We start from the raw sequence: 67789 nt of genomic DNA, 5'->3' as shown, positions 1-67789 counted from the left end.
CCCCGCAGCCTCCCATAGATTTATTTCCAACGAGCAGCCCGGGGCGGTGCCACCGGCGTTACCATGACCCCATACATCACGCCTCGTGTGAGCACATATTAAGTGCTTTTCTCATCCCACCCGCCCATTAAAAGTAAATAATCCGCAGAGAATGAGGCATTTGTTACGGAGCCGTCCTATTCTTCACACGTGACAGGTATCTGTTTGCACAAAGCCGGGGAGGTGTGCGAGGAGGAAGAGGAGGCAGAGGAGGCAGGCTGGAATGATGATGTGAGAACCTCTCTGCCGCCGCCGCCGCCGCCACCGAGGGAACATTCACAGCCGAGCGCCGTTAAAACAAAGCTTCCATCGGGACAAACGAAAACGTTAACGCCGGGGCCCCCCCGCTCAGCCCATTTCCAAACCCTCCGAATTAAAAACAGGACAAAAAGGTAGACGCTCAGTTCATTAACGCAAACTCCTTAACGAGCGGCGAGCCGAGCGGGAAACGAGGAACCAATTAGTAATTAAGTCCCGCCGTCACACGAGAATCAATTAAAGCGATGCGGCTGTAACGCCTTCGTGTTTTTGCATATTTATGATGCTGAATTCGTTCCATACGCTTCGGATAAATCACGCAAATTTATGAAGTGAGCGTTTTGTTTTATCGCAGCGTATTATGTCATGTTCAATGTCTGAGGTGTCGCGGGAATGAGGTAAAGGCCGAGCGGATGGTGGTTAGTCTGATTATTTATAGCCACTTCCTGTCAGCCTATGCACAGCTGTGTGTGTGCGTGTGTGTGCGTGTGTGTGTGTGTGCGGCCTCTTTTAACTTCTCACTGTGCAGCTGAATCACTTTATGTATTTATAATGTATAAAATGTGTTTATGATGCAAACATCAATAACCCGCTGGTATGTGTGTGTGTGTGTGTGTGTGTGCGTGTGTGTGTGTGTATTTACATGCATGTGTGTATGTGTTTGGATTTATATTTCTGTGTATTTATCATCATTGTTTTACCTCTTTAATATTTTTCTCTTATTTTTGATAATTTTTTTTGCTTCATTTATTATTTTTATTATTTTATTTAATTGTGAACAACTTAGTAACATGTGTTTTTCTTTTAAATAAATAAATTATTATTTAAATTCTGTCATACAAGAATTAATATTTTTCCCCGTTGACACCCCCGGCAGCTTCACAGAGCAGAACTGAAGCTGTTTTAAGGTAAAATACTTACATATATATATATTTATATATAAGTATAATACATATTTAATAATAATAATATCTTTGTTAATTGTGAGCAAATATTTTATCTTTGTTTTGCAGGTAAAACAGACATGAAATAAAAACCTGACCGGTGGTTTGGTGAGGAAAAATTTTAATTTTAATTATTCTGTTTGATTCTTTACAGACATTAAAAATCTTTATTATCATTCGTTCGTTTTAGCTTCGTGTGATTAGCAGCTTCTACTCAACAGCTGATTCACTTATTTTTAACGAAAAAGAACAGTTAATAAAACCAAATAAAATGAATATTTTATTCATATTAAACAGTTGAAATGTTTCAAACTGATCGTGTTTAATTGATCTCATATTATCGATTAATTTGTCCGTAAAATATCTGAAAACAGTGAAAAATCTGAGTTTGTGACGTCGTCAGTGTTCTGAGATAAAACAAAGAAAAACTGAAGAATTATTAATTATTCGATTCAGATCCAAACATTTCCAGATCAAACCGGCTCCTCTGAACTGACCTCAGACCTGCGAGACCAGAGACCTGAACCAGGTTCGGGCTGAACTCGTTCAGGTGCTTCCAGCGAACACACGACGAGTTACAGGTGAAATGTTCGCTCGGTTTCTCGTTAAAACTTTTATCGAGGTGCTAAACATCCAGAATTAATGACAGCAGGGAGGCCACCCCCAGCGCCGACCTCCCCCCTGCCGCAGGCCCGAGGATGAAAACGAGCTGCCGACGCACCTGAGAGCCAGGTGAGCCTCGGCGAGCTGCTTCCTTCCACTTCCTGTTCAGCAGGATCAGCCTCACAAACAAACTCTCTGACGCAATAAGCTAACAGGCTACAAATGAACTACAGCGCCGTCACATGACCCCCCCCCCCCCCCCCCCCCCCCCCCCCCCCCCCCCCCCGCGCGACCCGATAACCTCGTTACTGTGCGCAGCAGAGAGGCCGGCGAGGCTGCAGACGATTCGGGGGATAAATAGTGGTTGCGGCGCCGTTAAATGATCCGAGCCGCCGTGAAAAGCACACGATGAGCGAGGGGGAGGCGCCGCCGGGCGTTCTCGTCCCCTCACGAGCTCACCTTGAACCGGAGGCCCGCCGAGCGCCGGCCCCCTGACCCACCGCCGCGCTCTCGACATGATTGCTTTTGTTCCGCGGAGAATATTCAAACGCGCCTTCATAAGAGCGTGGCGTGTGGGTCGCAACACGCCGATTCTTCCAAACTGGTACAGATGCTGCGTATCTGCGGGGGTCACAGCTCGCCGGTTAACAAAGCCCCCCGCGCGGGTACAATGATCCACGCCGCACACTCACCGCAATTTAGCTTGAGTAATAGACGGGGGTCACGCCGGGTCACTTTCAATTTCCACTCGCAGCCTGGAAAAATGAAAACAACTCATTTGCACAAATCTGAATAATTCAGTCACTCCGAAACAGAGAAATGAAAGCGCGGGCCTGCAGAGGGGATAAAGAACGAGCGGGGGGGACACTGTTGCATCGTGGGTGTTAATGACGGGCGGCCTCTCCGTCGTCTCGCATAAAGGCTAATGACGAATCTGACGGCAGATATGAATCCAGATGTGAGAATAAAGCGTCTCTTTCTCTCGGCGGCTTCGCTCGGGAGGCCGCGCCGCCTCCGGCGAGCTTTTAAACTTATCATAAATGTATTAAGATCGCAGCGGGCCATGAAACAGCTGTAGACAATTAATCTTCTGCAAATCTTATCCGAGGAATTGGTTTCTGCAAAGTAACATCTGCTGCGAGAGGCGATTATTCATGGGCGCCGCGCAGCCGCCGCGCTCTATGCACGGGGCGCAATCATTGCCAATGAAGTAAAAATTTATAGTTTTCCCTGTTCAGTAAAAATAACATTCAGCAGCATTAAAACATCATCCATCAACATTGTCCGGGGGCCCGGGGGCCATCCCAGCCTCAGAAATTAAAAAGTATTCATCCCGCCGCTCCGCTCAACTCGCGTTTCGCTTCTTTATTTATTTTCTGCCGCTCAGAATGAAATTGGAGACGCGGGCTTGCTTTTGCTCCGGTTGGCGGAAGAGGAGAGATGAACCTCGCCCCCCCCTCCCCCCGGGACGCTGATCAGGAAGTGGGGGCCATGATGGATGACGTTCGACATGGACTTGCCAAATATGAAGTTGAAATAAAATCAAAGCTGTGTGATTTTCTTTGAAAGTTGTTTCTGTGAGAAGATGTCACACAGTTTAGTGCAGAGGAGAGACGGACAGCGTGAGGTGCACCTGAACGCACCATGACCACATACTGCAGAGTTTAACGCCCAGAAGAACTGAAGCTTTGATTTCTGTTCACAAACAGAAATCTTATTTTTGTTCTTACCCTCTGTGTGGACGTCCTGTGTTCAGAAGCGAAGCCTGGTTAGCTTAGCATAAAGCTAAACCAACGTCCCTCCAGCAGCGAAGCGGAGCCGCGGGTGATTTCGGTGTAGTGGTCACACTCAGTATTGCAGCTTCCACTTTCATCATAAATGTGTCTGAGTGTAGCGTTCATCCGTGCAACAAGCTAACAGGAAGTCAGCGGCTCGGTCACAGGAAGTCTCTACTGAGCATGCTCTGTAGGCGTCTCATTCATGCGTCCATGGATGGTGACGTAGCTTCTGCCAGTTCATCAGAAAACTACACCACTGTGTTAGAACAACCAATCAGCAATCAGTATTAGTGTTAGCATTGTCAGTGTAAGCATGTTAGCATTGTCAGTGTGAGTATATTAGCATTGTCAGTGTGAGTATGTTAGCATTGTCAGTGTGAGCATGTTAGCATGTCAGTGTAAGCATGTTAGCATTGTCAGTGGAGTATGTTAGCATTGTCAGTGCAAGAATGTTAGCATTGTCAGTGTCACCACTGCAAGCATGTTAGCATTATCACTGTAGGTATGTTAGCATTGTCAGTGTGAGTATGTTAGCATTGTCAGTGTGAGCATGTTAGCATTGTCAGTGTAAGCATGTTAGCATTGTCAGTGTGAGTATATTAGCATTGTCAGTGTGAGTGTTAGCATTGTCAGTGTGAGCATGTTAGCATTGTCAGTGTGAGCATGTTAGCAGTTTCACTATAAGCATGTTAGCACTGTCACTGTGAGTATGTTAGCATTGTCAGTGTGAGTATGTTAGCATTGTCAGTGTGAGTATGTTAGCATTGTTAGTGTGAGCATGTTAGCATTGTCACCACAAGCAAGGTAGCAAAGTGAGTATGTTAGCATTGTCAGTGTGAGCATTTAGCATTGTCAGTGTGAGCATGCTAGCATTGTCAGTGCGAGTACGTTAGCATTGTCAGTGTGAGTATATTAGCATTATCAATGCAAGAATGTTAGCATTGTCAGTGTGAGCGTGTTAGTGTTATCACTGCAAGCATGTTAGCGTTATCACTGTAGGTATGTTAGCATTGTCAGTGTGAGCATGTTGGCACTGTCACTGTGAGTATGTTAGCATTGTCACTACAAGCAAGTTAGCACTGTGAGTATGTTAGCATTGTCAGTGTGAGCATGCTAGCACTGTCAGTGTGAGTATATTAGCATTATCAGTGCAAGAATGTTAGCATTGTCAGTGTGAGCGTGTTAGTGTCATCACTGCAAGCGTGTTAGCATTATCACTGTAGGTATGTTAGCATTGTCAGTGTGAGCATGTTGGCACTGTCACTGTGAGTATGTTAGCATTGTCACTACAAGCAAGTTAGCACTGTGTGTATGTTAGCATTGTCAGTGTGAGCATGTTAGCATTGTCAGTGTAAGCATGTTAGCATTGTCGCTGTATGTTAGCATTGTCACTACAAGCAAGTTAGCAATGTGAGTATGTTAGCTTTGTCAGTGTGAGCATGTTAGCACTGTCACTGTGAGTATGTTAGTGTTGTCGCTGTATGTTAGCTTGGTCAGTGCGAGTACGTTAGCATTGTCAGTGTGAGTATGTTAGTATTATCAGTGCAAGAATGTTAGCATTGTCAGTGTGAGCATGTTAGCATTGTCAGTGTGAGTATGTTAGCATTGTTAGTGTGAGCATGTTAGCATTGTCACCACAAGCAAGGTAGCAATATGAGTATGTACGCGCACTGACAATGCTAACATACTCACACTGACAATGCTAACATACTCACAGTGACAGTGCTAACATGCTTATAGTGACAATGCTAACATGCTCACACTGACAATGCTAACATGCTCACAATCACAATGAGCATGTTAGCATTATCACTGTAGGTAGCCATCGACGCGCTGATGGTGTTATTACATTACATTTAATCAACATTTACCTCAATGATATGTTTCAGCCACTTTAATTAGGCTCCATTAATTAATTCTAATGTTGATTCATTTAGTAGCTCGTCTTTCTGGCTGCTCGCCCAACAAGTGATCACAGATCTGAGCTGAATCGATTCAAATCTAGAATTCCTTCATATTCCAGAGAGTGAAACCTCATTTAATGCAGAATAATAATATAACACAGAAACGCTGCAGAAAATGTCAATATTGAACAATTAGAGAAGCGATGGTGGCGCTGCAGCGGTGACATCAGGAGTATTGTAATATGAATGGCCCGACTGGAGATTGATAGAGATCCTCTTCTTCATCCCCCAACTGTTGTAATCTCACAGATGGCGATATCATTTAGAACCGAGGCTGTCAGCTGGAGCCGGGCCAGGCGTTTTCTTTAATACGAGTTTGATCGTCTGGAACTTTGGCTGCCTGTCAGTTGTTTTGGTTTTTAAACAAAGTGAAAAATATTCCGGCAATCAATCCTCACGACTGTTTCCAGTAACAACTGAACGCATCTGTCGTCATGGAGACAATTCAGTCACGTTAAACGGAGAATCCCAGAAAGACGGAGAGGAAAAAAGGTGCAAAAGCATGCGGACACATCTGGAAGGTTTTTCTAGGGTAACAGTCGGGGCCGTCCACCCACTTTTATGTTCAGTTTCAATTTGGGCATCAAAGCATCAAAAATTAAACAATATCTTCACGTGCGATAAAAAGTTTTTGTGCTTGTTTGCGGTGGAACAGTTGATGAACTGATAAAAACAAGCTGCGATAAGGTTCGAAACAGACTTAGTGATTAAATCATGACTCAAACGTCCAGCTAACAGGCTAAACTGAGATGATGAGCATGCTAGCATTATACCTGCTAAACATCAGCAAGTTAGCGCTGTCAGCGTGAGCATGCTAGCATTGTTAGGGTGAGCATGTTAGCATTGTCACCACAAGCAAGGTAGCAATGTGAGTATGTTAGCATTGTCAGTGTGAGTATGTTAGCATTGTCACTACAAGCATGTTAGCACTGTCACTGTGAGTATGTTAGCATTGTCATGCTAATGTTGATGTTGTAGTATTTCTACACTGTGATATCAGTACTTTTAGACGCCGCTGTGTAGTTCGAGCTGATGATGAGTGATGGACGGCGAGCTGGTGGCGGCCGCTCCCGCGTCTTCCTGTGTTCGTGCAGGACTTCCTGTGGCGGCGGCTGTGCGGCGGCGGCGGCCACGTTCAAACCTCAGCATGTATTGTTCAACGTGACACGCTCAATTTATCATTAGTTCTGAGGGGAGAACGGATGAGTACACTTTCAATTTAGTTCCGCTGCTTTCTCCATTCATCACGCCCCCCCATCATCCATCACTTCCCGCTCAGACCCTCACACAAACACACGTTCATAAGTTTAATGCAATTAATCTTCATGCTAAGATAATTTCATATTAATGAACCACGACGTTTATTTGATTGTTCGTTTGATGAAGTTGCATCAGGGGGCGTTGACAGGATCCGTGGCGCCCAGCGAGCGTGAAAGCGAGAAGATTTCTCCGTGTTTCCTTTGTGGCGTCTCTCTTTATGTACATTTCCCAGAGAGCCGGGGACGGCGTCCGTCTTCATACGGCGAGCCCTGAGAAATTGGAAAAGTTGCAGTGATAGATAGGAGGTGACCTGGAAACAAAAGCAATCAAGGCTGGAGGAGGACGCGGCGGGCCGGCGGCCGCCATCGCACCGAAATTCAGCCGCTCTGTCAATAAAAGAAGAAATAGCGTCTGAGGCTCGGGGGCCGAGGGCAAAGAGGAGTCTGCAATTTCACACCTTCATGTACCTCGCCGGAGGACATTTCTCATGGAGGCGCACAACGAGGCGCCGGGACGGATCGGACACGAGTCCTCTCATAACAAACAGGAGGAGAGGAGGCGAGAGGGGATTGGACGAGGGGGTCGGCCGCTCTCTCCACGCGTCCAATCACTACATAATTATTGTCTAAACTAAATAAACTGGAATTCAACCGCAGATCAATCAGTTCTCCGCTTGAAGAACTTCAGACTCAATTGAAGCTCAATCAAAGCCGGAAAAAAATCAATGGCGACCAATCACAGCCGCTTTCATTAGTGTATGCAAATGAGGACACGAGATGTCCCGGTCTCACAGAGACGCAGTCGGGCCGGACGGGAGGACGGAAACTCATTTCCTTCCTCACGTCCTCGTCTTCTTCTCCGCGGTTCGGACAAAAAGCATCACGCGTGTTTGTCTGTGACACGTCTGTGCTCAGTGTCGCCGCGTCCTGATTGGACCGTGACCGTCCAGCAGCACGTAGGTACGAACAAGGTGTGACCACGGCATGTGAGTGAGGACAGACAGACAGACAGAGAGAGAGAGACACACAGACAGACGGACAGAGAGACAGACAGAGACAGACAGACAGAGAGAGAGACAGACGGACAGACAAACAGAGAGAGAGACACACACAGACAGACGGACAGAGAGACAGACAGACAGACGGACGGACAGACAGACAGAGACAGACAAACAGAGAGAGAGACAGACGGACAGACAAACAGAGAGAGAGAGACACACAGACAGACGGACAGAGAGACAGACAGACAGACGGACAGACAGACAGATGGACAGACAGACAGAGAGATGCTCTACTTCCACCTTCATGTCTCCTGCTGGAGCTGCTGCAGGTGGAGCGAGCTCCAACCAGGACTGCATACACTGTAGACCAGTGGGGTCCAACGCGGGGCTCGGGCCCCTCCAGAGGGTCGCCGGATCAATCTGAGGGGTCGTCATGTGATACGGTCAACATTAGCAAGTTAGCACTTGTGCTAATAAGTGATAATAATATCACACACACACACACACACTGACTTCCTGTCTCACACACAGTACCTGTGCTGCAGGCTGCAGCTCTGGAGGATGAAGGTCTGGATGTGGACGCTGTGGTTTCTCCTCCTCCTCCTCCTCTATTGATCCCTCTGAGCTCCTCATCATCACACAGATTCCAGCAGCAGCACAGAACAGACGGCAGAACAATGTCTTTAAAGGCATCACACTCTGACTGAAGGGGGGGTCTCACTCCGATCCCATCTGGAAATGTATTCATATTTACTGAGTGTACCTGCAGATCACCTGAGGGTAAAAGTAGAACTGAGCAAATTGAATGAACATATTGGGCCATACGGGTTGGGGGGGGGGGGGGGGGGGGGGGTCACTCTCCTGCCTTTTATGATGTCGCTCTGAAATCTATCTGAATCACATTAAATTGGATATAAAGATGTGCAGACACATACATCACAGTAAACGGTGTGGAGGGGCATCGCCCGCCAAGAATCCCACCCCAACAATCAGGTTACGGAATCGGCTTCAGATCCGATTAATAATTCACAATCTTGTTAGGGGGGAGGACAAACATTTCTGTTCAAGCAATTTGAGCCGCGGGATTGTTATCCGGGGCGGGCGCTGGCGAGATGTGAGCCCGGCTGCGGTGGAACGACGGCCCGGTGCTATTTCACACCGGCTGCTTTCTCTATTAAAGCGCCGTCACAGTAAACATGTCGCCCGGCGCCCCCCCCCGCTCCGTCATCCGCCGCCTCCATCACACCTGAGCGATCAGCTGATCGCTTCCTGAGAGGAGAGATCACAGATCCGCCCCGAGGCCGAGCCGCCGGCCGACGTCTTCAAAGGCCCGCAAAGGACGTTAAAGCACGAGGACGGTCCAGCGGGGGGGGGGGGGACAAATCTGTAAAACCAGATTAAAAAAAAGAGAAGACAACAATCAGTTTCTATCTGTTTCTACCTCTGAACAAATGAACGGAAGATGATGAAGAGGAAGATGATGAGAGACGTGCCAGAACATGCAGTATATTTACACATGATGAGTATTTGTACTGCGTCCGGTCCTGCAGTCTGTCCTCGTGTTGTTTCACTTTTTTTTTTTTTTTTTGGAGTTTGTTTGACTTTATTTTACGCGTTTTGTCTCATGTTGGACTGAATTTGCGTCTTTTATCTCGTTTTTCTTTATTTCGTGTGTTTCTGGATGTTTGTCTCGTGATGAAAACGTCACCTGACAAACGTGAAGGTGAAAAACAAAAAAAAACTTTGTCTCGTATTAATTCAATAAAAACCACAAACGTTTTAATAGTTATTTTTAATCGACAGCTGATTTTTTTTGTTGCTGTTTGTAAAATATTTGATCTTGTTTATAATAAGATCAAATAATAATTAATATTTATACTCATAATTATTAATAATTGTTGACAGAATTATTCGATAATGAACATTTTATTTTGAAGTGGTGCACAAACCATGAGGCCTTCTGCAGGAAGTGAAATGAACTCATGGTGGATATTTTATTTTAATATATATTTGTACATGATTGCAGTATTTTTGGATCCAGGCATGAAGAGAAACATGGTGCAGAAAAACAAACCGTCTCGCAGCTTTTTACTGAAGGACGCCACGTCGTCCTCAAACGTCGTTTACGATCAGTCACTCGTGTCCATTCGTCTTCTGTCGCTGCTTCATTGCGATCCACTGACCTCTCTGTTTTTAAATGCCTTTCCTTTAATTATCCGTCATGATTAAAGCAGCTCTCGTCGTTCAGTTCTTCTCACGTCTCCACGGAAACACGTTTATATATTTAAAACTTTATTTATCTGAACGTTATGTCTTTGTTTGGTCCTCCTGCTTCCTGTTTCTGACGGGATTCAGAGCTGAAAACAGAAAATGCAGAAAATAAAAGTAAATAATTTAGTTTCATTAGTGTTTGATGGCCTGAAAATAAAAATCGTTGTGTTTTGAGTGTTTCTGTGTCCTCTTCCTCCTCTTCACCACCGTGTTGCTACAGGAGCCCACAGAGGACAAACCAACTTCCAACTTCACCGCTAGGAGGCGCTAAATCCTCCACTGTCTGTTTAAAAACCAGCTGCAGCGTCCAATCAAAATGCTTCACATCGCCGGTCGCCAGCGGTAACTGACTCAATTAACTATAACCGCTCAATAATTCGCGAGAAAAAGGCCGAAGAATAAAACGTCATCATCATCATCATCAGTTCTGCTGTGACCCTCTGAGGGGTCCCGACCCGAAACATGACGAGGCCACATCTGGATTTTTTAAAATGTTTCTGGTTGATTTTTTTTATTGTTTTATTTTTTGATGTATTTTATATTTTGGGTTCTTGTTTCGTTCCTGATGTTTGGTCTGTTTGAACAGAACAAAGAAAATAAAAAGCAAAGAATAAAAATGGAAATAATGCAAATATCTGCTGTCACATTTGGTGGCTGATAGAATCACACATATAATTAATGATTGATTTAAAGCTGATCCACAGCTTCTCCTTCATTATCGTCACTTTTCTTCTTCTTCATGATTTCTTTTCAGAGCAGCAGGTTTAAAAATCAGAAACATTAAAACACACCGTCGGGTCGAATGATAAGAAGACACAATGTCCAGCCTGATAGCGGCTGGAGGAGGACGAGGAGAGGAGCAGCGGGTGGATGTGCAGGATTATTGTGTTGTCACACGCTGCCTCCTGCTGGTGGAAACGCTCTCCTGCACACACTCGTTTAAAAACCGGAAAATAAAACTTCAGAGTTAAAAATGTTCTCAGAGTTCAACCAGTTCACATGAGACTGCTAACGATGATCAGAGTCCAGATTCACCAGAGCCCCCAGTCTGACCAGAGCCCCCAGTCTGACCAGTGTCACTGCTCCTCTGTGGGTTTCGGGGAGCTGGCGGCGTTCTGTCCAGCGATGATGCTACTGTACATCTTCTGCTGCTCCTCCTTATATGAATCCTTCACTTTTTCTCTTTTCAGTCCTCCATCCCTGAAAGACACAAAGACTCTTCACGTCTCCAGACACCGAGGACGAGCCCCCCCCAACGAAACGTACTGCAAGTATGCAAAGTACTCATTATGAGTACAGTGTAATTCTAATGTTAATTCAATTCAGTCAATTATTTCCCTCTGAAATTTACAGTTAAATTACTTCAGCAACTGTATGTCAGTACAGTACTTGATTACTTTCCACCACTGATGATGAGTGAAGTGTTCTGAAGTAATCTGAGTATTTAGATGATCCTCACCAGGCCAGGTCCAGCAGTCCTCCCTGATGAGCGATGGCAGATTTCACTCTGTTGGCAAACTGAGCTGCATCTTCATCATCCTGCTCACAACACACACAGTACACACATGGTACACAAAGTACACAGAGTACACGTGCATATGCAGTAATACTCACATCAACACCATAACACAGAAAGTCTGACAGTATGATGCAGGTTTCAGTCCCTACATTACGTTGTTTAAAGAGGAAAAGCTGCCCTCTGCAGGCACGGAGCAGAAACTACAGACAAGGTGAGAAAACAGGATGAAAACACCTTTTCAGGTTGATTATTTCACCCTAAACACATCAGAGACCCCACGTGGTCATTAAAACCTGCAGATACTGCAGGCTGCTGTTGGCTGACTGCATGAATACACAGAGAAACTGCAGTATCAGTACCAGTGATGTGTTCCAGAGTGCAGTAATAAAACACAAGAGTGCTGTAATAAAACACCAGAGTGCAGTAATACACCACCTGTGTAGTACTACACAGCCACAGTGCAGTAATACACCACCAGAGTGCAGTAATAACACACCAGAGTGCAGTAATACAACACCAGAGTGCAGTAATACAACACCAGAGTGCAGTAATACACCACCAGAGTGCAGTAATACAACACCTGTGTAGTACTACACAGCCACAGTGCAGTAATACAACACCAGAGTGCAGTAATAACACACCAGAGTGCAGTAATACAACACCAGAGTGCAGTAATACAACACCAGAGTGCAGTAATACACCACCAGAGTGCAGTAATACAACACCTGGGTAGTACTACACAGCCACAGTGCAGTAATACACCACCACAGTGCAGTAATACAACACCTGGGTGCAGTACTACACAGCCACAGTGCAGCTGATCACATTGTGTCTGGTGCGGTTCCTCAGTTCAGCCACGTGGTTCCTGTCTGACAGAAGGGGGGGCGTTCCACACTCAGCTGTACCTGTATGGTCATGGGGGGCAGGTACCACACGTTGACCACGATGGCCCAGCTGGTCATCATGCGGAGCAGGTAGCTGACCATGTTGTGTTTAGCGCTGTTCCAGAAAGCGTCACCGAAGCGGGGGTCGTACTGAGGCACACAGCGAGAACTGAAGGTGAGATACCGAAACCTCGGAAGGAGGTCCACTGAACGGCGGCGAGCAGCACGACAACACAGGAAATACTGACACACTGCACCAGAGTCCATTCAAAAAAACCTAATTTTTCAGGTGCTTCATACCTTTATCGTAACCGGATAGATTGTCCCTCCAATTTCAAAGCTTCCCTTCTTAAACATCATGACTGAGGTGTTGTTGATGCAGGTTCCTGAAACGGAGACACGAGTTATCTGACCATGAAACCACCACCATCATCATCCTCGCACCACGAGCTACGGCCCGGCAGACTCTGACCTTCAGGAAAAATCAGGATGGGAAGTTTGGTCTTAGCTGCAACGTGAGCTCTCAGCCTGCAGACAGAGGAACAGACGCATTAGTCAGCTTCACGGATCAGGATCATCATCATCATCACGCTGCTGGCACGATGAAGAGGATGAAAACAGGCTCAGTGTCCTCTTTCACCATGATTTTCAGGCTGTTTGTTTCGGTTCAGATGACTTTAGGAGCAGCATCACTCTCAGCCTGCTGGACTGAAGTTAGCTTCAGTTAGCTTCTGCTAATGCTAGCTATTTAATGCTAACAGTGCACTTTCGTCGACTTCTTCTGTGCATCGTCGTCACATGACGCAGAATCACTTCCTGTTCTGACAGATGCTGATCGGCTCTGTCCATCTCACCTGCTCGTCACGGCGTGGCGGTCTTTCATCTCCGACCTCTCGAACCAAACGTGAGGACACGCCCTCACCATGGATCTCTGGATGACCCCCATCAGACCCCCGTGGACCTGACCCACCTGTGGACGACAGGGAGCCGAGCGGTGACATCGCTGCGTCGCACACCTGGGGCGAGAGATGCTGACCCACCTGCTGGTGACACTCACCATGGCGTAGCAGCCGTCATTGGCCAGAATCACCACGTCGATCGGCGTGGTGTGATTGGCGACGCAGATTCCTCCTTTCTGAGGTTTATTTTCTCTGCAGGAAACAGTAGAAGAAGAAGAAGGATGTTTGCTAGCAGCTGCTGCGTGGAACCTGCCGGTGGCGCTGAGCTGCGACTCACCTGTTGTGGTAGTGGACGGTGGCGGACAGACCTCTGGCACAGATCCTGTAGCAGGTCAGGTGGACCAGCTCGCTGAGCCAGCTCTTCACACTGATACAGTCACACACAAAAAAAACAAGGGCCCCGTTAGAGCCTCAGATTTGAACCACCTGATTGGAGGAGCTGCCGCGCGGGTGCGGCTCGCTGTCGTACCTGCTCTCAGGTAGAAATCCAACCAGAACCGTTCCGATGACGAGCCACGAGAGGCCGATGATGGCCAGCGTGATCCTGCAGGAACAGGAAGGAGGTGCTGAAAGTCTTTTCTGGGACTAATCTGGTTAATTGTGTGCTTGTAGCGATAATGATCAAACAGCAGGGGGCGACTCAGAGGTATAAGGCCGAGCCTAGAGACTGACGAGTCCTGCGCGCCTCCTTTAAAGGCCACATCGCCATCTCGTGAGGAGGCGCCTCAGACTGACCTGAGCGGGAACAGGACGCAGTAGCGGACGAAGACGCCGAGGCCCCAGATGATGGTGAGGCGGAGGCTGATGTAGCGGAAGTTGTGGTTGGTTCGGGTGAGGAGGTTCCAGGAGGCCAGCTCCTCGGAGGAGAAGCGCTGGGTCACCTGGTCGTCCACGATGCTTTCCAAACCCTTCTTGTAGAAGTAGAAGGCATCGCTCAGAGCGAACTTGCCCCCCGCCAGGGACTGAGAGCGCCGCAGCTGGCCCACCTCCTCCTCCATCGAGCCCCCGACTCGCTCGATGATTCCTGGGACGAAATCACACAACTGGGGGCTTCAGATACAGAATGTCAGCCCGTAGCAGCGTACCGCAGACATGTTCTGACATGTGATCCGCAGGAAGTGGCACCTTCCTGTGCTGAGTTCGTCACTTTTGTCGCTTCCTCCTGTTCACCTGGCCGCTGACCTCACCTGTGTGCTGTTATTGGCTGGAGGCTATATATATATATATATATATATATATATATATATATATATATATATATATATATATATATATATATATATATATATTTATTGACATAAACTGAGACTGACCAAGCAACAAATCTGCATCTGACATGAGGAGCCCACAGTGGACGACGTCTCCTCTACCTCTGACTGACTGAATGGACACCTGAGTGGACACACCTGTTTCACCTCACACCTGTGAGAGAGAGTGTGTGTGTGTGTGTGTGTGTGTGTGAGAGAGAGTGTGTGTGTGTCTGTGTGTCTCTGTGTGTGTGAGTGTGTAAGTGTGTGTGTGTGTGTTTCATTGTGTTGTGTAACATCAAACATGTGACTCATTAACTAACACAAACAGCCTCAGTTTGTTTTAAACAGAAGACGTGAAGAAGTTTGTCCTGTGATCTGATTCAGAATCAGTTTTCTGTCACTCAGCGGTTGGTTTTAGCGTCACATCAACAAGCAGCAGAAGAAAGGAGCTATCTCCTGGTTTCTCCTGGTTTCTCCTGCTGACTCGTGTTAATAACGAGCTGCTGACTCATGTTAACAACGAGCTGCTGGTCGTGTTAATGACGAGCTGCTGACTCACGTTAATAACAAGCTGCTGACTCATGTTAATAACAAGCTGCTGACTCGTGTTAATGACGAGCTGCTGACTCATGTTAATAACAAGCTGCTGACTCATGTTAATAACAAGCTGCTGACTCGTGTTAATGACGAGCTGCTGACTCATGTTAATAACAAGCTGCTGACTCGTGTTAATGACGAGCTGCTGACTCACGTTAATAACAAGCTGCTGACTCGTGTTAATGACGAGCTGCTGACTCATGTTAATAACAAGCTGCTGACTCGTGTTAATAACAAGCTGCTGACTCGTGTTAATGACGAGCTGCTGACTCATGTTAATAACAAGCTGCTGACTCGTGTTAATGACGAGCTGCTGACTCACGTTAATAACAAGCTGCTGACTCGTGTTAATGACGAGCTGCTGACTCACGTTAATAACAAGCTGCTGACTCGTGTTAATGACGAGCTGCTGACTCATGTTAATAACGAGCTGCTGGTCGTGTTAATGACGAGCTGCTGACTCGTGTTAATGACGAGCTGCTGGTCGTGTTAACAACGAGCTGCTGACTCATGTTAATTACGAGCTGCTGGTCGTGTTAACAACGAGCTGCTGACTCGTGTTAGCGACGAGCTGCTGGTCGTGTTAATGACGAGCTGCTGACTCGTGCTAATTACGAGCTGCTGGTCATGTTAATAACAAGCTGCTGACTCATGTTAATGACGAGCTGCTGACTCATGTTAACAACGAGCTGCTGACTCATGTTAATGACGAGCTGCTGACTCATGTTAACAACGAGCTGCTGGTCGTGTTAATGACGAGCTGCTGGTCGTGTTAATAACGAGCTGCTGACTCATGTTAATAACGAGCTGCTGACTCATGTTAATGACGAGCTGCTGACTCATGTTAATGACGAGCTGCTGACTCATGTTAATGACGAGCTGCTGACTCATGTTAATGACAAGCTGCTGACTCATGTTAACGACAAGCTGCTGACTCATGTTAATAACGAGCTGCTGACTCGTGTTAATAACAAGCTGCTGACTCGTGTTAATAACAAGCTGCTGACTCATGTTAATAACGAGCTGCTGACTCGTGTTAATGACTAGCTGCTGACTCGTGTTAATGACGAGCTGCTGACTCGTGTTAATGACTAGCTGCTGACTTGTGTTAATGATGAGCTGCTGACTCATGTTAATAACAAGCTGCTGACTCGTGTTAATGACGAGCTGCTGACTCGTGTTAATGACGAGCTGCTGACTCGTGTTATTAACAAGCTGCTGACTCATGTTAATGACGAGCTGCTGACTTGTGTTAATGACGAGCTGCTGACTCGTGTTAATAACAAGCTGCTGACTCATGTTAATGACGAGCTGCTGACTCGTGTTAATAACGAGCTGCTGACTCGTGTTAATAACGAGCTGCTGACTCATGTTAATGATGAGCTGCTGGTCGTGTTAAAGCTTCGGTTCTCCTGGAGACTAAAGCTTGAAATGAGATTAAATGAGGCTGCAGCAGAGGAACACTGAGCTTTATGTTCCAGTCGAGGATCACGAGTTCGCCGACCTCTCAGACGTGTTTAACCCTTCGAGTGCAGCTCAGTTTCCTCAAACATGACTGGACCGTCCAGAATGAGCGACGATCTTTAGCTCTGAAGGGGAGCATTTATGAGACGATGCTTTAACGATGCCAGCAGGTCTACGGTGTGGAGGTTTCTCATGTTCAGTGATACTCGTGTATTCTGCTGTGAGGCGGGGGGAGGACGGGGGGAGAACCAGCAGACGCTCACATGTGGTGGCTGTGACAGAGCTTCAGTGTTTCACAGTAAACCGCAGCAGTCGGCTGTTTGACTACAGTTGTGCAATCTGCTGTTGCATCATCATCCTGAGACGAACCATGTGTGTTCACACTGCAACCCACCACCAGACCGATGGAGAGACCCCCCCTCCACACACACACACACACACAGCGTCACATGGCCTCTCTTTGCAGCTGAAACAAACCCCTCATCCAGCAGGACACAATGTCCCGACAGCGCAAACCAGGAAGTGGAGCTGCTGACTGGCTGCTTCGTCATCAGCTGATCTGCTCTGGAGACAGTCCAGCGGTGGCAGATCATCGGCACTACGCCGCCAATTACTGACAAATCTGTCGATTATTTTCATGATTCATCAGGAAATAATTCAAGTCCACAACCTAAAGCCTCAAACCCTCACATGAATCACTTCGCCGTGTGCAGAGCAGTGCAGCAGCCAATCACGTTCCGCTCTTTTACTGACTCTGTGACTCAGCGTTTCAGGCGTTTCTCAGAGGGTGACCGCACCTGCAGGCTACATTAGCTGCTACTAGCTTAACACACCGCAGTCTACCACACAGCATCATCACCTGGTGCCACTACAACCACCTGAAGATCAACAACCAATCAGCTCGCGGCGATGCTTCAGATGTGGCTGCTGCTGCAGAGAAGCTGCAGACTGTGAAACAACCAGCTCAGGATGTGAGCAGGTGTGAAACGTGGTCTCAACCTGCCTTCTGCTGCTGAGTGATGGTCAGAAAAGTTTCTGCACAATGTGATGATGTCACAGTGAAGCTGACCTCTGACCTTTGGATAGAAAACCTCATCACTGCATCATCTCAGACATTTCAGTGAGATTTTGTCAGATTTAGTGAAAGAATTCCTGAATGAATGAACACCAACCTGAGAGAAAACACTAAATATGTGGAACAGGTATTTCTACATACGCAGTATTCCTTTTTAATACTCACCTGCATGTCATCAGTAAATCTTTTCACTCAAACCAGGTTCATTAATAGTTTCTTCACACACTGTGATGTCGATATTATTAAATCTATATTCGATTAGATAATAAAAGCAGGTCAAATCAAAGATGGCCGCCTCACAGCCCGTCTGTAGCGGCGTACCGTTGGGCAGAGGCACCGGCACGCTGGGCTGCTCCCGCCGTCCTCTCTGGATCCGTAACGTGGCCCACTGCAAAGACAGATACTTCAGACGACCTCTGACACGGCGCCTCCTGCTGCACGTTTCATCACCGAACAAACACATGAAGTAAACACTGACTGAACTCCGGCACACTGACAGCTGCTCCGTTACCTCCAGCACTCTGACGAGGACCTGGATGTAGACCCCGGTGACCCCCAGAGAGAGTCCGAACATGGCGGGCAGCATGATGAGAAACACCACCACGAACATCCAGACCTGGAAGAGCCCCAAGGCCAAACACCAGAGGTCCTCCGTCGCCGCCGCCGCCTGCAGCCGCGAGGCCACGCCCCCCTCTTCGTTCATCAGCGCCGCCATCAGGTCAGCATGTCACTGCGTCCAACACACAGCCGCGGGACCGAAGACACTCCGCCTCAGCTGGACTCGGTTTCACAGCTGAAAGGACGGACAGGAGAACACATCAGGACAGATGTGACTGGTCAGGGAGTTAATTAGCTCCTTCTGTTCAGCCTTTAATCACATTTCATTTCTAATATTTCTCTCTGAGGCGCCAACTGACGTTCAGAAAGAGGCCGGAAGATCGGATTGAACCTTTATTCAAAGGTTTATTTTGTGTCTCGATGAGAGAAGAAGCTGAAGAAGTTCATCCGGAACTCTTTTAATTAATTGATCACTCGTTACTCGTTAGGGCACGAATGATGTCAGAATGAGAGTCGATCAGCTGATTCACTCCGGCTGTCAATCATCACATTAATGCAACAATAATAATCACAATAATGCAACAATGTCAAATTATTTCATTTCATAGTTGGTACAATGACTACTGTTACTTCTGATACTTTAAGCACATTTTGCTGAGAATACTTGAGTACATTTACTTTGATTACGAATATATATATAAATAGGACTTTGGCTTGTGATGGAGTATCTGTACACAGTTGTATTTCTACTTTAACTTAAGTAAAAATAACTCTGAGATACAGTAAAAGTACTTTTACTACAGTAAAAGTACTAATACCAGCCAGTAAAAATACTCTAAGTCCTGTATTAAAACGTTACAACAGAAAAAGTATGTAAAAAGTAAAACTATTGATTCCTTTCTGCATGAATCTGCTCATTATTTTCTCCATTAATCGATTGATTGATTGAAAACATTCAGCAGAAAGAAAAGACTGGAGTAAAGTCAAAGTACCTCCACCGTGTACTTGAGTAAAATTACTCAGTTGTTGTTCCGTTAGTTCAGTATTCGTGTTTTTAAAGTCAGCTAAAGCTCAAACAGACAAACACACAGTTAGACGGAGTACCTGCCAGTCGACGAGGGTCCCGCAGTCTTAAACGTCCGGTCACAACAACCGAAGTTAACTTGTGTCCGAGCCTGAAGCCCCTCGGCCCCGCCCTCCCGGCGGGAAACACCCCCCTCGCGCGCTTCAAGATGGCGTCCCGCGCCAGAGGAAGAACCGCGTCCCGGTCGATCTGTGTGGAGAACGAGCAGCATGGCGGAGCCGTCCGTCCGGATCCCCGGGATCGTGTTAGCTTCTCTAATGTTCCAGCACGTGAACAGCGATTCAGACGTGGTGAGAGATACGTTCATGTGTTTTAAAGGGAGTCCGCCCGGCGGTTACGTTTCCGTTAGAGGAGCACAGCTAGCAAACACAACAGAACACATATGTCCCCACTATATTAACAAACTTTTCACGTGATTAGTTCTTGGTTAATGGTTTAATCGTCGAGGTTTCAGCCTGTGGTTTGTAGCAGTGAAGGAGTTTTTCTCGTTGAAGTGAAGCTAAAACTCCCAGAACGCCATTTCTCCAACTTTTCAAAACTAGCTAAGACCGAACCGTCCCAGAATACCAGACTCCGTTCAAAAAAGACCACATTTAAGAGACTCCGGTCCAGGACGCGTTTCTGTAGCCTGTGAAGTATGAGTCCATGCAAGTTAAATGACATGTGGAGCTGCTGGTGAGTTCGGCTGAAGTAAAAACTAACAATAGTCCAATTTTAACTAAAGTTACTGGCGCCCAGTTAGCGCCCCCTACTGGGTGCTGGGGGAACGACTGGTATCCAGTACATGTGTAACTATGTGTATCAGAGAGGTACAACTGAGTGTTAAAGGTAAAGATTTGAGAAATATTCAGTTTTAAATCACATCAAGCAGCAAGAAAAGTAAAAAAAAAAAAAAAAAGACTGAAACAATAAACAGTCCCTGTTCGCATACACACACACACACACACACACTCTCACTCTACACATATACACGCCACACATGCACTATAGACACTACACTACACACAGTGACTGAGAGTCATCTGCCAGGTGCCTCAGCCTGTGGTCCAGGTGCGGTCCAGGTGCGGTCCAGGTGTGGTCCAGTGTAAACTCAGATATCTGCTGCGCTGAATGAATCAGACCACAGATCAGATCAAACACACACTGTGAAGCATCTGATTTCTGTGTGTCGTCTCTCTGCAGGAAGGTTTCATCCTCGGAGAGAGTAAAGTTGAAGAGCAGATCACCATCAGCGACTCTCAGGCCGATCACATTCACATCGAGGAGGTGTACAGTGAGTGGATCGCTGGAACTGGATCACGTATGGCGTTACACATGCTAACCGCTAGTTCTGCTAACCTCTCTTCATTCTTCGACAGACATCCAGAAGCACGTCGCCTGCCACAAACTGAACGGGTGAGTACTGGATACTCTTTAATATCTGATCTCAAACCAGCCTTCTGTTCTTCACATGTTGCTGAACGAGCTCAGGCTAACAGGCTAACAGGCTAAAATAATCCTGTTATTCTCATCCAGCTAATTTAATCCTTTGAATTCAGTTATCTTTAACAAACACTGCGCTTTTATTTTGAAATCAAGGCAAAAGGAGTAGAGAGTTGAAACCACAATCAGCACTCATGTGATTGGCTGAGAGCTGATCATGTGATTGGAGGTACACGAGGCACAAGTCTGTCAGCAATCAAGACGTGTGTGTCCGTCTCATTGTGTCTGACAGTGACTTCCTGTTTGTGGCTCACTGTTAACATGTTTGTTTAGTCAGCTGGGCTGCTGGCCTTGTTGCTATGACAACAGCTCCAGATGAGTTTTTAAGCAGATTTGAGGTCCAGACTGCGGTTAGCTCGAGGACCCAGAACTGGACCCTGATCCAGTGTGACTGCAGATGGTCTTAATGTCTCGTCCTCGTCCCTGTTTGCAGCTTCTACGACAGCCTTGGAGACGTGGACGTGGACGCCGTCAGGAACATCCTGGCGGACAATAAGCAGGTAAAATCAGACAGATGAACGTCCGAAGCGTTGAAATGTTTGGTGCGCCCGCGCTGACGGAGCTGCTTTGTGTTTGAACGCCTGGAGGAGAACGTGATTGGCTGGTACCGGCAGCGCAGGAACACGGAGCAGCAGATGACGCTCAGGGAGAGGACGGTCCACGAGAAGCTGAAGAGCGCACTGTCCAACCCTCACGTGATCTTCGTACTGCTGACGTCCGGCCAGGGAACGGCTTCGGGGTCCACTCACAGGATGGAGTACGCCGCCTTCATCTCACGCAGCAGGCGAGTGATCGACTGTGGTATTACTTCGTGTACTGCAGTGGTGTGAGTTCTTCTTCGCGGCTGTTTGAACGTGAGTGTGCGTGTTTCCGGTTCTGTGCAGGCGGTTCATCAACGTTCCCGTGCTGGTCAACAACCTGGGTGTACTGGAACAGCTGGCGTACTGGAAGGTGTCGTCTGCGTGCTCCGCGGCGGGTTATAACCTCACCGTGAAGAAACACGGGTACGCCGCTGCACGCCGAGGTCGAGCTCCACGCCGCGCCTGCTCCTCTAACTTCCTGCTTCTCTCCTGTCGTTCCAGCTCCAAGTTCTTCTCCTCCAACGGGCTGCTGAGAGAAGTCAACGAGGTGAATAAGATGAACGATTGTCTGCAGACGGAGCTGCAGGTGAGCGGCGGCGGGACGCGTTCAGGTGTGTTTTAACTTCCCGCCGCCTCGCACGCTCATTCTTTGTGTTTGCTGCCGGACAGAAAGCCTGCGGGGAGGTGGAGGAGAGCGAACGTCTGGTGGAAACGCTGCAGGCGGAGGTTTCGGCTCTCAGGAGACGCCTGAGGGAGAGGAGGCGGAGCGGAGCGGGAAAAGGTTCGCAGTCGTTACTTTATCACATGATCAGAGTGATCTTCACTAGAACAGGAAGTCAGGATGTTTGTCTGAAGTCAGTGTTCTGTGTGTCGGCAGCCTCAGACGAGGATCCACCTGAGCAGAAGAACAACCTGCTGCTGCACGAGGCCGTCAGAGCTCTGTTCGCCTGTTCTCCTCTGTTCCACACGCAGACTTTAACCCTGGAGGGGTTTCCTGTTCGTGACGTCCGCTGCGGCGTGGAGCAGGACGGAGACGTGTCCGCTGCCGCCGCCGGGCTCGCACAGCGCCGGCGCTCAGGAACCGCTCGCCCTGCTGCGTCCCTGCAGGAGGAACTCTGGGAAACAGCAGCCAGAGAGGAGAAACGCAGGAAAACCAGCTCATGACGGGAAAACGAGTCGCTTTTCCATCACTTCCTGTTGTTCTTTACTGGTTAATATTAAACAGGCTTTAATGTCAGCGAACAGTTCTGTCACCAACGAGGGAACGTCAGGAAGATGTTTTTATATTTTGAGAACCGATTCATGATTTTATGTTGCAGTCTCTCAGTTCATCAACAGAAACGCTGCTTCATTCTGCAGCCGTGCTAGCAGCTCTGTGAGGCTGTCGGCTAAATGCTAACATGCTAATGTTTAGCGTGTTAGCATCGTCCAGCTGAGGCTGATGGGAACGTCTTCAGTTCTGCAGCAAAGTATTGAACACATTAACAAAATGATTGATTGAAAATATGATCAGCTTCATTCATTCACCTCCAGTGACATCAGACTGCATCCAAAACCCTCAGTTAAAGTATTACCAGCTAAAAGTACTTAAAGTAAAAGTGTTGATGCAGCAGTAAAACGTTCCTGTCAGTGTTTCTCATCATATCTGATGTTTGTGGATATAAATTCCTGCTGCATTAATGTGGATGCTGCATTTTTTAAACAGAACAACATCTGGAGGTACGAGCTTTTCACCGGACAGGAAGGAATCTGGAAAGTAACTGTAACTAAAGCTGTCAGACAAAAGTAGTGGATTACAAGTCTAAAGTTGCAGTATCTAAAATTTGTACTTCAGTAGTTGAGTAAATGTACTTAGTTACATTCCAGTGTTTCGTGCAGCTGTCAGCTGATCGGTCTGTGGACAAACGTCATGGAAACAGATGATGATGACTCAGCAGATTTCAGTCGCCTCAGAGGAACCAAAGACTCGTGACGCTGCTTTTAATCCACATCTGGTTTCAGCATCGTGAGAATAAAAGGCTGAAGATCCACCAGAGACTGAGCTCATCCTCTTTGTTTGGTTTCATTTTCAGAAATAAATAAAGTGAGAGCTGCTGCTGTGAGAACTGCTGTTTATTCCTCAATTCATTTCTCACATAAAGAAACTTCTTGTGTGACGCCGCCGGGCACTAATGCACGTGTTTGATCCCGCAGATGTTGGGGTCCCTGATGAACTCTGGATGTTTGTGTGTCACCGACATGAAGCCTGGACGGAGGAAGTGAAGCAGAGTCAGTTCAGTCGCTTTTAATTATTAATGTTCTCTGGTGTTTTATAGGCTGAAAGCTCTACGTGTCCTGTGGAGGAATAAAACTAAAGGTTGACGTGTAGAAAACTCACCCATCGACTGAGCTCTCTTTACAGCTTTGGAAACTTCCTTCTGTTTTCTTCCGCACAAACCTGCCAAATAAAAAAAAACATTACATGAATTCTTTTTACCCGCAAAATAAACTGCTGTCGATGCAAACAGGAAGCGACTCTGACGCGGCTTCCTGTTCGGCGGCTCACCTGTGATGTGTCGACCATAAATTCTGCCCGTGTGGGGTGAGATGAACTGCGAGAGCAGCTGTGAAGGAGACAGGTGTGAGTGGATCCAGTCAGTGATGTCAGGGGTTAAACAGCAGGTGAGCTCGTATCTCTTCACGCTTCAGCTTCGTGTCAGTGTCCAACATTGAAGAGCCCAAACACCCTCCAGGAGGTTCCACCTCACTTCATGAACGTTACTGTCGTCTAACCAGTGTCACAAGTTAATCAACCACTAAAAGGACTGGTGTGACTCTGGTGTTTAGCTCAGATGACAGTCAGACTTTTAGCTATTTGTGTTTTTATTTCTCTATTTTTCCAAACCACCTGCTACTCATCAGACAACGGTGACTGACCGACTCACCTGGCTTGTGGTGTGCATGGACACGTGCTGACTGACAAGGTGTGAACGACAGCGGTCTCTGTTTCCCGCTATGGGCTGACTGGTTACCTCTCACTGAATACACTCAGGCTTCTGATCCAGTAATGACAGCAGGTGTCTCACTCACCTGAATGTTTTTGAAGTCCACGGTGACGTTGCAGAGAATACATCCTTTCTGAGGCTCTTTGAACGGGTTTTCTGTCTTAACGAGCTTAAAGGGGAAGATAAAATAACGTTAACGTTACGTGATCTCAGTTAGACCTGTTTGTAATGAATCAGTACGTTTACCTACCATGCTGTCTTTATGTTGGACTACATCTGAAGCGGCCGTAAGACTTCTTACACCTGCACGAACAGACAACATTTTCATAACAGCTAATTTGCCCGCTGGCTAACGTTAGCATTAGCAACATTATGTAGCTTACCGGGTGACGCTGAATCAAACTAATATTTATACTTATATTTATCTTATAATATTTACACTTTATAAACTCTATAACACATCAAGACAGATGCTTACTTGTGTTTCCGTGTGGTGATAAAACAGGCTTTAGCCTCTGGAGCCCTCTCACAGCGAACATTTTGACCTGGCACAGGACAGGAAGTTGTCAACCAGAAACTCCGGCGCTTCCTTCGAGTGTCTGACTAATAGGTCCTACCACGTTCAAAGTTATTGTTCATTAACTAGAGCTAAATTACATGTGAAGGTAAACTTTATTTATGAATATCAAATAAATATACGGCGTGTGATTTTTTTTTTGTACTCGTAGATTTGAAGTTTCTGATGTGAACGTAGCTTAATGGTCCAGATCGAATGTTTTAGGGAAAAGATTAAAGGTTACCCTCTTCAAAGAGACACTAAGACAAGATAAATCACTCCGGAAAAGGAGACGGAGTTTGCATTAGCGCGTCTTGCTAGTTATACTAGCAAAGTGATGATACTGGTTATGTTTAAAACGTCACATTCGTGACATCGAGCAATGTATATGACTTTTTATTAGCGTTTCTGTTGGAATTCTCACCGCTTTTAATCCAAAGTAACACGATAAGCACTTTTATAACTCGGCGCAGGGAAGATTACCTAAAGATTTACACATAGTGGCGCCGATTAAGTAAAATAATACATCTGGCCTTTATTGGCTTTATTTTGTGTAACTTATGAGTTGCGTGCGGTAGCTAAACCCAAGGCTAAAGCACTCAAAGTCAAACGGTTTAGGCATTGATACGGTTAGCTCTGCTATCTAGTTAGCCAGGGGAGCGAAGACGGAAACGAGGTGGAGATTTCGCTCTTGCGGTGACGAACTCTTGACAAAATTTAAATCTGACGCTCGCTGAGCTGTTGTCGCCTCCTCACGAACTAAAGTGGCAAGTAAGAGAAACGTTTTTTTCTGAATTTATGTAGGCGACAGACTTTTAAACATTTTCACCGGCGTTTGTGATGAATTTGTAGTGTTTGTCGTGACTAATTAGCTCGCCGAGGGAACAAATTAAGGAGTCCAGCTACGCTAGCTAGCTAGGTTCAACAACGGTAAGGTTGCTTCACCAGCCAGGCTTTAACTTAACTTTAAAGATGCTGTTACCGTCGTGTAACCGCATGAGTGATGAAGTATAATGGAGTCTGTGTCAGCTCTCTGTTGTTCACTGGTTTTTGTGCTTTAGTTTCAGGATGATTGCTGGTTTTAACCATGTTTGACATGTAGCATCCGGCGGTTGGTGTGACAGCTGAACCCGGACAGGAATGAATTCTGGGAAACAAAAAATCAAAATACAGAGAGTTTCCTCGAGGAAGAGATCGAGAGACGTCCTGAAGAGTCAACTGACACCAGCGAAGAAGAGAGGAGGAGGAGGAGACACCTGTTTCCAGCAATGTCCCAAAACCTGGAGGCTGAGCAGCATCATGGCTGACACACAAGCTGCTGAGGTGTGTTTCTGTCCGAGCATCAATCACCTCACCGATTTTTATTTTTTTTCTTAAAAAATGACTCAAACAATGAATCGACTATCACAACATTTTGTTTTGTGTCCCACATCAGGAAATCCACTCGTGTTGCAGTTTGAAGCTTTCAGTTTTCTGCAGTTTGGTGTCAGGAAACGACAGCTGATCAATGCCTGTTCTGACAGCTGATTGGTCAGTTGCATCTGTTGGGCGGATGATGTCACTCTCACGTGTCGGCAGACGTGTAGACCGAAGTCAATATTGTCACATCCTTCCTCTTAAAGACGACCTTCCTCGTTGTGATGTGTTTATGAACAGTGTAGGTCTGTGATGTCATCGTCATGCCACTGACCAATCAGCTGTCACACCTGGTCTCTATCAGCTGTAGTTTCCTGACGTGTGACTGTACATTAACAGACTTGTGTTTGTTGTCAGTACTGCAGTGACGCTGAGGACTTATTTGGGGACTATGACAGTATCCTGGAGGACAGCTCTGTGCTGGCGAAGCTGGATGATGCAGAACAAAACGAAAGGCAGCGTGACGTCCGGCCTGCAGCTCACGCCAACGCTGCGGATCCGCCGGACTTCACGCCATTAAAAGACGGCGTCCGGAAACCGTCCGGTGAAGACGTTCTCACCGACTCCATCTTTGACGAACCCTTCGAGGACTTGCCGCCCAGCCAGCTTCAGTTTGAAGAGCAGGTTCGTGGAAATGCGAAGAGGAGCAGACTGCAGGCGGGAGAGAAAACCTCGACGCCTTCCAGGAAACCTGACGGGAGCGGCGAGGCCGGAGGAGAGAGAAACGCAGAGGATCAAACCAGGAGAGCGAGCAGGGCGAGGAGGAGCGTGACGGATCAGCTGAAGAGGACGATGGTCTGTAACGGAGCTGCTCCCTCCGCCGTCTCCCGGACCGCCGCGTTGAAAGAAGCTGTGGTTACCGAGGAGATCAGCGTCGCCATGCAGGCCATGGAAACCGTGTCTGCCGACACAACTGACCTCGGGCCTTTCTTTGGACTCCCCACCAAAGTGAAAGACCTGATGTACAAGCTGAGAGGAATCAAGACTCTATACGGTGAAACACAGTTTGTCATTCGTTTAGTCGTTAAGTCGTTAAGTCACTCTCACTCTTAATTTGAGGCTAAAGCCAGCAGCTGCTTAGCTTAGCTTATTTTACGTTAGCATAAAGACTGGAAACATGAAAGAACCGGACCTCATGTCATCATCACACGTTCTGTTGAGATGAAACAAACCAGATGCAACATGTGAATCAGCTTTAAGGTGCTGCTTTTGTTCTTTTGTTATGCTAAGCTAAGCTAAGCTAATCAGCCGCTGGCTGTAGCTTCATGTAACTCTCAGTGAGAATGTTGTTTGTCTTCGTCAGATTGGCAGGAGACGTGTCTGAACCTGGACTGCGTTCAGGGGAGGAAGAACCTGATCTACTCCCTCCCCACCAGCGGGGGAAAGACTCTGGTTGCAGAGATCCTCGTCCTCAGAGAGCTGCTGTGCAGGAAGAACGATTGTCTGTTCATCTTACCGTACATATCGCTGGTGCAGGAGAAGGTACCCCCCCCCCCCCCCTCCTCGCTGCCGATCAGATCTGTGAACCGTCTGTGATCGCACTGAAACTGAAAGTGCTGCCGCTCTCCTGCAGGTGCGGGGGTTAGCGAGCTTTGGCCTGGAGCTGGACTTCATGGTGGAGGAGTACGCTGGCAGCAAAGGCAAGTTTCCTCCCGTGAAGAGGAGGGGCCGGGCGTCGCTTTACATCGCCACCATAGAGAAAGCCCACAGCCTCGTCAACTCTCTGATAGAGACCGGCAGGATGGGTAAACTGGGGCTGGTGGTGGTGGACGAGGTACGAGCTCTCCTCGGTTGATTAAACGCTGTGTTAGATTTCATGGTTAACGTGTGTGTGTGTGTGTGTGTGTGTGTGTGTGTGTGTGTGTGTGTGTGTGTGCGTGTGTGCGTGCGTGCGTGCGTGCGTGCGTGCGTGCGTGCGTGCGTGCGTGCGTGCGTGCGTGCGTAACCACGTGTCTTGTGTGTGCAGCTTCACATGTTGGGTGACGGCAGCAGAGGAGCTCTGATAGAAATGACTCTGGCCAAAGTTCTCTACGTGAGCGGTAAGAGTCCTCGTTTCATGTCGTCCCTCTCACCGAACCCGGGAAAGCTCTGAATGAACGGTCCCGCCTCCTCGCGTCTTTTCCAGAAACCACTCAGATCATTGGAATGAGCGCCACCCTGGGAAACATCAGCGACCTGCAGACGTTTCTGAGGGCTGAAAATTACACAAACGACTTCAGGCCTGTGAGTAACTGTGTGTGTGTGTGTGTGTGTGTGTGTGTGTGTGTGTGTGTGTGTGTGTGTGTGTGTGTGTGTGTGTGTGTGTGTCTCTCTCTCTCTCTCTCTCTCTCTGTGTGTGCGCGTGTCTGTGTGTGTCTGTGTGTGTGTGTGTCTCTGACCTGTAGTCTACCTGTTGTTGTGTTCAGGTGCAGCTGAAGGAGTACGTCAAACTGAAGGACAGCATCTATGAAGTGAAGCCAAAGGAACAGGAATGTTTCAGATTCTCGCGACTTCTCAACTTCAAAGTAAGAACGACCTTCACACCTGGAGTCTGTCTGTCAGGCAGTAAGTACTGAGAACAAACACACCTGAAGTCAAGCATCAGAGTGAAACCGAACTGCTCTGACAGGAAGTGCTTTGTGGGACACATCTGACTGACCTACATCGCACCAGGTGACCGGCCAGGTGTGTCCCTTCACCTGGGACTTCATCGAGCGGTACAGAGAGAGTGAAGAGGTCACATTGACAGTACTGTGAGCAGGAGACTCACAGGTGTGTTAGTTTACTGAGTGATGGTTGTGTGACAGGTGAAGGTGAAAGAACCTGAGTGCCGCAGAGCGACACTAACGTCGGCGTCTGCTCTTTGTCTCCTCAGTACTCGAGTGCGATGCAGAAGGTGGACCCGGATCACATCATCGCTCTGGTGACTGAGGTCATTCCGACACATTCGTGTTTGGTCTTCTGTCCCACCAAGAAGAACTGTGAGAACGTCGCAGCCATGATCTGCAAATACCTGAAGGAGTAGGTGAAGCCGCCGGCGGACGTCCTCTACCCCGCCTCCCGCGGCTCCGACTCATTCAGTGCTGTCCGCTCGGCTCTTACAGGGAGTTCCTCCAGCAGAGGGCGGCGGAGAAGGCCGTCCTCCTCGGAGAGCTGAGGGACGCCGGCAACGGCGCGGTGTGTCCGGTGCTCCGGAGGACGGTGCCTTACGGTCTGGCCTATCACCACAGCGGACTGACCTCCGAGGAGAGGAAGTTGGTGGAGGAGGCCTACTCCAACGGAGTCCTCTGCCTCCTCACCTGCACCTCCACCCTGGCCGCAGGCATCAACCTACCTGCCCGCAGGTAGGCCCACATCAAGTTCACAGAGTTTAGCTTTTAGAACAAGTGTTCCTCGTCAGGGATGCTTTGATCGCGGTATACGGTACTTTGTGACCACAGTACTATGATAGGGTAGTACTACAGTACCCTAACTGTTTCTAACGGTTCTTTAATCTGTCGATTGACACTAATGACAGAATAATGATGGAAAACCAGTTGTGAGGGTTTTTGGACTCGTCTCGTGCTCTCATGTCCTTGAATCAGGGTGATTCTGCGCTCACCCTACGTGGCCTCGGACTTCCTGAAGAGGAGCCAGTACAAGCAGATGGTGGGACGGGCCGGGCGAGCGGGGATGGACACCGTGGGAGAGAGCGTCCTCATCCTCCAGGACAAGGAGAGACACATGGTGAGCGACTCTCAGCTGGTCAGGGAAGGCAGGCAGGACCGTAGGAGACCCTCAGGGACCTCTGAAGTCTGGTTCTTGTTCTGTAAAGAAACCATCGCTCAGCACGACTGCTGAGCCCACCATCAGTATGATGGGACCACGCTGGACAGGGTCTGTTCCAGTGTGGGTCAGCTGGACCGGGTCTATAGAAGTCTGGGTCAGCTGGAACAGGTCTGTTTCAGTCTGGATCACCTGGACCGGGTCTATAGAAGTCTGGGTCAGCTAGACCAGGTCTGTTTCAGTCTGGGTCAGCTGGACCAGGTCTATAGAAGTCTGGGTCAGCTGGACCAGGTCTGTTCCAGTCCTGGTCAGCTGGACCGGGTCTATAGAAGTCTGGGTCAGCTGGACCGGGTCTGTTCCAGTGTGGGTCAGCTGGACCAGGTCTGTTTCAGTGTGGTTCAGCTGGACCGGGTCTATAGAAGTCTGGGTCAGCTGGACAGGGTCTGTTCCAGTCTGGGTCAGCTGGACTAAGTCTATAGAAGTCTGTGTCAGCTGGACCAGGTCTGTTCCAGTCCTGGTCAGCTGGACCGGTTCTTTCTTGCTGTAGAAATGTGAATCAGTTGATCAGCTGTAGTTGAAATCTTGAAGAAGAATATTTGAAGCAGGAATATTGACCGTGAGGTAAACTGATCCTGAACCAGCATCTCCTCACAGTCCAGCTGGAGACAGAATGTCCTCTGTCTGGCTTTTCTTGTCCCCTCAGGCTGAAACTCTTGTTTGTGCTCCGATGGAAAACTGTTTCAGCAACCTGCTGCACGACGATGGAAAAGGCCTCCTGAGTCTCATCCTGTCCCTCGTTGGATTAAACGTAAGTCCTCTGGTTCTCATTGCTTTTGTCCAACGCGAGCACGTCAGACGCGTCGTCTCCTAACGGACGTCCGTCTCCGACGCCGCGGACGCTCTCCACTCAGAGCTGTGTGTGTTGCAGATCGCCTCGTCGCTGCTTCAGATCGGAGAGTTCATGCGCGGGACGCTGCTGTCCGTCCAGCAGGGACAGCTGTGTGTGGAGACGAGTCTGCAGGAGGCGGTGCGGCGGTGTGTTGACCTCCTGAAGGACAAAGGTCTCATCACTGTGGCTGAAGACTCACACGGTCAAAGTCTGCAGGTCACCAAGCTGGGGAAAGCTACCTACAAAGGTCTGTCCCCGTCCTGGCTGCGAGGTTTGAGTCCAAATGTTAAATGTTGTGGGGGGAAACGGTGAATACTCTGTGTTGTCGCTTCACGGTGTTCATCAGCGCCACCTTCAGGTCAACATGCTAATGTGTCCAACCTGCAGAGCTAACGACATTCCCGTCAGCCTCAGCTGGACTTCATGTTTACTGCTAATTAATGTTGATTAAGATGATGATTAGCATGGTAGCTGCTAAATGTTAGCATGCTAGCTGTAGAGCAGTTGTCAGTGCAGGTGAGTTTTGTACGTCCAGAAGACGTTCAAGTGCAGTTCTGTCTCTTGTCCGCAGGCTCGGTGGATCTGTCCTACAGCGACGTGCTGTACAGAGACCTGTCCAAAGGTCTGGACGGTCTGCTGCTCAACAGCTGCCTCCACCTGGTCTACCTGGTCACACCGTACGACATGATCTCACAGTGCAAGCCCGACTGGATGACGTACTTCAGACAGGTATGCGGTCACGTGACACGTTCTGATGTCACCTTTCCCGCCTCGGCGCACCGCAGTTAGCTTTGTTGTCCTGTTGCAGTTCACCCTGCTGTCGGCTGCGGAGCAGAAGATGTCCGCAGCCGTCGGAGTACCGGAGAGCTTCGTTGCTCGAAAAGCTGCGGGACAGACGGTGAAAAAGGTAAGAAGCCGCAACCTGCAGATAACTCCGACCTCCACCTGAGCAGGTGATGGAGCCTGAAAAGCTAAATCAGGCTGAAGAGAAACAGATGTGAAACAGATCTCTGCTGGTGTTTCCAGACGATTCTCCCGTGGCGTTGACCTTCTGGCCGTCGTGTTGCTGTTTTTCAGAGCGTCAACATGGAGGTGGTGCGGCGGATGTACTTGGCTCTCGTGCTGTTTACGCTGCTGAAGGAGACGAACCTGTGGAGCGTGGCCGATAAGTTCCAGCTGAGCCGAGGCTTCGTCCAGACCCTGCTCAGCTCCTCCTCGGCCTTCTGCTCCTGCGTGTTTCACTTCACGGAGGTAGGATCTGCCTCCGCTGTGCACAGAGGCTGACCTCGGGTCTGTTCGAGCTGCTAGCTGGATGGTTTTTTTGTGTCTGTGTTCAGGAGCTGGAGGAGTTCTGGCCGTTCAAAGCCCTGCTGACGGAGCTGACACGAAGGCTGAGCTACTGCGTGAAGGCTGAGCTCGTCCCTCTGATGGAGGTGGCTGGAGTCACGGAGGTCAGTGTGGAGCTTCAGGGAGGACAGACTGTGTTCACTTCCTGAGGAGATCATTATCTCTGATGTCCAATCAGAATAAACCTCCAGAAATCCACTTAAAACCAGAGAAGAAGACTCTGCAGAACTTCCCTGAGAGGTTTTCTTCAGTATCACAGTGGTGCAGTGATGGTTGTCTGTACATCCATGAGTTCCCTGCTAACAGGAGCTGCTAGCAGGAGCAGCTAGCAGGAGCTGCTAACAGCTAATTCAGCAGACAGTTAATGGACACAGTTTGACTTTATGTGTGCTGTTGGCTGTACTTCTTTCTGTCTGTTCTTAAATAGGCCCATATGTTGGTGTTAGCATGTTACGAATACAAAAATGAGAGTTCATCAGCGCCACCATCTGGTCAACATGTTAACAACATGCAGGGCTAATGACATTCCCATCGGGCTAGCTAAACTGTTTTTTGACTTCCCCCATTCATAAAGTCAAATTTCACGCTGAGCTGCTTAGAAATAAAGTTGGATCCACCATAAAATAAAAGGCTGTCGCTCCAAACAGGGTTTAAGGGACGGACAGCAGCAGGATCAGTGAGACCGGGACAGACAGGGAGACTGTCCATCACCTGACTGGACTTCAGTGTGTGTTTCTTATCTCCTGAAACGAGTCGTTGTGTTTTCCTCCAGTCACGAGCGAAGCAGCTGTATAACGCCGGCTATAAAACACCGACTCACCTGGCGAACGCCGACCCCGCCGTCCTCTCCAGGACCATAGAACACCTTTATAAGAAGCAAGCCAATCAGATCGTAGCTTCTGCTAAGGTGAGTCATATTTACCTGTCGTGGCTGTTCGGGTGACATCATGAGCTTTGAACGTGCTGTAATGATTGTCAGGTGATGTGCGTCTGTGTTCCAGATGCTCGTGAATGAAAAGGCTGCAGCGCTTCAGGAGGAAGTGGACGAGCTGCTGATGATCCCTTCAGATCTGCCCTCGGCTTTAAAAACACAGCAACTCCTCTGAGTGCAGTTATCATCGAGAAGTTTTATTCTCATCGTCAACTTCCTGTTTGTTTTTATTGTTTAAATGCGCATCATATTAAAATAATGTACAAGAGGGGCTCCGCTTCATTGTTTGTGACGTGAAGACAGAAGCTGAAAGAGCTTCATGAAGCTCCAGTGTTAATGATCAGAGTGTTTAATCACCTGAAAATAAGAACCAATGAGTCCGTTATAGAGTCCACCATGTTTCTACAGGCGTCCAGAGGGGACAAACTAACACTGACTCTAAAGGCCAAAGTAGAGGAGGCTGAGGCGAGGGGTGTTCAGCTGGTTGCAGTCTGCATCCTCACCACTAGATGTCACTAGGTCCTCGATGCTGGAGCTCTAAGCAGTCCGCTGAGGTGGAGGGCAGGCGCGTCTCTGTCAGATGCTAGCAGCAGGTGGTGTCTGTCTCCGTCATTAACACATACAGAATAAAAACACCTGGATTCTGTAGGATTTCACTAAACTGCAGATGTGCACACCTGGAGTCAGCAGCTGTTCTTCAGTTCAAACGACTCAAACACAGGTAACAGTCAACATATCTGACCTGAAACTTGATAAATGCTGTTTACTGATGATTCAATCTGAAAGATTTAAATTACATGTCATTCATATAGCACATGAACCTTCAAATTACTGCATGTTGTGCTAATAACCTTTGACTAAGTGAATACTGTGAGTTAGCTTAGCATAATCTGATATTTCCCTCTCATTATAAACCATATAAATATACCTGACTCTGAAACACGCTGAGTTCTCTGTGTACGCAGACAGATTCAGCTTTTAACCTCTTAAACTCTTTTTTTGAAGTTTTGTGATGCTACAGTGACTTCCTGTTTATACTGAACTTGTTCTTGATTGGACAGATCCTGCAACAGATGTTTCCTAGCAACAGATTATGGCATCTCTTAGGTCTTTACCAGCTGAGACTTTTGTAAAGCTTCAGAGTTCAGCTCCTTTGGAAAAAGTTCCCACGAGGAGGCCGTTCAGACCGTATCTGAAGCTTTTCATCCAAATTCAGATGAAAAAGAGAAAAAAAAGTTCTCATCAAACGACATTCTTGTACAAGTACCTCAAAATTACTGCAGTCGAGTACTTGAGTAAACTTAGTTCCCACCAGTGCATTTCCTCAAGTACTTGGATTGTACTTTAGTTGAGTATTTCCACTAACAGATATAACTTCAGTTACAGACTCACAGTAACAAGATAAAACATTATTTCACAGCAGTAAAATATAAATAATAAAATTAGCTTCACCTTCAGCGTTAAAGTGATGAATTATAATAAAAATGAACAATATTTCAGATCTGAGGTCCAGCTGGGCTGAACTGGACTGGCAGTGATCCTTCAGTCCCGCAGGTGCAGTCAGGCTGCCCCCGGAGCGGATCCGGCTCTGGTGTGAACGCCGTGAATCCGGAAGAAAGCCGCGTCCCGGCTGTAAACAGGAGGAAGCCGTGCAGGAAGTGTGGAGCATGTGTTGGACGCTCGGTCTGCAGTCATGTCTGTGGCGGTGTCGGTTCTTCTGTCTCTCCTCTGGTGCCAGACCGACGGGGTCCACCTCAGAGATCCGAACCGGAACCGCTCGGATGCGTCGGACTCGGTCGCGATCGCGGACTTGTCGGCGGTGATCCGGCGGGTGGAGCGGCGCTTTCTGTCCGTCACCATCGATGCCAGCCTGGCGTCAGAGGAGAAGTTCATGTACCTCCTGAGGTGGGTGATCCTGTTAGTTAACGTGGTCTGATCTGGTCTGATCCGGTCTGATGACTTAAAGCTGCTTAAATCCTGTGAAGTGCGGACGAGTTCGCGGCTTTAAATGAGCTTCAGCGGATTAACCGACCGTTTAACGAGCAGGCGGATAAACTGAGACTTTCTACCGGACTGACGAGCTTCAGCCGCCGGGTCTTCACTTCACTGCTGCTCTGCTTCAAACACTGCCGGGACCCGGTCTACACACACACTACCTTTACTTCTGTACTTTAATCCAAGGACAGTTCCAGTCCTTTCGGACATGACTCCACTGCTCATCTCAAAGTGTTGAATATGAAGAAGATCTGCTGTGATCTGTTTTATCTTTTCACTTCCTGGCGATCAGGTGCTTCAGATTCAGGTTTTAAATCGGCTCACAGTCAAAATCTTTCATTAGACTCAGAATCAGGTTTGTAAAACTCAATCATCACAGTCCAAGTGAAAAGATTTGGCAGGAAAAGCTAAAAACCTGATTCTGCTAATAGATAGAGAGACTTTATTTATCCCAAGCTGGGAAATGTGTTATTATTTATTATAATTTATAATATAATTGATTATAATAATTATTTCTGACTGAAATAATTCTTCTTATTGACGCTGATGATAAATCCAGCCTGTCTGCTTCTTATTGCTCTGATGGAGTTTCGTCTTTGATAGAAGTAACAGGAAGGTTTCTTTTGTTTCCTTCAGCTCTCCGAAGATAAGGACTCTGGCGAAAGCTTTAACTCCAGCTTTTTTGAGGTTTGGGGGGACCAGACAGGACTTCATGGTGTTCACCCCTCACAGGCATCAGCCGGACTCTGGTTTCACTGCGGGTAAGGCCGGATCGTTACTGGTCCTGCTGAAACTCCAGTATGTGATGATGATGATGATGATGATGATGATGGCATTTTGATTTCTTTGGGCTCCAGGTTTTTTTTTTTTTAACTACTTTATTTTCAGTTTTTTATATGCAACATATAGAAACAGACACAAACCAGCCGATACACCAACAGTATACAGACATAACAAACAAGAGGGTAAAAGTACTCGTCACCCTGCAAAAAAAAAAAAAAAAAAGAAAAGAGGTCAGTGTGGAAACTCAATACAAATGATTACATTCATTATTTGGTGCAAGACATATGATCTAAATATGGCTGCCAAATTTTCAAAAAGGTGTTGTATTGTTTTCTGAGACGATATGTGATTTTTTCCAGGGGAATGCAACTACCTGTCCACCTGTCCATGAAGAGAGGGGAATCAGATTTCCATGACACCGCAGTGCACTTCTTGGCCACGCATAGAGCAATTTCCACAAATCTAAGTTGTGCATTGTTTAGAGAACTGCGAATACTCGTCAAGTTCCCCAACAAACACAGTCCAGGGTCTACTGGAACATTAACTCCTATGATCCTGGTCAAAGTGGAGCAAATATCAAAAGGCCTCACTTTCACACAGAGCCAGGTGCAGTGTAGAAAGGAACCAGCTTCAGTACCACACCTGAAGCAGGTGTCTGGCAGGCTAGGTTTAAATGAGTGTAATTTTTCTGGGGTAAGGTATAATTGATGCAAAATATTATAGTTAATCAATCTATACCGGGCATTGATAATAGTTGACAAGCTGTCTTGGCATAAATCCGTCCAAAACTGTTCGTCAATTGTAACATTAAGATCTGACTCCCATCTTCTTCTAGACCAGGGGTCGCAACCCGCGGCTCCGGAGCCGCATGTGGCTCTTTCATCCCTCTGATGCTCCTGAAAATAATTAATGAGCATTTAATTAATTAATGAGCATTTATTTAAATGTATTTTATTTTAGTTTGTTTGTTTTGAAACAAATTGCTCGCGCTCACAGATGACAGCTGATCCTGCGTAAAGATGCAGGTGACGGCGCTCAGCGCTGATGTGCAGACGCTCTGCGCGGAGGTTCAGGAGCAGAAATCACATTAACCACGTCTGATTAATATTTTAATTGCCTGTTATTGAGCATATATTCATATTTTTTCATTGTTCAGTGAAATAGTCATTTTATTATTCAGGTTGACAGCTGACAGCACACGTCAGTAAAAGACTGACGGCACGCAGAGAGTGACGGTATTTTTACCTTGCTGCCGGTGGAGAATTTAAGTTTGGTGTTTTTTTCATAAATGCAAGAAGGACTCCAATAGACATTGAGAATTTTACTTGAAAGAACTTCAACCCAACGTCTTTTTGTCCGACTTCAAAATGTTATTGTTGCACGCAGAAATGTCATTTTGTTTTCTCTGCGGTCGTTCAGTTATTTCATAAATGCAGCACATTATCGTTTGTTTGTACGTAGTATAAAAGCAAAAAAAACCAAACATTATATGCAGCGTTATTTTATTTGACACGTCAAAGGGGTTTTGTGGCTCCCAGTGTTTTCTGTACTGTGGGAAACGGCTCCAAATGGCTCTTTGAGTGGTAAAGGTTGCCGACCCCTGATCTAGACTTATGCAAACCTGGTCTTGGGCCCTCATCCAACAGGCGATACGTTTTAGAAATAAATTTGTGTGTGTTCCCCTCATAAAGAAATCTCTCAACATCATTCATGACAGGTAAAGTCATTTCAGGACCCAAATTAGCTCTCAGAAAGGATCTTAGTTGGAGATAACAGAAAAAGGTTTGATTGGACAAGTTACATTTCCTCTTTAAATGTTCAAATGACATGAAAAGTCTTTTATCGAAGCAGTCGGGCTCCAGGTTGACTTTGACTCTGTTTAAACCCTCGGTTCATTCTTGTTCAGGGACTACAGACCGACATCAAACCTTCCTCAGCGAAATACTGCAAACACTCGCACGCAAACGTCTGGAAAACTGCTTCCACACGTCGTGTAAAAACAGCGAGTTAAAGGCTCCACCTGGTAGAGATTAAAATGTTGCTGCTAAATCAGTGATGTGTTGGCAGAACTGTGCTGTCCTGGTTTACATGATGTGTTCCGGTCTGGTTACAGCACCTACTCTGTGGAAACTATTATCAGGGGTTCCACCAGGGTCAATACTTGGACTGCTGCCTTTTCATTGCTATGCTCCAGCTGCGAAACATGAAGTATATCCTGCCATTCTATGCAGATGACACGCAGCTGTACACTCTCTCTCTTCTGTTGATTCCAGTTCTATAAACAAGTCAGTGAACTGCATTAGTGTCTTAAATACAGTTATCGATCACTGGATGTCCACTTTTTACAGTAGAATAGAGACATTTTATTTGTAATAAGGGTTAGATGTACCCTCTGAATACACTGAGCAGGCTCATGGTTGTAAGGCTGTGGTGTGTCGGAAATGTATGAATATCTGCTTTCAGCCTCTTCAGCACTAGAATCCATCTTTGTTATTGATGAACTTGACCCAGTTTAGACGCTCTCCCTCATGTGACCTCATTTTGTTTCTGGGTTTTGAGTTGGACAGTTTGAAACGTACGCTCTAACTAACATTCCCTCCTGTGGCCTCGTCAGAACCGTCCTGTGATAAACTGGAGTTGCCCTCGTGGCTGGAGGACAAGCTGAAGGCCGAGTGGACTCAGCAACAGGTGATCCTGATGAGAGAAGACCTGCAGAGGAAGTACAGAAGACTGAAGTTCACAGGTACGAGTTCTTCCTGCTTTATCGGCCTGACTCTCCTGAAGTGGTTTCCTGATGTGTTGTAGTCTGGTTTCAGATTTAAACACAGAGCTGAAACAAGAAGATCTTTTTATTGTCACATAAAATCATACTCAGGACAACGTAGTATTAGCCTTCCCTGAGGAGCAGCCACTGTATCGGGATCAACTCCAGCTCTAAACCAGAACCTTGATCAAAGCCGCTGACAGGAGAACTGACCGTGCTAACCACTGAGCCACCGTGCTGCCCTTCTAATAGTAATCAATGACCTTAAGATCAGCATTGATCCAAAACATATTTTCTTTTAGCTTAGCTTGACCTTCCAGTCAGTCATGATATTCTAAGCCTGGACGCTCTTTGGTCCATCAGGCTCGACTCAACCTGGTTTTCTCCTGATTTGTAATGAACAGGAGCTTCTGTGTTTCTGTCAACCGTTTATCATCTGTTGAAACGAAGTGTTCCACCTGGCTCAATGCTTGGGCCGCTGCTTTTTTAATCTACATGTTCCTGTTTGCCAACGTCACAGGAGGCCCTTCGGCCTAAAAACATGGAAAAAGCAAACTGTGCTGCTTTCATCCTTTTACCCAAGCTGCTTTACAGCTGCTGTTGCTAAGCAACCAAAACTGTTTTACACCAATTAGCATTGCCAGCAATTAGCAACTAGTAACATTAAAAGAGGAATCATGATCACCAGTTATCTGAAGTGCTGATCTGATAACCTCCAGGTGTTAGAGCTTGACTCTCCCTGTATAATCAGCTGACCTCTCAGTCAGATGTTGGGATGTCATTGGACAGAAAGCCTGCAGCAAGCCCTGCGGAGCTGATTGGCTTAATTAATGTCACATGACTTTCAGTGTGTTTGCTGTATTCGAAAAGGTTTAGAGTTTTCCATCTTGCCACATCTGAAAAAACAGATGAGTTACAACGAATGAGAGCCATCCCTGGGCATGAAGAGGGCTGGGGGCCTCGTCCTGGGCCAGGCCAGCCCGCCTTCAGCCTCCTCAGGGCAACAGAGCCAGTGCTGGGGGCATCGGGTTAGCCTCAGGGACGCTTGGTGGACATCTTCATGAAAAATGTTTTTTTTTTCCAGAAGAGATGATGCAGCCCCCTAAAGAAGCATGATATGTTCTGTCATTCTATGCAGATGACACTCAGCTGTTCATTCTGTCTGCAGTAAACTAATAATAGAAACAAATCATTAATACAGTTATAACCTGTTTTTACAGTAGAATAAAGACATTATGTTGATTGTAGCCGGATGTTCTGTGGACTTCATGTCCCTCAGCTGTGCTGTTTGTCCTCCCCCTGTGACAGAGTACACCGTGGATCTGCTGCACTCCTTCACCAACTGCTCGGGGATGGATCTGATCTTCGGCCTAAATGCTCTGCTCAGGACAGCTGACAACACCTGGAACGGCAGCAACGCCCGCTCACTGCTGCAGTACTGCGAATCCAGACAGTACCGGATGGCCTGGGAGCTGGGCAACGGTACACGAGGAGGGGGTTTCTCAGCGAGAAGAAAATACCTGAACGCTATTTCCTGCTTTTACATTTACATCAATCTAATGGAACACGTTATTATGACAGACAGACAGACAGACATCTGTCTCTGCTGGGACTATTTTCAGCGGCGGATTAATCCACATTTGGTGCTGTAGTGAGTGTTTGTGACAGCAGGACGGTGTGTGTGTGTGTGTGTGTGTGAGAGTGAGTGTGTGTGTTAGAGTGACAGTGTGTGTGTGCGTGTTACTGTGTGTGTGCGTGTTACAGTCATATTGAAACTCTTATCTCAGGTTTGACTTTCACTTCTGTCGTCATGTGATGCTTTCAGGAAGTTGTTTCATGCTATTGGACCTGCAGCTGTTTGTTCTATAAACAGGAAGTGAGACGTCAGAACTGAGGTCATTGAAGCGAACGAATCAAACTGAGCACGCTGTCGTCTGTTTGCCGTCAGAGCCGAACAGCTACGAGAAGAAGGCTGGGATTCGAGTGGACGGACGTCAGCTGGGACGAGATTTCGCTCGTCTCAGGGAGATGTTGTCACAATCCAGATTTTACAGCGACGCCAGACTGTACGGGCCGGACGTCGGTCAGCCTCGAGACCACAGGACAGACATCCTGGAGGGGTGAGGGGTCACGCTGTCACTGTTGCTATAGAAACAGCAGAGCGTCACCTGAGCTGTGCTAACATGTCTGCTGTGTGGCTTCACTCTGGCTGCTGTAGGTTCCTGCAGACTGGAGCCGAGGCCGTGGACGCCTGCACCTGGCACCAGTGAGTTCACCTCTGACCTCTGAAAACACAACGTCACAGTGATGGTTCTGTTCACAGCAGAGTACCCAGAGTCCATCTACTTCCTGTTCTGGGTTAGATGTGAACTCTTTACGTAGTAATGTACCAGGCTGATCTACTGTGTTCCTGGTCCTGGTTTAAAGATGTGACTGTTCACTCTCTCCTGTTTCTTAGTTATTATGTGAACGGCAGAGACACGTCTTTGGAGGATTTTCTAGATCCTGCAGTTCTGGACACTCTGGCCTTAAAGACCAACGAAGTCCTGGAGGTAATGATGTGCAGCTGAAGCGGACGGACACAGCGACACCTCAGTGTCGGACGTCCGTCCTGACGTCTCTCCCTTTTCTCTCCCGGTCCAGAAGGTGAAGCGGGAGTCTCCGGGGAAGCCGGTCTGGCTCGGGGAGACGAGCTCGGCCTACGGAGGAGGAGCTGCGGGACTGTCGGACACATTCGCAGCAGGATTCATGTGAGTTCAGACGAGTCAAGAGAGCTGGGACGATTAATCAATTAATCATTCAACAGATTCAAAGTTAATCAGCAACAGGTTTGATGATTAATTGATGATTAATCAGCAGATCAATCAGGCTCCGACTCCTCACGTGTGAATATTTGCTGTTTTCTTTAGTCTTTGGGTTTTTGGTCAGAAACAAGAAGTTTTAAGTTGAATTAAACTGAGGGAAAAGAAGAGGAGCAGTGATGCAGAGCTAAGTGTTGGCTGTCAGTGGGTCGTGTGCTATATGTAGTTAACTGAGTTAACTGATTACCCAGCAGCCCCGGTCCCATGACCAACCTTAAAGCTGCTCGCCACCGGGCTCACGGATGGATTTCACAGTAAACAAACCACACACACGACAGAATTATCTGGAAACCTGTGTGTGCATGTGTTACTAGCACAAGTTTCAGTCTTATGAATACATGTTTCAGCCCTCCACAACACATGTTTCAGTGTTATGATCACGTTTCAGTCTTATGAACACATGTTTCAGTGTCATGAACACATGTTTCAGTGTTATGAACACGTTTCAGTGTTATGAACACATGTTTCAGTGTTATGATCACATGTTTCAGTGTCATGATCACATGTTTCAGTGTTATGAACACATGTTTCAGTGTTATGTTACATGTTTCAGTGTTATGGTCACATGTTTCAGTGTTATGGTTACGTTTCAGTGTTATGAACACGTTTCAGTGTTATGAACACATGTTTCAGTGTTATGATCACATGTTTCAGTGTCATGATCACATGTTTCAGTGTTATGAACACATGTTTCAGTGTTATGTTACATGTTTCAGTGTTATGGTCACATGTTTCAGTGTTATGGTTACGTTTCAGTGTTATAAACACATGTTTCAGAGTTATGATCACGTTTCAGTGTTATGAACACATGTTTCAGTGTTATGAACACATGTTTCAGTGTTATGATCCTATGTTTCAGTAAATGTGTGCTGTCTACAGGTGGTTGGATAAACTCGGCCTGGCAGCCAGACTCGGCCTGGATGTTGTGATGAGGCAGGTGTTTATTGGTTCTGGAAGTTATCACCTGGTCGACGATGACCTGGATCCTCTACCTGTAAGAGCTGACTTTGTTGTGGTTGAATTGCAGCACGTCGACAGCTTTTAGTTACTAGTTACTTTACAGATTTAAGAGAAGAAAAACAAAAGGAAAATATAATATGACCCAACAGAAGATGTTTAAAGAGATGAAACGGTGAAGAGCTGTTTTCTGACAGAACCAGGAGAAACATGAGGAATGCATCTTTAATGAAATGCTGCGTCTGTCTCATCCTGAGCTCTAACTGTGTCTCCTCTCTCAGGATTATTGGTTGTCCGTCCTCTATAAGAGACTCGTTGGACCGGAGGTTCTGAAAATCAAAGCGTTTTCTAACTCTGCTGCGGGGAAAAGAGTGAGGCTGTATCTGCACTGTGCAAACAGAAAGAGGTACTCCTGCTTTAAGATCACACGTTCTGCTGAAGCTCCGCCGTGAAGCCGCTGGCTGCAGCGCCGCTGTTTGTCTGTAGTTACAGAAGCGGAGCGGTCACGTTGATGTCCATGAACCTGAGCAGGAAGACGGCCAGGATCTCCGTCCCTGCTCTCGTCTCCGGCACAGTGGAGGCCTTTGTTCTTCAGTCTGACCGGCCGGGGGAGGAGGGCCTCAAGTCCAGGTGCCGTCAATATACCCATTTATCACCGAGTTAGCCTCGAGCCTCCTCGTGTCATGTGAAGAGCGCGTTCGGTCGCTCGCTGTCAGTGTGAATGGTTGTGCGAGGCAGACAAACATCTAGTTCATGTGTTTCATGTTAGAGTCCCATCAGTTCGTCTTCAGGAGACCACAGCGGCGATTTCAGTTTGCTGCTCGCGGTTCGACTCAGTCTGTGAAAACATCCCTGATGATGTCAGAGTGATGTCATCAGGCTTATCTTAGCTCGGTCTTGAAGAATACATGTGTTCTGGATGCATTGTGGGAAATGTAGCATACGTTTGATCTACAGCACAGCAGCCTGCACTGACTGCTGGTTAATGTCAGGTTTCTGTGACCTGATCACATGACATCATCGTTAGAAAACCGAAAATCTTTAATTGTAAACTGAATGAAATGAGTCAAAAACACTTTGACGTGTTAAGATCTAAAGTCTCCATATCCCACAATCCTCTGCTGCTTTTCTGCATTCAGTCTGTCTGTGAAACTCAGAAATTTAATCATTGACAAGATGTTTGCATTCAGTTGGGTGTTGAACAATACGTCACAGGAGGTAGACCACATGACAAACCACTTCCTGATGTGATCAATGGGTCGGTTAATGTCTAACTTGGTCCATTATGTGTTAAATTGAAATATGAATGATGATCTGATGGAACCCGACTGGTTTTTATCACTTTGTCTGCTGTTTGGTGGCAAACCGGTGAATCTCCCACATTGACAGGGAGCACCTGAATGCAGCGCTCGTGTCGACCTGCTGCATGTTTGCTGATGATCAGAGAGGGAAACCCGTTATCCTGGCGCGCAGGTGGCGCGTGGGCCGGCTGACAGGAAACAAGGCCGGTTGGTCCTTCATAAACTGACGCTGTGCCGGTCTGGTTCTGGAGTGTCCCCCTCTGGCCCAGTTTTAGCCCAGTAGCATTCAGGTTCAGGTTCCGGTTGGACGAGACCTGATGGAGGCGTGCATGTTTATATTAGATACAATAAAGCTGCACTCGGTGTCCAGTTTATTAGGTACAGCTAGCTAAAGCTATGCTGCTATAGCTATACTGACAGGTGTTTCTGTTATTTAGTCCACCCTCATTAATATGCATGAGATGGTCAAAATAATAGGAACACCTGTCTGTAAAACATGCAGCTCAGCAGCGGCACAGACGTAGTTTTAGTCTCCTGATAACAGAGAAGGAAAATATTGCTGAACTGTTCCTTTAAGAGCCTTTAATGTAAACCAGGACACAAAAGGAAAAACTCGTCGTCCATCGACCGATCTTTGATTGAAACGTGGTGGTGATCAATACTGACGACTGAAAACTGAGTGAAGCGAGAGCAGAGGTGTCTCACTGTGTGATCGATCACTGCTGCAGGTCTGTGAGGCTGAACGGAGACGTGTTGAAGATGGTGGATGATAAAACTCTTCCCGAGCTGGCAGGACGCCGTCTGCCTCCGGCTGAACACCTGCAGCTTCCTGCGTACTCGCTGGCCTTCTTCGTGCTCCCGGACGCTGGAGCTGCCGGCTGCCTCTGACATCATCACTGCAGGTGACCCGGCGCCGCCCACCGCCGGACCAGAGTGACTTCAACTCGAGTCAATGAGTTGGTGCCGTTAGTTTCTGACACATGCTGGAAGCTGGGGGGTCTTTTTATAGGAAACACTGTATGCTTTGCTAATAAAGTTTTTCTTGTTCCATCACACAAAGGCAGTCAAAGTCATGTGACCTCGGGGACAGTCGGTCTAACCGTCCCTTCAGTCTACAGTTGGACCACCTCCGGTCGTGTCACTTTCAAAAGTCCTTCAATCCAGCCAACAACTACCACAACCCGCTAAATGCTAACATCAGCATGCTAACATGTGTTAATCACCATCTTAATTTGGCATGTTAGCATGCTAACATTAGCTTTTTTAATTTGTTAGAAGAAATGTAGACTTTTGGGTTTCTATTTGTTTAATGTGTTAATGTGAGGAAGGTCACAGCCTCCTCCTCATCGCTCTACATACATCTGATGTTTTCAGTGACGAGTCACGTGATTCGTGGACATCGTCTGTTCAAACTTCTGAATAAATGTTGTAGGTTTATTTTCCACGAACACGTTCAGACGTCACGTCTCAGTTTGATGTCGTGGCAGCGCTGTGATGAAGATGTGGTGAGGAAGAAGAAGAAGAAACCTCCTGACTCACTCAAAGATGGACTCATCAGTGTCGTGTTGGAGTCTTAAATTAAACTGACATGTTTGAATGTGTGAAACATGTTCATGTTGGTAGTTTAGTCATGTTTCTGTCACTCGTGTTATTGGTTGTTTTTATGCACATTTGTAATGAATTGATGGTCCATTCACAGGAAAAGATCAATTATTGGCCTAAAGAACAATAAAAGCAAGTAAATCGAAATAAAAAAAGTTCTCTACAGAAAGAAAAGGAAGAAGAAAACAAAAAAAGTCCAACTTTCAACATGACCAACATGTGTTCGAGTCGTATTTGAAGCAGGTCCATCAGCGTCCACATGGCGGCGCTGTAGTCCTTCAGTGCAGCGCCTCATGTTGTGTTCATGTAGCACACAGCTACGGCAGGCTTAGTGTTTAATGGTGAGAGTGTTTGTAACAGTCAGTCCTGACAGACCTGCTGCCAAACTCCTGAGAAAAATCTAACAATTTAATATCTCCATGTTGTTTAATGAATTTAACTCAGAGCAGAGCTTTACATGACCTGAACCTCCCACAGCAGAGACTGATCCTTCCATTCCCTCCTTCATCAGTGGATCTGCAGGTGAGCTGACACTAAAACTGATTCATGTTAATGCTCTTTCTTCATATTCAGAATATCACATTAGAGGCTGGTTCACTTTATTTAGAATCGTCCTCCAATTCTGTAAAACAAGTAAATTTTCCCCAGCATGATGTTGGCTACTCATTAGTAAAAGTAAAAATACACCAACGCAAAAATACTCTGGTACAAGTAAGACTTCTGTTAATTTTAGTACTGCCAGGTACTTTCAGGTACTTTCACTGATTTCACTAAGGGATCTTCATCATTATTATCAGATTATTCCATAATAATACATCATAATTTATTTACTAGAGTTATTCATGTAGGTCCGGCGGAGTAAAAACTACAATATTTCTCTCTGAATTCTTATAATTCTATTCATTAATTGTCACCGAGCAAAGTAACCTAGTTGTGCTTGAGTACAACACTTGAGTAAATGTACTCAGTTACTTTCCACCACTGCTTTTCCCTGTGAACTTCCGTCTTTATGTTTTAAAATCATACATGAACATAAATGCTGCTTTCATGAAACGTGAAGTGTGAACTGAAACAGAAGTCCAGTTTTTTATGTGTCCGCTGCAGTGACAGTGAGTTACCGCGGCTCAGCGGACCGTGAACGCGTCGCATTGATATCGCATCAATACTACACTACCCACAGCCCCCCGCGTCGAGCCATGTTGTAGGAAATCCGCTTGCGGCGGATTATTGTAATCCGACAGAGGGTCTGGACGACACATCGGATCACGACAAAAAAGCAGAGCCGAGCGGCCTGTGACAGATGCACCCCGTCCAAGAATAAAGGGATAAAGTTGAGATATGATCTGACGCACTGCTCGCTGCTCCTGAAGGCATCATCGACGGTGGCCGGGCCGCTTCCTGGACCAGTCGATCCACCTGACAGACGCTGACAGCGGCTGGGCACCGCAGCGGAGATAGGAAAAGATTTCAGTTGTTAGTTTAAGAGATCTTCCCCCCCTTCTCCCTTCCCCCGTCAGGTTGAGCTGCAGCCCCGCTCGGCTCGGCTCGGCTCGGCTCGGTCGCCTGTCCGCGGAGCGAAGCGCTGCTGCTGCTGCTGCTCCGAGCCGCCGCTGACACACAGCTAGCTAGCTAGCGCGGCTAGCTCACCACGGCTAGCTAGGAAGGAATTTATCAAGTTTGTTCAGGAATTTAGCAAATTCTCCGACCCGCAGCCCACAAGGAGGGAGGATGTCGGCGAAAGACCAGAACAAACTCTCCACCGTTGAACGACCCATTAAAGGTATGCCACGTTTATTTGTGAAAATTGTCTCTCGGGGTGCAGGAAGTTAATGGTGGCTGCTGTCAGAGCTAGTTTGCTAAATGTGAGCGGAGCGGCTTAACGCACCGCTGGATGTCAAGTCAGACCCGTTAACAGTTAATTTACTCGGGTTTTTTTTTTTTTTTTGGTCCGTGGAGCTTAACGTCCCTCCCGCCTCCACACACCCAGGGAAAAGAAAGAGGTGGCCGGGTTATGCAAGACGATCAATCCGGTGACTGCTAATGAGTTAGCGGTTAGCTTAGCCGTCCGGACTGCCAGATGTCAGCTATGCATTTGACATTCAACTGTTAACGTACACGCGCGCGCGGCTCAGGTTCACCGAGCGAGTGAGCTCGAGGGGCCCGCACACCTGGTGCCCGTTTCTGGGCTCAAGCCGCGCTGTCTCACGGAGGAGTTAGATCTGATCTGGAAGCTAACGTCGAGTGATTTTAATGGTGGTGCATGTAAATGAAATGCTGCAGTGTAGGTAATGAATGCAGGAGTGTGTGTGTGTGTGTGTGTTGGCCTGAATATAACACTACCCCTCCCTTTCCAACAGCTGTTTTTTTTTTTTTTTTTTTAAGAAAATGACTTTTCAGAGACTAGAACCACTCCAGCAGACCTACTGCACACAGATCAGATCAGTCGAAGTACAAGACAGTCGATTAATCAATCGGTCATCGACAGAAAATCAGTCTTCGACTGTTTTGATAATCGATTAATCTGAGTCGTGATTTTTAGTGCTCTTCTGTCGTCTGTCATTGTGAAGTGAAGTGACAAGACGATTGAAGATGTCACAGATTAAAAGTGTGACAGGCGTTTTCTATAATCAGCAGATTAATTGATAATGACAGTGATCTTTAATTGTGCCACACATGCACTTGCACATGCAGCTAATTCGCTCAACACACACACACACACACACACAGAGCAGACAGGAAGCTGGTTCGTTCTGGCAGTAATCGCTCTTCTTCTTCTTTTTGAGCTGCACTTTAGGACATTTTGGGACGCCGGTGTTGCACCAAATTCTGTGACCCGTCAGATTGTGTGACCTAATTAGGCGTTTGTGCTGTATTCCCACCGCGGCCGCTGCGATGAAGCTGTTCCCCCCACGCTTCGTTTCGGGCAGCAGCTGTTACCAGGAAGGATGCCCGCGCGGCTTTTAGACGGGGTCACATCGTGAGAGATAGTAGTGGCAGAAACCGTCGTGCACGGCGGTCTGCAGATCATCTCACCTGACAATCGTCAGACAGTATGTAGTCCTGCAGGTCGGTGGGTCACACCCTCTGTGGTGTGACGTCCCCCCACAGCTCTGTCCTCATCATCCTCGTGCTCTTTGTGCATGGATTTTAAACAGGGTATAGTTATCTTAAAATCACTTTCCCGTGCAGGACGTTGTGATCCTGGTTGCCGTTTTTGCTCCGTCTGTTCTTCTCAGTGGATTCAATCACTTTGTATTTGTGCTAATCGTGACGTTTCAACCATTAATCTCCACTTTTCTGCCTGTTTGCTGAACCTCAGTGGCAGCATTGGCTGTGCAGGTGTGACCGCTGACTCAGGTGGTGGAGGCGTGTCCCGTGTGCTCAGCTTATTGAAGTTATCGTGACAGATAGCAGCACCGGTGTGTGTCCTGTTTGTGGCTTTATTTTCATTCTAAACATAGCAATAGATGCTAGTCATCTACAGTTCCTGCTTTACGATGAGACTCCCTGAATGCGTGAAGGAGCGAGGGTGAAGGTCTGCAGAATACGAACCATCAGTTCAGCTGATGTTTCCCCTTCTTGCTTGAGCTAACAGCTGCAGCTCACAGGTGTGCTGTTTGTGGGGGCACAGAGGTTCACGTATTAGTCTCTTTATGATACTTCCTGCTGAGCGATGCGACTCGCAGCAGCGCCGAGCTTTTCTGTCTCTCACTGACACGCGGAGGTGTTTCAGTCTTGCAGCTGGACAGGGACGCCGTACAACAGGATACGTGATCTGCTCGACTACACGGTAAAATAGATCCAGTAACTAGAATCCACTCCGAAGTTTTTATTGATTGAATCGTTTTTCGACTGTCCTGATAGAGAGAGAGAGAGAGCGTGTGACCATGGACGGACGTGGGGGCAGGAAACAGAGCTTTGTTTGAGCGTGAAGCCCGATGTCACCGCATCGTCCTGTGCTTCATCAGCGAGGAGTGTGAGCTGCAGGCCGTCTGTGAGAAACAGCTGCTGATGGCACACATCTGTCCGTCTTCACGTTCGTAGCTTTGATTTGATTTCACCTCATCGTCAGGACGTTTACAGCTGAAACAGCATTTCCCTGAACTGTTTCAGACATGGACTCTTCTGTTTTAGTCGGCCGGCAGGTTAGCAGCCACGTATGATAGGCTCAGCGGGTTAGGAAGGCTTAGGAGCATAAAGCTGCAGGAGAGCGTCACATCATTAAACCTGCCTCTTAAGACTGCTGCTCAGTCAGGAAGTCAACACACACACACACACACACACACGCTGATGTTCATATTAATGAAGTTAAACACATGTCAGTACAGTCCACTGCTCCATCACCAACTAATACCTCAGTAATAAACACGTCTTCTCAGAAGACTTTAAGGAAACTGAACATCAGAACCTCCATTAGATTGTATAGGCGTCCCTAATAAAGTGGCCAGACTGCGATCATGATAACGTCCCAAATAAAGTCACTAAACTCGTCCCAAAATACTTCGTCTGTATGCTTCAAAGACTGATTTATAACCTCTTCAGAATCGAGACCAGAGTATAATCTGGACCCGGTCCCACTGGGGTGGGGTCCCGTGAGGACCGGCGGCCTGCATCCTACGTGGGTCAATGGAAGTCAGGTTCACAGCTGTAGCCCGTACAGCCGCCGTCCTGACCGGACCAGAACAGGAAGCTGATAACGTCCCAGCGCCGCTAACGGAGTCATTTAGTTGTTTTTAGATGAGACAACGTTCTGCTTGTCTTTGTCCTCTGAGACAGTGAACTGAGTGTCTTTGTTGTTCGTTGGGGACAATGAGACGTTCGAATCAGAGACGTTGAAGTGATTACAGGAGAAAATGATCAGCAGATTGAAGTTATGGATCTCCTCTCGGTTTAGTTACCGCCGGTAATCGAGTCAGTCCGGCTGAGTGTGTAATGCTGCTGTCCTCATTCATCATTGATGGAGACGGACACGAGGACCGAGCGGGATCGTGGGCCCCGGGATGGAGCTCCACCGTGGGCCCCGCCCTGCGTCCTGAGCTCCTGCTCGTCTGACTGCAGGATCTTGGTATAAATCAGTACAAAGCAGATACAGTATGATTAATTAGCTGATTAATTGATTAGTCCGCTGACTAACGGTAATCTGTTGATTTCAGTCAAGAAAAAAAAAACAAAACTCTCCCAAAACACTCAAACTCTTCTTTACGACAGTAAGCTGAATATGTTCTCACAGGACGAGCAGACTGAAAACGTAACGTCACATTTCACAGACTAAACGATCTGTTAATAGAGAAAACATTCAGCAGATTAATTGATTGATTATAGAAACAGGTTTTTCCTGGTCCAGATCAAGACCGTAGATACCAAGTCCGTCAGGTACGTCTGAAACAACTGTTGGAAGCTAAAATCATAAGTTAGCTGAGGAACGTCACCCTCCGAACTCTAAAGTAGCATCACTGTGATCTCAGCAGCGACTGTCACACACCCGCACACACCCGCACACACCCGCACACACCTGCACACACCCGCACACACCTGCACACACCTGCACACACCTGCACACACCTGCACACACAGTGTTTGACAGGACACTTGTGTAGCACACTCTGTCCCGGCCCAGTGGTATGAAACCAAACCAGGTCGCACACATTCAGCCAATCGTGTCGCTCGTCCCGAACTGGTTCATCAGCAGCTCGGTTTGTCACCGGCAGAGGAAACCGGCTCGCGTGATTGGACGAGACGATCGAGCCGCCGATTAGGAAGCCGGCGTGTTTCTGAAGAGGGGAAAACAAAGACCAGAGTTGTGAAACGAGGCGTCGCAGACCACTGCAGGAAGTGGTATTCAAATAATCAACAGCTGCAGCCGGAGGGACGGACAGAAACTTTAGAGTGACTGCAGCGACGAGCTCAGCGCCGCGGCGCCGGCTGTAATCAGCTGAAATCAACTCCTGCGTCCTGGAGCCAGTCAAATGTAAGCAAATCAAAGAGCCAATCAAACAGGCGCCTGCTTTGTCTCTGTTCCTGCTGCTCGAGCGTCAGCGGCAGCAGCGTGTGGTCAGTACGAGGGCCGCTTCAGTCGAACACAATGTGACCGTCAGAGGCGATGCAAACATCATCCGCGGCCGCGTTTAACCACGCGGTGAGGTGAGACCAATGAAAACACCTGCGGCTGCAGCGTCACGTGACTGTCCCGCTCTGCAGAGCTGCGCACTGGGAACAGCTACTCTGAATTCCCGTTTCAGAGGTGTGTTTAATGACCTCCTCAGTGTTGGACGTTATCACAAGTACCCATGTGAACGGACTCATTTATACTGAAGCTCTGTGAAGCTAATGTATGAAGCTAATTAGTCCAACAGCAGCTACATATGTGTGTGTATGTGTGTGTATATATATATATATATATGCAGACTGTTAACTGAGGAAACTCACAGTCCAAACTTTAAAGTAGCATCATTTGTATACATATGTATATATATACACATATGTGTATTTATGTGTGTGTGTATATATATATATAGTATATGCATATATACACATATATGTATATATATGCACATATATATACATATGTGTGTATATATGTGTGTGTGTGTATATATATGCATATATATGTACATATGCATATGCATATATATACATATATGTGTATAAATGTATGTCTGTGTGTATGTACTTTTGTACATTGATATGTACCCTTCAGATCACACCTTCAGAATGAAAACAGTTCAGCTGTAACTCGGCGTCTTCCTCCTCGTCTACCCTTCGTCCTCTCTGTGAGGTGATGGTGTTTTCCAGGAATTAAGACGCTCTGTATTTCCTCCGGGGGCTCGTCTGCGCCGCCAAACTGTGATCCTTTGTCTTCGAGTCGAGCCTCAACACGCCGCCACGTCCGTACGAGGAATTTGTGTTATCACAGGATCAGAAGAGAAGCACGAAGTCTGCAGCTCTGAGGCGTCGCTGACGACCGCTGGCTTTCAGCTGTCATCACACACACACACACACGAACACACACACGCACACACGCACAGATTGCATCACAGCAAGTTTACTCAATGAGGCATCAGGAAACTGCGACAGATGTCACAGTTGACATCGATAACTGTCTTGTTACGTCCAACAAACATCCCCAAAACCCTGAAACATCACATTTGCTCTCAGGTAAGATGAAGAAAAGCAGCTGATTCCCACAACAAAGCTAGTTACTGATTACTTTTGTTGTGTTTTCGCTGCTTTGGAGCTTCAGATCAGAGGTTTGAGGTCAATCAATCAAAGTTATTGATGGAGCTCAAGGAGCAGCAGCTCTCTGGTTCCAGCTTTCAGATCATCTGACGAAGCAACACATAGATCTGCTCGTTGCAGCCCCTCGTTCAGCTCGTGTGCACAGACCAAACCCTCTGAACCGGGATCAGTTCTCCGCTGCAGGGTGCGGTGAGCTCTGTGTTTGTGACGCCGTCTGTCTCTGTGTGTTCGTAGCGGTGCCATATCCTCCTGGGACGCGCCTGTCGGTCAAAGACCTCTATGTGGACGGGAGGCCCAGCGTGGAGCTGCTGAAGGCCCATCTGGTGAAGGAGGGTCGTCTGGAGGAGGAGACGGCTCTGCGGATCATCAACGAGGGAGCCGCCATCCTCCGCCAGGAGAAATGCATGCTGGAAGTGGAAGCCCCCATCACAGGTAAACTCCGTCCGGTCTCATCAGGGACGGACTTCCCATCATTTGACTGCAGCAGAGAGACGCAGAGACGGTCCACAGGTCCACCCTGTCTCAGACGGATTTCGTCTGCTTTCTTCTTCTCTCGCTGAGCTTCTTCTCCTGTTCAACATTAAGGATCAGTCTGATGAATAATCAAACTGATCCTTAATGAAAAGACAAAGACGAGTCAGTTCAGTCTCCTGTTTCTGTCTCTGTGTTGGACATTTGAAGAGGGTTAGGGGGTTAATATCTCATCTAGATCTACTAAAGAAGTGCCAGTTTAATCGATATTGAATAAATAATGATGATAATTGTCAGCTTTACAGTCTAAACTTCAGTGTCTGCAGCTTCTAAACTGTGAATCTTTTATGGTTTTGGACAAAATGAGACATTTGAATGTATCTGAGCGTCTTTTAGAGACGTTTGGACCAACACACACACACCTAACCCAGCTTGTGTCTCTTGTCCAGTGTGTGGAGACGTCCACGGCCAGTTCTTTGATCTGATGAAGCTCTTCGAGGTGGGCGGATCCCCCAGCAGCACCCGCTACCTGTTCCTCGGGGACTACGTGGACCGAGGCTACTTCAGCATCGAGGTAGGCGTCGCTCGTCGCTCGGCTTAGCGGCGCGTCTTTGAACAGTGGTGGGGAATGAAAGGCGCTCTGTCTGCGTTCCTTGCCCTCCTGAGTGCCCCACCCATGCACACCGGTGTACCTGCACACACACGCCTCGCCGGGCCTCCGCCTTCGGCCCGCGTTCATTCGTGCAGCTATGGAGGACGTGACGTTTTTATTGGCTGCTGTCATGCTTTCTTGTCAGGATTAGTGGACATCCTGGAACACTTTCTTCTCAGCTCCGGCTGCACCGCAGAGAGCTGTTTAATCCAGTTTCAGTCAGAAACGGGGTCAGTCCATTTTGGAGCAGCAGATGCTCCATTGAACTAGATTAATTTAGAAGCCATTTATCTTCAGAGCGCCACGTTTTCCAGACGGATGTGAGCAGCGTCGGACTACCTGACGGCTGCCTGTCCATTCCGGTTCAGGATCCGGCAGGGACCTGGATCAGAGTGTGTCAGGTGGGACCGTTTTCTCCTGTTACTTTACCACGAAGCGGAGAATAACAGCTGGTTTTAGTGGCTGACTCCCACAGACTGTCAGTGATGACGGTTCGTGAACAAAGCTGAGTGTCAGGAGGAGGTTTCAGTTAGCGGAAGGTGTTCATATGGTGGCGAACGTTCTCCTGGTTCCTCTGTGATCCGTTCAGTTTGGATGAACAGCTGGTCAGACCCGGCTCCTCGTTGAGAGCAGTGGGTTTGTTCAGGAGCTCCTGACACACATTTCCTCTCCTCGTACGTGAATATTCAGAGGCAGGAGGTATGAGTAATGTGGACGTCTCTTATGGTTCCTCCGCCCACAGAGAGAGTCGTTGTTCTCGCTCCTGTCTGACACGTTACCACAGCGACAGGGTTCTTTGCACACAGACCAGAACACAAGTCGTCACCTCTTCCTTTAAAACGCCCTCAAAGTTTTCACAACAAACACGAACGAACAGAAGAGCAAGAAACATAAAAGCTCTTCACTTTTCTTCTGTGGTTATTGTTGTTTCCTGGTTTCTATGAGTGTCTGCTGTCCTGGTGTTCAGTTATAAAGACCATCAGTAATATACCATCGTCCAGTCGGACAGCCGAGCTGAGCGACGCCCCCCCACTGGTTTAAGCTTGTCAGCTGATGAAACAGATGCTGACGTTATTGATGTATCAGCCGCAGAGTGTTTGAATCGAGTGTTGATGACGAACCCGCTCACCTTCCCTGCAGTGCGTGCTGTACCTGTGGGCTCTGAAGATCAACCACCCCAACACCCTGTTCCTCCTCAGAGGCAACCACGAGTGCCGGCACCTCACAGAGTACTTCACCTTCAAACAGGAGTGTAAGTCCTGCCGCCGTCCGCCCCTCCCTCTGTCCTCTGCGTGTCGCTTTCGGATGTGACGGAGGAGACGCGTCCAGGGGGTCTCACCCGTGCATGTGTGTGTCCCGCAGGTAAAATAAAGTACTCGGAGCGAGTATATGACGCCTGCATGGACGCGTTTGACTGCCTGCCTCTGGCTGCGCTCCTCAACCAGCAGTTCCTCTGCGTGCACGGAGGTCTGAGTCCCGAAGTCACCTGCCTGGACGACATACGGAAGGTAAGAGGAGGGAGAACACCTGTACGACAGAGCTGTGCTTTATGTCCCCTTCAAAAACAGCACGCCTCGTTTACCACGGCGTTAATTCATAGACTGTCTGTCTGTCTGTCTCTCTCTCTCTGTCTCTCTGTCTGTCTCTCTCTCTGTCTCTCTGTCTGTCTCTCTCTCTCTGTCTCTCTCTGTCTGTCTCTCTCTCTCTGTCTCTCTGTCTGTCTGTCTCTCTCTCTCTCTGTCTGTCTCTCTGTCTGTCTCTCTGTCTCTCTCTGTCTGTCTCTCTCTCTCTGTCTCTCTGTCTGTCTGTCTGTCTCTCTCTGTCTCTCTGTCTGTCTCTCTGTCTCTCTCTGTCTGTCTCTCTCTCTCTGTCTCTCTGTCTGTCTGTCTCTCTCTCTCTGTCTCTCTGTCTGTCTGTCTCTCTGTCTGTCTGCCTGCAGCTGGACCGGTTTAAGGAGCCCCCGGCCTTCGGGCCCATGTGCGACCTGCTGTGGTCGGACCCGGGGGAGGACTACGGCTCAGAGAAGACTCAGGAACACTTCTGCCACAACAGCGTGAGAGGCTGCTCGTACTTCTACAGGTAACGCTGGCCGCCGCCGCTGGACGCGTTCCCACGCTGCAAAAAGACAAAAAGCGGCTCGCTCTGTTAATCCCAGCTGATTAAAGCTCGTACAAACAATGGCTTATCTCTGGATGAGCGAGCGCCGGTAAATCCGCCGTCAGACGGACGCTGAAAACAAATATTAGCGTTCTCTGCGCTGTCTTAATATTTGTAGTGTTGACACCACGTGGAGGTCACAGCGAGGGGAGGGCAGCAGCCGCCGCTCGCAATCCTCTTTCATCCTGCGTTAGTTTGTGTCGACGTTTAAACGGTTCATCAAGAAATGACACCACGGCCTCCGTCACATGACTTTCATTCATTCTGAGACCCGCTCCACCTTAAAGCCCGTCCAGGTGCTTTCCAGGTTTCAGGTCCTGCACCTGGTTCCACTCATGTTCGCCCAAGTAATACCCAAATTTACCAAGCTGGAGATCAATAAAGTTTTGTCTTATCTATCTTATTTTATGTTAAAGTCATTCAGTCTGTGCTGTCAGCCTCCAAAACCTGCAGCATCACACGAAGAAAGAAGATCTTCAGATGCAACAAACGATGGAACAGTTATCGATTGTCAGTTCTGTGACTGATCGCTGATCTTTGATGTTAAACTTCTCTCGTCGAGTCTTGAGAGTCTGGAATCCTGATGCTTGTCCCTCCATAATAACTGACTAACGTTGTGTCTGCAGTTACCCAGCAGTGTGCGACTTCCTGATGAACAACAACCTGCTGTCTGTAATACGAGCGCATGAAGCCCAGGACGCAGGGTGAGTGATGCACGCACATACGTACTGTATTCTGATGCGTCTCATCTTTTATCTAAATTCTTTATCTCTTTTATCTCTGTGTGTTTTTCCCTCCATCAGGTATCGAATGTACAGGAAAAGTCAGACGACGGGCTTCCCTTCTTTAATCACGATCTTCTCCGCTCCGAACTACCTGGACGTGTACAATAACAAAGGTAAGAGAGGAGAGGGACGGAAACCATGGCAACAGGTGGGAAACCTTGAAGCCCTGGCAACAGGAGGCAGGAAGCACATCACGGAGGAGGAGATGTTAATGTGTGTGTGTGTGTTCGTGTTCGGTGCTTTGTTCTCAGCTGCGGTGCTGAAATATGAGAATAATGTGATGAACATCCGGCAGTTTAACTGCTCTCCTCACCCCTACTGGCTGCCCAACTTCATGGACGTCTTCACCTGGTCTCTGCCCTTCGTCGGAGAGAAAGGTGAGACCTGCGAGCTCTGTGATCAGAGTGCTGAAATGATGGCCTGCAGGTCAGAGAGGCAGAGAGGACCAGGCCTTTATTTGGACAGACTCTCTATGAATTTCACAATAAAAGCCTTTTACGAGTGATTTGTCGCTGGTACTGAGCAGCAGTGACATAACTCTACAGCTGTAACAATTAGTGATTGACAGAGAGTCATTAACGGCTTTAGAGATGGATGAACTGTTGGAGTCATCCTCTTGTTCAGGTTGTTTTTCTTTTTGTTTCGGACAGTAAATTGAATCTTTGAAGCTTTTTGGACTGTTGGTCCAATGAAAACAAGCTAATTGAAGCAAATGACGTTTTTCACAGTTCATAAAGTAACCAGTTAACCAGTTAATGCAGGAAACTGCCTGCAGGTTAATGATAATCATGATGATAATGATGATAATCACCAGTTTCAGACCTGCCTGTGTTGTTATGCTATGCTCTGTTAGCATTTGTCGGACTGTCTCACATGAGCGAGCGTCTGTGTGTGTGTGCGCGTGCGTGTGTGTACGTACGTGCGTGTGTGTGTGTGTGTTTCTGTCTCTGTGTGCGCGTGCGTGTGTGTACGTACGTGCGTGCGTGTGTGTGTGTGTGTGTTTCTGTCTCTGTGTGCGCGTGCGTGTGTGTGTGTGCGTGCATGTGTGTTTTCACACAGTGACCGAGATGCTGGTGAACGTGTTGAACATCTGCTCTGACGACGAGCTGATGTCAGAAGGGGACGACACGTGCGAGGGTAAGAGGAAGTCGCACCTCCTCATCATCATCTCGCTGTTTGAGTTTCTAACGAAGTGAAATAAAAACAAAGCGACAGTTTACTTTATTAAACTACGAACGACCTGCGGAGTCGTGAAGCCTGACGTCCTGTTGGGGGCAGGAGGGAGTTATGAAAGCTCTTCTGTTGTTGTTGTCGTTTCACCTGAGAGCTCAGAGTTACCTGCTGAACAGAACGCTGTCACTGCGTTCATGTTGGCTCGTATGAGGAAGAAATCAGTCCTCTCCGTATGTCACATGTCTGAAGCCAAATCAACAACATGTTGGTCCGGCTCTCAATGACTTCCTGCCTGCAGCTCTCAGCTCGTTGGTCCCACTGAGGTCGTAAATCTTCATGCCGCTCGCTGTAGTTTTTATCAGACCAACAGGAGGACGTAGAGCGTCTGTTGGGACTATTTTCAGCGGTGGATTAATCCACGTTTGGTGCTGTAGTGAGTGTTTGTGGCAGCAGGACGGATCAAGCTCGCAGGTTTTCTTACTTTTCATTCTGTTCTGCAGGCGGAGCTCCAGCCGTCAGGAAGGAGGTGATCAGAAATAAGATCCGGGCGATTGGAAAGATGGCTCGCGTCTTCTCCGTGCTCAGGTTGGTTTTATTTCTCTGACCGTCGCTCCAAAGAGGCGGTTTGACTTCTTTCACACTTCATCTTTAAAACAAAGCGAGTGTTTGAGGCAGCGGATCGTAGAGTCACTCTGCAGGTCTTTACTTTTTCCAGTCTTCCTGCTCCACTTTAGTTCAAGGCTAATGACTTTTTGCTTGAATTACACGTGTCCTCCTTTAATCCTGCGGAAGTGTGTCACAATAATTTGTCCTTTAATGATGAACGATCGCGTTCAGAAAATGTCTCCAAGTTATTTGAAGGCCCAGAAAGCGTCGGCGGCTCGTTACCCGCGCTTCCTTTTCCTGTCCGAAGTTATTAGTGGATTAACGGTTCCTGCTGCGGCGAGGCAGCGGCGGCAGTTCTGCTTCATTCGCTTCACAAACACTCAGTTTTAGTTTAATGGAAATACACAAGCAAAGTACAAGTATTTAAAGATATAAAGGACCTGTAGTCTAGCAGTTTTATTTACAACTCGTTTCGTTACAATGAGCTTTAAATGTATGTGAATACAACAACACGTCCCAGAGGAATACAATGAAAATAAACCACACACCTTCTGCAGGCACGCTAACTAAAGCCTGAGCACTGACTCATCAGACTTATATACCTTCACCAGATCTGGATCGTCTTAGTCCACCACATGATGCCCAGACAGCTGGGCCTTGAGCTGGTCAGAGTTCTGAAGCTGGCTGAGTTTATGGATCGAAAAGAAGTAGTCTAAGGATTGAGCCCTGTGGAACCCCTGATCAGATATGTGGTTCAGCAGGTTCTGAACTTCAGGTGGTTTGATCAGAGCCACATAGACCAGGTTCATCAATGAAAACACCACAATGAGCTGCATCAGAGGCTAAACACAGGTTCAGTATGATCTCCAGTCATTGATCACTCTGACTGTGTGTGTGCGTGTGTGTGTGTAGAGAGGAGAATGAGAGTGTGTTGCAGCTGAAGGGCCTGACCCCGACAGGAACGCTGCCTCTGGGAGTTTTGTCCGGAGGTCGACGAACTCTGCAAAGCGGTGAGTCCGATGGCAGCCGAGCATCCCACCAAACGCTAACTGAGAGTCCAGCTAACACTAACTCCCTGTGCCTGCACTCACACTGAGAGACTAACCTGGAACACACACACGCACACACACACACACACACAGTGAAATGTCGAGGGGAGCATCAAACGGCTCCACGCTGCCCTTTAAAGACAAAGAGCTGCTTCAGGCTCGACAGCAAACACATTCTAATGATCTTCCATTCAGACGGTTCAAACTTACATCGTTTAAATTTGTTTTGTTTCAGTTCATCTGTTCAAGTTTCTGTTGATATGAATATGATGAATTAATCAACAGTTTGATGCATTTAAATGTTATTTAAAAGCAGTTTAACACCAAATCCAAAGACGAGCACCAGTGTCGCACTATTCCACTGACCTGCAGGTGGCAGTAATGCACAAGATGTGCTGTCGTGTGCCAGCACAGGCGGGAAAGAAGAAGACAGTTCACCCCTGAACATGGATGTAAATACTGCAGGTTTCAAACCTCCTAGAAAAACAGTGTTTGAGTGTTTGATGAGGAGAAACGTGTCAGACTCCACAGAGCAGCATGTCTGAATAAACACGGCAGTCAGTTTTTATAAGTCTGACATTGTTCAGGTAATTAATTATCGTGACCTCAAACTGAATCAATCTGCAGGAAGTTCAGCCTGACTCTAAAACTATTAATTATCAGTTTCATTTGGGGTTAAAGTCAGGCTTAATTAGGATGTTCAGTGTCCAGCTTTAATGGTGTTCCTAGCCGTGACTTTGACTGAGCCAGGCTAGCAGTTTCCCCCTTCTTTATGCTAAGCTAGGCTAACCACGTCCAGACTCTATCCAACTGAACAAATGTTGAACTGTTCCTTTAATTCATTTTCGACCAAAGCTGTATTTGATGTATTTGATCTTTTTAGGGCAGCCTGGTGTAACAAAACCTCATAATTACTGTTATTATTATTATAATGATGATGATGATGATGATTATATAGCTCTGCTCTAACCTGTCTCTCTGGTCACTACCATTTTGGATGGGGGGGGTGTATGATGATTGACTACATGTTAACAGGACTGACTGATTGCAGTGATAACGTGACTGACTGAATGCATTGACATGTAACGTTCCCACTCTCTCTCCATTGGTTTTGGGCATGGCACTTCTACTCACGCTTACACAGCCACCGTAGAGGCAGAAGAGGCACGAGGTATGCATCCATGTCCGTCCGTCCGTCCGTCCGTCTGTCTGTCGTCTGTCTGTCTGTCTGTGTGATGATGATCCTGATGCTTCTCTGTTCAGAACAAAAACTGTCGCAGTTAAAGGGCCACTTCGGCCTGAATCCTGCCGCTGCTGCTCAGAAAATGGGACAGTTAGTCATTAAATGTCAAAGTGTTTGTGCTGAGTTCATGTCCACCATCAGCTGAACCAGGTCTGGTTTCATCTAATCCAACAGTTGATGCTCAGTTTGTGTTTTACAGAGAAGTTGATTCAACTGACGGGTGTTTCTGGTATTTTGTCCACACCATTAGCATCAGTGAGGCTAGGCTAAATAACACAAATAGCTCTGCGTTGCACATTATTTGATATCAGGTTTACATGAGAACAGATAATGATAAGAAGAGTGAAATGTCCCTTTAATGAAAGTCTGTTTCTTTGTCTTCATGCTGTCCTGGTCCTGGTCTGAAGTAAGTGTTCTCTCCTGGTCCAACCAGTCCTCCCAGTCCACTTCATGTGCCATTAATAACTGTGCAGGAACAGCTGCGTGTTGATCAAACATGATGGAAATGAAGCAGTGAATGAATTTCATTGATTATGACTGTTGTCAATAATTCGTCACATCAGGCAGCAAATATGAATGAATCCTGGATCAGCAGATTTAGTGACCCCACAGCCGCAGCAGAGCAACCAACAGTTCACAAAACATCCAGACTTTATTCAGATCCAGCAGCAATTTATCTCAGACTTGTTTCTGTGCAGTTTCAGACTCTGTAAAGTTTCAGACTCTGCAGTTTCAGACTCTCTGCAGTTTCAGACTCTGTAAAGTTTCAGACTCTGCAGTTTTAGACTCTGTACAGTTTCAGACTCTGTACAGTTTCAGACTCTCTGCAGTTTCAGACTTTGTACAGTTTCAGACTCTGTACAGTTTCTGACTCTGCAGTTTCAGACTCTGTACAGTTTCAGACTTTGTACAGTTTCAGACTTTGTACAGTTTCAGACCTTGTACAGTTTCAGACTATGCAGTTTCAGATAGTGTACAGTTTCAGACTCTCTGCAGTTTCAGACACTGTACAGTTTCAGACTCTCTCAGACTCTGCAGTTTCAGATTGTGTACAGTTTCAGACTCTGCAGTTTCAGACTCTGTACAGTTTCAGATTGTGTACAGTTTCAGACTTTGTACAGTTTCAGACTCTGTACAGTTTCAGACTATGCAGTTTCAGATTGTGTACAGTTTCAGACTCTCTGCAGTTTCAGACTCTGTACAGTTTCAGACTCTCTCAGACTCTGCAGTTTCAGATTGTGTACAGTTTCAGACTCTGTACAGTTTCAGATTGTGTACAGTTTCAGATTGTGTACAGTTTCAGACTCTGCAGTTTCAGAGTCTGCAGTTTCAGACTCTCTCAGACTCTCTGCAGTTTCAGATTGTGTACAGTTTCAGACTCTCTGCTGCCGCTCTGCTCTCACACGTCTCTCTCTCCCTGCAGCCATTCAAGGCTTCAACCCGCAGCACAAGATCCAGAGCTTCGAGGAGGCTCGAGGTCTGGACCGCATCAACGAGAGGATGCCCCCCCGCCGCGACAGCAAGCAGCAGGAGGCCGCCCCCTCCCTCAACAACCTGCCGGCCAGCACCGGACCTCCGGACAAGAACGGCACCAACGCACAGGCCTAAATCCCCCTCCTTCCCTCCTCCTCGTCACTCCTCCTTCCTCCTCTCCTCCACCTCCCCGTCCTCCCTCCCTCCCTCCCTCCATGCCTCCTTCCCTTCCCCTCTTCTCCCCTTTAACAGCAGGAGAAGATGCAGTTCAGTCGGAGCGACTCTCACCGCGCTTAATTTATTTTATCATCTATTGAATATCATAGTTTAAGACTGAACAGGATCAATCTCAATCCATCCTCCAATGAGGAGGCGGCGTTCGGGAAGACGCCTTTCTGTCAGCGTTTGCTTTGTGCGGGGGGAGGAAGTGACGCTGTGTTTGTGCCCACACACACACACACACACACACACATAAATCCATCCTTTCTTATGCCAATGATAGTGTGACTGAGCTCTGAGGAGTGAGTATTGACATTTATATTATATATGTATATTTTAATTGTTCCCTCTTTTCAATGTGATGGTTTTTTTCTTTGTTTGTTTTTTTGTTTTTTACAGCACATAGATGTAGGCTTCATGCAGGGGGGGGCGGGGGCAGAGTTAAAGGTTATTTCACTCTATCAGAACTCAGATCTTGTGTATGGAAATGACGTTAAAATCTCAAGTCACGGTCCTCTTACTAGCATCTGACGGCGGTGGCGGCGATGATGATGATGATGATGCTACGTTATCTCTGTGGTGACGATGGCTGAAGATTAAAGCTCCAGAAGCAGCCAGTAGCTGGACCGTGACTTCAGATCTCCTGTCAAACAGCTCGGCTCTCGTTTTTGAGGCTTCGGCCGTCGTTTCTATCAGTGCTGAGTCGGCTCGACGAACGAGACCCTGTACAGGAAGTGGTCTGACGTGACCGATAGAAGCGACGGAGAAAACTACAAAATAAGAGCCTGAAATCTGCTTCATGTAAAGAGACGCAGGACGAAGGCAAAGAGTTGAGGTGTGTTTCAGGTGTGTTGACAGCAGTGATGGTTCAGGCCTGGGGGGTTTGATTTATCTCTTTTTTTATTTTTCGGGGAGGTGGGTGGGTACAGTATGTCGGGCTTTTGTCGGAAGCGAGGCCTCGTTTCTGACTTGTGTTCGGGTCTCGGAACATATCTCACAGAATGTACAGAAACCGTTTAAAACAGAAAAGTTTTTCTTTACAGCTACTTTGAAAAAGAACTTTTTGTCGAGTACATGTACTGCGAGGCCTCTCATTTATGTAGATGTTTCACTCCATTCAAATAAAAAAGAGAAAAGTTCGGGTGCTTGTGTGTCTGTTGAATGCCGCTGCCGCTTTCAGAGCTCAAGGACTCCGTCTCTCCGCTCGGCTGCCAATCAGGAGCCGGCGTGGGAGGTGCTGCTTTGTGCGAGGAGACGAGTGGCATTGAAACATCTCCACCTCCTCGCTGTGATGTGTGGGCCCATATGTTTCTTAGCAACACAAACCCTGCACGTTATTACCTGCGGCCCGCCGCAGATCGACGAGCTCAGACAGGAAAGGTTTGATGATCGCGGAGGCGTTCGAACACAATGACGGGATTGTAGAATCTGCCACGATGAGAGGTGTGAAAGCACCACGACGGCGCGGAGGTGTGAAACTCTAGTAACTGTAGTAACAAATCACGAAACACAGACCTGCATTGTAAGAGCAGTGGGAGAAGATAACCGAACCATACAAGTTAAGGTAGATTTAATATGTTTGATGTTGCCATGAAAATTATTAGAGATGAATTCTTCTCGATGGTTTTTGACTCGGGGACAACAGGCGATATGTTTGATGTAACATCAACCAAAGATAAAAAAATAATATAACAATAAATAATCTGTCTCAGTTCTCTGAGAAACACATGTAAGGAGTTTTCGTGTTCCTCGTTATCTTCCTCAGCGTCGTTCTGTTTGTAGGAGGAAGAAAACGAGCCGCCTCGTTAATAAACCGACATGATTTATTCATGATGAGGATTTGTGTCAGACGTTCTTTCTGTTGTCTGTTCAGCAGCAAAATAAAACTCTTCTGCTCCATGAAGTCAGTTTTCATGAATCTGTTTAGTGTTCTGAGTTACACGCCGGCGATGGCCCGTCCGAGGGCTGCCGGATGCTTAAGGTCTCGGTGTCTCCTCGCATGGTGCTACGCTCCACCGCCCCGCCACGACGCCAGCTGTCTGTGACCCGACTTCACACTTGGAAGCCGGTACGCTAAGTTTCATCTTGTCTTCCTGTTTATTTTGTTGGTGTTCCTGTTCTGGTGCTAGCATGTTGCTTCGCTACAGGCTGAGCCATGTTGGATAATGTTGTAACACTGAAAGACAGTCGAGACAAACTGGGACATAAAGCCTGTTTTTACCACAGCGCTAGCTCAACTAGCGTTAGCACTGGTGTATGAATCTATATGATCTGCTGTATGCTTGCACGTGTTGCTGTTGTATGTAAATTTAGCTGAAACATGCTTAGAAGGTAATGTTACCTGTGAGACAGTCAGACAACCTCGGTTAGCATCCAGCAGTTAGCCTCCTCGGGCAGACTGTTACAGAGCTGCAATGTTAGCAGCCCGCTGGGCCCTGACACACAGGCTAATTCAGTTACGTTTTTATTTCTTTATTTTGCAGCTAACTGGAAGCTAAAAACACGCTGAGCGATACCTGTTCAGGCCTGTGTGAACTGGCCAATCAGAGTACACGGGGCAGCTGGTATTTCAGCCCTGCAGCAGTGGATAGTATGAGAAAAATAATCTTTTTGAACATTAAAGCACGTGAACCTACGGAAGCTGAGAACGGCCAGGTCCGTATAATTTTTTTTTTTTTTTTTACCGTTTTCTCTTGATAACAAATTATTATTTCATTATCTCGAGATAACAAAGACCGTTTTCCCGTGATAACGAATTAAATTATTTCATTATCTCGGGATAACAAAGACCGTTTTCCTGTGATAACGAATTAAATTATTTGGTTCTCGGGTTCCGTATAGCCTACACACAGAGCCTCCAACAGGACGGCGGTTAATTTGATGACAAGGGAACACGGAGCCGAGGTGGATTTCTTGCCGAGTTTGGCTCCGGACAACTCAGAGTTGAGTCAGGAGAGAGGAGTGCTCACAGAGCTAACATTGGCACCGACGCTGCTAACTTTATGTTAGCAAAGGCAGCTGCAGTTAGCTCTCAGTTTAGTGAGGAAGCTGCTGCAGTCAGTCCACCAGGAATCACCTCGGCATCGTAACGGTCTCTGTCATCGTCGCTGTAGGCTGCGTGTTGCTCCGGTCCGGAGTTATTCATCGTAAACGTGCTGTTTGTTGGGATGTCTTACTGTTAGCTGCTAATTTGGCAAGATGTTTGCTAAAGCATACTCAAAATACTATTAAAATTGTCTAAAAAATAACGCATTGTGCTGCACTAACCATAATGTAAACACACTCATCACATCACTGCTAATAAACACTTTATCAAGCTACATCGTGCTAAGTTAGCACTAGCCTTCGTTAGGGATTTGTCTGTGTAGAAACCCCGAAATCGAGAACCAGTCTATACTGAGAACCAAATAATTTGATTCGTTATCACGGGAAAACGGTCTTTGTTATCTCGAGATAACGAAATAATTAATTCGTCATCACGAGAAAACGGTAAAAAAAAATTTATACGGACCTGGCCGTTCTCAGCTTCCGTATGAACCTGTAGTAGACACACTAAAATAAGAGTATGAACCTGATAATATTATATATGATCATAAAAACAGTGCAGAGACGGAGAAACTCGACAGATCAGGTCACAAACCAGAGGAACAATGATATGAACAAAAATATGGACAATTAATACAAAGAAACCCTGATGACTGATGCTAAGCTACCACTTTGTAGGCTTTACGTAAAAAATCTACTGCTGTAAAATAAGGATAAATCAAACATTATTACTACAAATGTGCATACAGCAGATACAGTAGGAAGTACAATAGTTCTAAGTACAATACTAAGAACAATAAGTTTCAGATATTTTAACGGGATGCGATAAACAAGACAAGAAAAAAAACATTAAAGAGCGATTTTCTCCAGTTTATTAGACTCCTTGACATCTTACAACAGAAACAATGACTGAATGCTGTGGAGGTGAAGAACAGACACTGAAGACGACGACAGACGGACGTTTCCTACCTACAGACATGATCCAATATAGATGCTACCATGTTGATTAGTACGAACTGCTCCTTTAATGTGGTTGACGTGTGGAAAATGTTGGTGACAAGCGAGGAATAAAGTTTTCATGGCGCTCATTAAAAAAAACTGTACAGCAAAAATTATATTTTCAAAATAAGAAAACATTTCCCAGTTAGCAAAGAAACCTGCTGCAGTAAAAATTACAATCATTAAATAAATAAAACGCTTCACATAATAAATAGATTTTACAATCAGATATTTAATGTGTGACATTAATCATTCAAGTTAAAGCAGAAACACATCAGAGGACTGAATCACGTAGAAACTGTTAACTGGTGTCATGGAGCTGCTTTTCAATTGGTCCAGTTCACTCTGTTAACGAGCTGAAGTCGTTAATTGCAGCCAATCACAGGAACCGCGAGTGACGGAGCAAATATGAAAATCAAGATTCCCGCAGAGGAAACTGTTTCTGTGTGAACGCGGAACAAAGTCCAGATCGAAGGTGGAATTTATTCATTTATTTATTCAGTTCAGAGTCGTATTTGCTCATTTAGTTTTAGCCTGTTAGCAGCGGAGCTAAAGTCTGGTGATTGTCATTGAATGCGGTTCAGACGATCATGTTCCCCTCAGGATGAACTAAAAACTGGACTGGTCCTCTGATATCTCATCAGCGCCATCATCAGGTCAACATGTTAATGTGTCCGACACTTTGGTTTATGACCAGCAGGACTGATGACTTCCCATCAACCTCAGCTGGACTCTGTTTACTGCTAATTAGCTGCTAGCATGCTAACATGCTAAACTAAGATGGTGAACATGGTAAAGTTTACACCTGCTAAACATCAGCATGGCAGCATTGTCACTGTGAGCATGTTAGCATGCTAATGTTAGCATTTAGCTCAAAGCGCTGCAGCCTGGCGGAGCTGCTAGCATGGCTGCGGACTCTGATTCCACCTGAAAACAAACAGAGTGACACTAAAAACATGAAACAGCTTCAGGATACCAGAA

General features: G+C 47.0%; 7 protein-coding genes across 14 annotated transcripts in view; 4 read left to right on the top strand and 3 right to left on the bottom strand.

Annotated features, from left to right (window-relative positions):
* Positions 1–9765: 9765 nt before the first annotated feature.
* On the bottom strand, positions 9766–19973 carry gpat3 (glycerol-3-phosphate acyltransferase 3). Of its 2 annotated transcripts, none has more exons than XM_041959673.1 (13): positions 19528–19973; positions 18377–18658; positions 18187–18253; positions 14215–14503; positions 13949–14023; positions 13757–13846; positions 13578–13671; positions 13375–13490; positions 12993–13048; positions 12821–12906; positions 12542–12670; positions 11577–11656; positions 9766–11317 (listed from the first exon to the last, which is right to left on the bottom strand). In XM_041959673.1, exons 2-13 carry the CDS (start codon positions 18578–18580, stop codon positions 11194–11196), a joined length of 1410 nt encoding a protein of 469 aa, XP_041815607.1. In that variant the 5' UTR covers positions 18581–18658; positions 19528–19973; the 3' UTR covers positions 9766–11193. The 2 variants fall into 2 exon arrangements, with proteins under 2 accessions (XP_041815607.1, XP_041815608.1); XM_041959674.1 differs by having other exon boundaries at positions 19416–19528.
* abraxas1 (abraxas 1, BRCA1 A complex subunit) lies at positions 19642–23664 on the top strand. Of its 2 annotated transcripts, XM_041959677.1 has the most exons (9): positions 19642–19797; positions 20690–20780; positions 20866–20902; positions 21423–21489; positions 21577–21773; positions 21874–21993; positions 22072–22156; positions 22240–22351; positions 22448–23664. In XM_041959677.1, exons 1-9 carry the CDS (start codon positions 19717–19719, stop codon positions 22732–22734), a joined length of 1077 nt encoding a protein of 358 aa, XP_041815611.1. In that variant the 5' UTR covers positions 19642–19716; the 3' UTR covers positions 22735–23664. The 2 variants fall into 2 exon arrangements, with proteins under 2 accessions (XP_041815611.1, XP_041815609.1); XM_041959675.1 differs by having other exon boundaries at positions 21874–22156.
* mrps18c (mitochondrial ribosomal protein S18C) lies at positions 23150–25114 on the bottom strand. The gene is made up of 6 exons (XM_041959678.1): positions 25033–25114; positions 24805–24857; positions 24640–24723; positions 24116–24173; positions 23948–24007; positions 23150–23815 (listed from the first exon to the last, which is right to left on the bottom strand). The coding sequence occupies exons 1-6, from the start codon at positions 25091–25093 to the stop codon at positions 23739–23741; spliced, it is 393 nt and encodes a 130-aa protein (XP_041815612.1). The 5' UTR covers positions 25094–25114; the 3' UTR covers positions 23150–23738.
* A 708-nt stretch (positions 25115–25822) lies between these two features.
* Positions 25823–33708, top strand: helq (helicase, POLQ like). 3 transcript variants are annotated; one of them, XM_041959930.1, is made up of 19 exons: positions 25823–26040; positions 26172–26433; positions 26884–27520; positions 27830–28008; positions 28100–28300; positions 28493–28565; positions 28652–28749; positions 28932–29030; positions 29381–29526; positions 29610–29849; positions 30090–30231; positions 30974–31078; positions 31199–31406; positions 31731–31888; positions 31968–32066; positions 32237–32410; positions 32497–32610; positions 33279–33413; positions 33508–33708. In XM_041959930.1, exons 2-19 carry the CDS (start codon positions 26251–26253, stop codon positions 33610–33612), a joined length of 3096 nt encoding a protein of 1031 aa, XP_041815864.1. In that variant the 5' UTR covers positions 25823–26040; positions 26172–26250; the 3' UTR covers positions 33613–33708. The 3 variants fall into 3 exon arrangements, with proteins under 3 accessions (XP_041815864.1, XP_041815865.1, XP_041815866.1); XM_041959931.1 differs by having other exon boundaries at positions 25846–25881; XM_041959932.1 differs by lacking the exons at positions 25823–26040; positions 26172–26433; positions 26884–27520 and having other exon boundaries at positions 27946–28008; positions 28100–28166.
* A 1353-nt stretch (positions 33709–35061) lies between these two features.
* On the top strand, positions 35062–45847 carry hpse (heparanase). The gene is made up of 12 exons (XM_041960005.1): positions 35062–35342; positions 36069–36193; positions 38830–38958; positions 40288–40461; positions 40928–41099; positions 41198–41245; positions 41438–41531; positions 41623–41729; positions 42720–42834; positions 43079–43203; positions 43284–43427; positions 44827–45847. Exons 1-12 carry the CDS (start codon positions 35131–35133, stop codon positions 44984–44986), a joined length of 1605 nt encoding a protein of 534 aa, XP_041815939.1. The 5' UTR covers positions 35062–35130; the 3' UTR covers positions 44987–45847.
* Positions 45848–46910: 1063 nt separating this feature from the next.
* Positions 46911–63892, top strand: ppp3ccb (protein phosphatase 3, catalytic subunit, gamma isozyme, b). 2 transcript variants are annotated; one of them, XM_041959577.1, is made up of 14 exons: positions 46911–47480; positions 53171–53368; positions 53857–53981; positions 55200–55311; positions 55422–55567; positions 55999–56138; positions 56843–56920; positions 57020–57114; positions 57253–57378; positions 58061–58138; positions 58675–58759; positions 59693–59790; positions 60974–61000; positions 62496–63892. In XM_041959577.1, the coding sequence occupies exons 1-14, from the start codon at positions 47429–47431 to the stop codon at positions 62678–62680; spliced, it is 1545 nt and encodes a 514-aa protein (XP_041815511.1). In that variant the 5' UTR covers positions 46911–47428; the 3' UTR covers positions 62681–63892. The 2 variants fall into 2 exon arrangements, with proteins under 2 accessions (XP_041815511.1, XP_041815512.1); XM_041959578.1 differs by lacking the exon at positions 46911–47480 and adding an exon at positions 51504–51668.
* Positions 63893–67673: 3781 nt separating this feature from the next.
* Positions 67674–67789, bottom strand: part of dmtn (dematin actin binding protein) — a 15222-nt gene continuing 15106 nt past the window's right edge. For all 3 annotated transcript variants that reach the window (XM_041959580.1, XM_041959581.1, XM_041959579.1), the window contains one exon: positions 67674–67789. This exon is cut by the window's right edge and continues 508 nt beyond it. The gene's annotated coding sequence lies outside the window, so the exon portion shown is untranslated.

The sequence above is a fragment of the Chelmon rostratus genome, chromosome 19 (assembly GCF_017976325.1).
Source record: "Chelmon rostratus isolate fCheRos1 chromosome 19, fCheRos1.pri, whole genome shotgun sequence".
Taxonomy (NCBI): Eukaryota; Metazoa; Chordata; class Actinopteri; order Chaetodontiformes; family Chaetodontidae; genus Chelmon; species Chelmon rostratus.
Note: the sequence above shows the minus strand (reverse complement) of the source record. Positions and strands in the feature narration are given on the sequence as shown.

Excerpts from the sequence above, each read along its gene's own strand:
- gpat3 (XM_041959673.1), bottom strand. The coding sequence starts at position 18,580 with ATGGCGGCGCTGATGAACGAAGAGGGGGGCGTGGCCTCGCGGCTGCAG. Across the intron at positions 12,671-12,820 it reads TCTATCCGGTTACGATAAAG|TACGACCCCCGCTTCGGTGA; the intron begins GTATGAAGCACC and ends TGTGTGCCTCAG. Across the intron at positions 11,318-11,576 it reads GGACTGCTGGACCTGGCCTG|GGATGGAGGACTGAAAAGAG; the intron begins GTGAGGATCATC and ends TGTGTCTTTCAG.
- abraxas1 (XM_041959675.1), top strand. The coding sequence starts at position 19,717 with ATGGCGGAGCCGTCCGTCCGGATCCCCGGGATCGTGTTAGCTTCTCTA. Across the intron at positions 19,798-20,689 it reads TGAACAGCGATTCAGACGTG|GAAGGTTTCATCCTCGGAGA; the intron begins GTGAGAGATACG and ends GTCTCTCTGCAG. Across the intron at positions 22,157-22,239 it reads GTCTGCAGACGGAGCTGCAG|AAAGCCTGCGGGGAGGTGGA; the intron begins GTGAGCGGCGGC and ends GCTGCCGGACAG.
- mrps18c (XM_041959678.1), bottom strand. The coding sequence starts at position 25,093 with ATGTTCGCTGTGAGAGGGCTCCAGAGGCTAAAGCCTGTTTTATCACCA. Across the intron at positions 24,858-25,032 it reads ATCACCACACGGAAACACAA|GTGTAAGAAGTCTTACGGCC; the intron begins GTAAGCATCTGT and ends CTGTTCGTGCAG. Across the intron at positions 24,008-24,115 it reads TTATGGTCGACACATCACAG|GTTTGTGCGGAAGAAAACAG; the intron begins GTGAGCCGCCGA and ends TTTATTTGGCAG.
- helq (XM_041959930.1), top strand. The coding sequence starts at position 26,251 with ATGAATTCTGGGAAACAAAAAATCAAAATACAGAGAGTTTCCTCGAGG. Across the intron at positions 26,434-26,883 it reads CTGACACACAAGCTGCTGAG|TACTGCAGTGACGCTGAGGA; the intron begins GTGTGTTTCTGT and ends GTTTGTTGTCAG. Across the intron at positions 29,527-29,609 it reads ATCTGCAAATACCTGAAGGA|GGAGTTCCTCCAGCAGAGGG; the intron begins GTAGGTGAAGCC and ends CGGCTCTTACAG.
- hpse (XM_041960005.1), top strand. The coding sequence starts at position 35,131 with ATGTCTGTGGCGGTGTCGGTTCTTCTGTCTCTCCTCTGGTGCCAGACC. Across the intron at positions 35,343-36,068 it reads AAGTTCATGTACCTCCTGAG|CTCTCCGAAGATAAGGACTC; the intron begins GTGGGTGATCCT and ends TGTTTCCTTCAG. Across the intron at positions 41,246-41,437 it reads GACGCCTGCACCTGGCACCA|TTATTATGTGAACGGCAGAG; the intron begins GTGAGTTCACCT and ends CCTGTTTCTTAG.
- ppp3ccb (XM_041959577.1), top strand. The coding sequence starts at position 47,429 with ATGTCGGCGAAAGACCAGAACAAACTCTCCACCGTTGAACGACCCATT. Across the intron at positions 55,568-55,998 it reads GCCTGGACGACATACGGAAG|CTGGACCGGTTTAAGGAGCC; the intron begins GTAAGAGGAGGG and ends GTCTGCCTGCAG. Across the intron at positions 57,115-57,252 it reads GGACGTGTACAATAACAAAG|CTGCGGTGCTGAAATATGAG; the intron begins GTAAGAGAGGAG and ends CTTTGTTCTCAG.